Source organism: Aegilops tauschii, chromosome 6 (genome assembly GCF_002575655.3).
Source record: "Aegilops tauschii subsp. strangulata cultivar AL8/78 chromosome 6, Aet v6.0, whole genome shotgun sequence".
NCBI classification, from domain to species: domain Eukaryota; kingdom Viridiplantae; phylum Streptophyta; class Magnoliopsida; order Poales; family Poaceae; genus Aegilops; species Aegilops tauschii.
In genome coordinates, this window is record NC_053040.3 from 252987704 (window position 1) to 253059792 (window position 72089).

The following is a 72089-nucleotide window of genomic DNA, read 5'->3' on the forward strand; positions in this document are numbered from 1 at the left end:
GAATTCAGGCAGCAGCTTGCGCTTTGGATAGCTCTTTGTGTGGCGACTGCCACCGTACTTTTCTTCAGTGTCGAGCACTTTGTTCCATCTGCTGTTGAGTGTATTTTGCGCGGCCTTAAGCCTTTGCTTCTGCTTCTTTAGACTCCTCGCGGTGGCAATAAGCCTTCTATGGAGGTTCTCTTGCTCCAAGTGCCTTTCCGGGATGATGTGTGCATCGTCGTACGGACTGTTCTCCTCTCTGGAGACAGGTTGATTAGCTTTACCCTCGGCGTCGTCGTGATCGGACAGCGGCTCCGTACTATGTTCGCCGTCCGCTGGTCCATCTTGCTCTGTCGCTGGGTCCATGTGGTCGTCTTTTCCTTTGGAGTCGACCAGGGTATTATTCTTTCTTGCGTTGTTATCGTTGTTTTTGCTGAGGCGGGGTTTGGAGCGGCGCCTACGCCATCGCTTTGGTTGCTTCTCGAGGGAACTATCCTTCGCTGCATCCTTCTGTTCCTCGTCATTATTTTCTTTGGGTGTATCCACCATATATATATCGTGTGATGAAGTGGCTGTCCAGCGCCCTGTGGGCGGTGGTTCCTGTTCCTCTCCTGCATCGTCGTCCATACCGTCGATGTCTTCAGAGTCGAAATCAAGCATGTCGGTTAAATCGTTGACAGTGGCTATTAAGTGGGTGCTGGGTGGGGAACGAATTTCTTCGTCGTCCGCTTCCCACTCGAGCCGGACATAGTTCGGTCGAGGGTCTCCTGACAAGGAGAGAGACTTTAAAGAATCTAGCATATCGCCCAAGGGCGAGTGCTGGAAAATATCTGCGGAGGTAAACTCCATGATTGGTGCCCAATCAGATTCGATAGGCACGGACGCAGGTGGTTTGGAGCCCGTGGCCGGGGACGAATCCAAGGGTCCGGCAACACAGGTCTCGTAAGAGGTGAAGTCAGTATTCGGCTCTATCGCCGCTGCGTGTGCGGCCTCCGTGGCGGGGTCCATCCACCCGTCCATGGACGGCGCAATCTGCTGCGGATTAAGGGCCGGAGTAACCACAGGTGTGATCTCTCGAACACCGTCCGACGGCAGAGCTAAGTCATACTCGTCATGACTGTGCGGCGCACCTGACATGGGCTCGAATCCGTCGAAGACCAAGTCTCCGCGGATGTCGGTGGTATAGTTTAAGTTTCCGAACCTAACCTGACGGCCAGGGGCGTAGCTCTCGATCTGCTCCAGATGGCCAAGCGAGTTGGCCCGCAGTGCGAAGCCGCCGAATACGAAGATCTGTCCGGGGAGAAAAACCTCACCCTGGATCGCATCATTGCCGATGATCGAAGGAGCCATCAAGCCTTATGGTGACGGCACAGTGCAACTCTCAATGAAAGCACCAATGTCGATGTCAAAACCGGCGGATCTCGGGTAGGGGGTCCCGAACTGTGCGTCTAAGGCGGATGGTAACAGGAGGCGGGGGACACAATGTTTACCCAGGTTCGGGCCCTCTCGATGGAGGTAATACCCTACTTCCTGCTTGATTGATCTTGATGATATGAATATTACAAGAGTTGATCTACCACGAGATCGTAGAGGCTAAACCCTAGAAGCTAGCCTATGATTATGATTGTTCTTGTCCTACGGACTAAACCCTCCGGTTTATATAGACACCGGAGGGGGCTAGGGTTACACAGAGTCGGTTACAACGGAGGAGATCTACATATCCGAATTGCCAAGCTTGCCTTCCACGCAAAGGAGAGTCCCACCCGGACACGGGACGAAGTCTTCAATCTTGTATCTTCATAGTCCAACAGTCCGGCCAAAGTATATAGTCCGGCTGTCCGAGGACCCCCTAATCCAGGACTCCCTCACCCTCTACCCAGATTGCCGGACCTTATATGACACCGGTCCATTATATTTTCGTTGGTCTAGCCTCTGGTCGGTGTTGTGGTCTATCCTATAATTGTCAAGGTTGTCCCTATGCACACCCAAACTCTTAAACTGCTGGGAGTACAGGTTTCCCTGAGTATGTCCACTAACTTCCTAATGCCATTTTGGTCCAATTGCTTGGTGGCAGCCTTGCGATCGGTAGATCAGGGTCGTCGTCGTGGAAGTACAACTGGAGATGCTCTGGACGGGAGCTTGGGCCGAAGGAATGAACGTTGTGGTAGATGGTGTCGTGCGACCGGAAAGTGTACACCCCTGATTTCATGTTTGTGTAGTTTTCATCAAGGCTGACTCCGAGGGTTGTGAAGGAGAAGTGGCCATTGAAGAACCGTATGTTTTCCCAAAAATGCCTAGAGTCTGCATCCGAGCTGGCCCAAAGCCTCATTAGCTCTGGGTTGGGCTCTAGTTCCTTCAGCTCGATCTTCCCATTGCGAGAGCAAAATCTAGGGGATTCAGACTCAAACTTCTTGGCCTTGCAGTGCTCGCAGTTCACGGCGTGCTTAAGGATGTGTGTGCTATCTGGGAGGTTCGAGTAGACATAGTCAAGAGGATCAATGTCCATAGAGGTATCTTGACTCAAGTCTCCTTCATCATGTTCTGCGTCATCAATGTCCGAGCCTATAGGCAATGTTTATAAATAGTGTGATACCTGCGATGTGCATATTAAAATAAATGGCAAGAGCGTGGATCTTGTGCCCGCGGGTGGACATACCTTCACCAGCAAATAGGTAATACTCATCGTCAAAGAGGTCTTCAGGGTTGGCATTATCATCCATGAGACGACTAAGGTACGCGTCCATGTCGTCTGCCCGTGTGCCAAACCAATAAATAAGGGTTCGGTTTTAAGGGACACAAAGAGAGTAAAGTTGGGAGTGTTACCTTCTGTTTTGATTGCGAAGTCTGGCGTGCTAGTTGAGGTTGATGCACCGTGACCATCAAATCCGCTAGGTTGTCCCATTGAGCTCGTTCCTGGCATAGCGAAGGACCTTACAAGTGGAGTCTTCACCCTAGCTGCAAAGCTAGCATTACGACGATCTATCAGTGTCTGCCTTTCACCATGTGGTATGCTTTGCGTACCTCCCTTTTTCTTGTTGGTTTTATCTTGACGCATCTTCGCGCCCATACTTTCCTTGCTCGCTCGTTCTCGACTCCTACGTTGAGATCTGGACTCATGCCTCAACTACATTTCGTGCATTTGTTAGCGAATCACTATAATAATGGGTGACATTTATCCGGTCACCCTGTATGGCATTATCTCCCAAGGTCCTGCTTAGATAGGCACCTGTACCCATAATTATCACACATGGCACTGCTTAGTAAATAATTGTTCATTGCCTAAAGAAAGTCGGTGGAGTGAAGGTCAAAGCTTTACCATCCGTTTCAAAAGTGCTTGTGTCTGTGCGTGTACCCACTGCCATAGGATTGCCATGTATTTTTCGATCTATGTTCTGATCCACTGACTCCATGAGGATGGCATTATCGTCAATGACATTGCAACGGTAGGCGTCTGGAGCGATACAAAGGTAGTAAATATTTGTTCAATGCTAAAGAACATAGTAAGTGGGATAAATGCAAGAGAATACCGTCTGCTTTGAAGGTGTAGCCGCCCACGCTTGATGAAGCTGAGGTACTTAGTGTTGGAAATATGCCCTAGAGGCAATAATAAATGGTTATTATTATATTTCTTTGTTCATGGTAATTGTCTATTGTTCATGCTATAATTGTATTGTCCGGAAATCGTAATACATGTGTGAATACATAGACCACAACGTGTCCCTAGTAAGCCTCTAGTAGACTAGCTCGTTGATCAACAGATAGTCATGGTTTCCTGACTATGGACATTGGATGTCATTGATAACGGGATCACATCATTAGGAGAATGATGTGATGGACAAGACCCAATCCTAAGCATAGCATAAAAGATCGTGTAGTTTCGTTTGCTAGAGCTTTTCCAATGTCAAGTATCTTTTCCTTAGACCATGAGATCGTGCAACTCCCGGATACCGTAGGAGTGCTTTGGGTGTGCCAAACGTCACAACGTAACTGGGTGACTATAAAGGTGCACTACGGGTATCTCCGAAAGTGTCTGTTGGGTTGGCACGGATCGAGACTGGGATTTGTCACTCCGTATGACGGAGAGGTATCTCTAGGCCCACTCGGTAATGCATCATCATAATGAGCTCTATGTGACTAAGGCGTTAGTCACGGGATCATGCATTGCGGTACGAGTAAAGAGACTTGCCGGTAACGAGATTGAACAAGGTATTGGGATACCGACGATCGAATCTCGAGCAAGTAACATACCGATTGACAAAGGGAATTGCATACGGGATTGATTGAATCCTCGACACCGTGGTTCATCCGATGAGATCATCGTGGAACATGTGGGAGCCAACATGGGTATCCAGATCCCGCTGTTGGTTATTGACCGGAGAGGCGTCTCGGTCATGTCTGCATGTCTCCCGAACCCGTAGGGTCTACACACTTAAGGTTCGGTGACGCTAGGGTTATAGAGATATGTGTATGCGGAAACCCGAAAGTTGTTCGGAGTCCCGGATGAGATCCCGGACGTCACGAGAGGTTCCGGAATGGTCCGGAGGTGAAGAATTATATATAGAAAGTCAAGTTTCGGCCACCGGGAAAGTTTTGGGGGTTACCGGTATTGTACCGGGACCACCGGAAGGGTCCCGGGGGTCCACCGGGTGGGGCCACCTATCCCGGAGGGCCCCATGGGCTGAAGTGGGAAGGGAACCAGCCCCTAGTGGGCTGGGCGCCCCCCCCCCATGGGCCTTTCCCCATGCGCCTAGGGTTGGGAACCCTACGGTGGGGGGCTTCCCACTTGCCTTGGGGGGCAAGGCACCCCCTTCCCCCCTTTGGCCGGCGCCCCCCCCCCCCCCTTGAGATCCCATCTCCAGGGCCGGCGCCCCCCCCCCCCCCAAGGGGGCCTATATATAGTGGGGGGAGGGAGGGCAGCAACCTACAGCCTTGGGCGCCTCCCTCTCCCCCTGCAACACCTCTCTCTCTCGTATATGCTCGGCGAAGCCCTGCCGGCATCCCGCTACATCCACCACCACGCCGTCGTGCTGCTGGATCTCCATCAACCTCTCCTTCCCCCTTGCTGGATCAAGAAGGAGGAGACGTCGCTGCACCGTACGTGTGTTGAACGCGGAGGTGTCGTCCGTTCGGCACTCGGTCATCGGTGATTTGAATCACGGCGAGTACGACTCCGTCATCCACGTTCATTGGAACGCTTCCGCTCGCGATCTACAAGGGTATGTAGATGCACTCCTTTCCCCTCGTTGCTAGTATACTCCATAGATGCATCTTGGTGAACGTAGGAAAATTTTAAAGTTATGCTACGATTCCCAACAGTGGCATCATGAGCCAGGCCTATGCGTAGTTACTATGCACGAGTAGAACACAAAGAAGTTGTGGGCGTTTATGTTGCCAATTCTTCTTGCCACTACTAGTCGTTTCTTGTTTCGGCGGCATTGTAGGATGAAGCGGCCCGGACCGACCTTACACGTACGCTTACGTGAGACAGGTTCCACCGACTGACATGCACTAGTTGCATAAGGTGGCTAGCGGGTGTCTGTCTCTCCTACTTTAGTCGGAACGGATTCGATGAAAAGGGTCCTTATGAAGGGTAAATAGAAATTGGCAAATCACGTTGTGGTCATACGTAGGTAAGAAACGTTCTTGCTAGAAACCTACAAACCACGTAAAAACTTGCAACAACAATTAGAGGACGTCTAACTTGTTTTTGCAGCATGTGTTATGTGATGTGATATGGCCAGAAGATGTGATGAATGATATGTGTGATGTATGAGATTGATCATATTCTTGTAATAGGAATCACGACTTGCATGTCGATGAGTATGACAACCGGCAGGAGCCATAGGAGTTGTCTTTATTATTTTGCATGACCTGCGTGTCATTGAATAACGCCATGTAAATTACTTTACTTTGTTGCTAAACGCGTTAGCAATAGAAGTAGAAGTAATCGTTGGCGTGACGACTTCATGAAGACACGATGATGGAGATCATGATGATGGAGATCATGGTGTCATGCCGGTGACGAAGATGATCATGGTGCCCCGAAGATGGAGATCAAAGGAGCATAATGATATTGGCCATATCATGTCACTATTTGATTGCATGTGATGTTTATCATGTTTTTGCATCTTATTTGCTTAGAACGATGGTAGTAAGTAAGATGATCCCTTATGATAATTTCAAGAAAGTGTTCACCCTAACAGTGCACCGTTGCGAAGGTTCGTTGTTTCGAAGCACCACGTGATGATCGGGTGTGATAGATTCTAACGTTCGCATACAACGGCTGTTGACGAGCCTAGCATGTACAGACATGGCCTCGGAACACACGCAATACACTTAGGTCTACTTGACGAGCCTAGCATGTACAGACATGGCCTCGGAACACGGAGGACCGAAAGGTCGAGCATGAGTCGTATAGAAGATACGATCAACATGGAGATGTTCACTGATCTTGACTAGTCCGTCTCACGTGATGATCGGACACGGCCTAGTTAACTCGGATCATGTTTCACTTAGATGACTAGAGGGATGTCTATCTGAGTGGGAGTTCATTGAGTAATTTGATTAGATAAACTTAATTATCATGAACTTAGTCTAAAATCTTTACACTATGTCTTGTAGATCAAATGGCCAACGTTGTCCTCAATTTCAACGCGTTCCTAGAGAAAACCAAGCTGAAAGATGATGGCAGCAACTATACGGACTGGGTCCGGAACCTGAGGATCATCCTCATAGTAGCCAAGAAAGATTATGTCTTAGAAGCACCGCTAGGTGAAGCACCAATCCCAGAGAACCAAGACGTTATGAACGCTTGGCAGCAGCGTGCTAATGATTACTCCCTCGTTCAGTGTGGCATGCTTTACAGCCTAGAACCGGGTCTCCAAAAGCGTTTTGAGAAACATGGAGCATATGAGATGTTCGAGGAGCTGAAACTGATTTTTCAAGCTCATGCCCGGGTCGAGAGATATGATGTCTCCGACAAGTTCTTCAGCTGTAAAATGGAGGAGAATAGTTCTGTTAGTGAGCACATACTCAGAATGTCTGGGTTGCACAACCGCTTGTCTCAGCTGGGAGTTAATCTCCCGGATGACGCGGTCATTGACAGAATCCTCCAGTCGCTTCCACCAAGCTACAAGAGCTTTGTGATGAACTTCAATATGCAGGGGATGGAAAAGACCATTCCTGAGGTATATTCAATGCTGAAATCAGCTGAGGTAGAGATCAGAAAAGAACATCAAGTGTTGATGGTGAATAAAACCACTAAGTTCAAGAAGGGCAAGGGTAAGAAGAACTTCAAGAAGGACGGCAAGGGAGTTGCCGCGCCCGGTAAGCCAGTTACTGGGAAGAATTCAAGGAATGGACCCAAGCCCGAGACTGAGTGCTTTTATTGCAAGGGAAGTGGTCACTGGAAGCGGAACTGCCCCAAATACTTAGCGGACAAGAAGAAGGCCGGCAACACCAAAGGTATATGTGATATACATGTAATTGATGTGTACCTTACCAGTACTCGTAGTAGCTCCTGGGTATTTGATACCGGTGCGGTTGCTTATATTTGTAACTCAAAACAGGAACTACGGAATAAACGGAGACTGGCGAAGGACGAGGTGACGATGCGCGTCGGGAATGGTTCCATGGTCGATGTGATCGCCGTCGACACGCTACCTCTGCATCTACCCACGGGATTAGTTTTAAACCTCAATAATTGTTATTTAGTGCCAGCTTTGAGCATGAACATTGTATCTGGATCTCGTTTAATTCGAGATGGCTACTCATTTAAATCCGAGAATAATGGTTGTTCTATTTATTTGAGAGATATGTTTTATGGTCATGCCCCGCTGGTCAATGGTTTATTTTTGATGAATCTCGAACGTGATGTTACACATATTCATAGTGTGAATTCCAAAAGATGTAAAGTTGATAACGATAGTCCCACATACTTGTGGCACTGCCGCCTTGGTCACATTGGTGTCAAGCGCATGAAGAAGCTCCATGCAGATGGACTTTTGGAGTCTCTTGATTACGAATCATTTGACACGTGCGAACCATGCCTCATGGGTAAGATGACCAAGACTCCGTTCTCCGGAACAATGGAGCGAGCAACCAACTTATTGGAAATCATACATACCGATGTGTGCGGTCCAATGAGTGTTGAGGCTCGCGGAGGACATCGTTATGTTCTCACTCTTACTGATGACTTAAGTAGATATGGGTATGTCTACCTATTGAAACACAAGTCTGAAACCTTTGAAAAATTCAAGGAATTTTAGAGTGAAGTTGAGAATCAACGTGACAGGAAAATAAAATTCTTACGATCAGATCGTGGTGGAGAATATTTAAGTCACGAATTTGGTACACACTTAAGGAAATGTGGAATAATTTCACAACTCACGCCGCCTGGAACACCTCAGAGAAATGGTGTGTCCGAACGTCGTAATCACACTCTATTGGATATGGTGCGATCTATGATGTCTCTTACCGATTTACCGCTCTCATTTTGGGGCTATGCTTTAGAGACTGCCACATTCACTTTAAATAGGGCTCCGTCGAAATCCGTTGAGACGACACCGTATGAATTATGGTTTGGGAAGAAACCTAAGCTGTCGTTTCTAAAAGTTTGGGGATGCGATGCTTATGTGAAGAAACTTCAACCTGAAAAGCTCGAACCCAAATCGGAAAAATGCGTCTTCATAGGATACCCTAAGGAAACTATTGGGTATACCTTCTATCCCAGATCCGAAGGCAAGATCTTTGTTGCCAAGAACGGGTCCTTTCTGGAGAAGGAGTTTCTCTCGAAAGAATTGAGTGGGAGGAAAGTGGAACTTGATGAGGTGATAGTCACCCCTTCCGAACCGGAAAGTAGCGCAGCGCGGGAAAATGTTCCTGTGGTGCCTACACCGACTGGGGAGGAAGTTAATGATGATGATCATGAAGCTTCAGATCAAGTTACTGAACTTCGTAGGTCCACAAGGACACGTTCCGCACCAGAGTGGTACGGCAACCCTGTCCTGGAAATCATGTTGTTAGACAACGGTGAACCTTCGAACTATGAAGAAGCGATGGCGGGCCCGGATTCCGACAAATGGCTAGAAGCCATGAAATCCGAGATAGAATCCATGTATGAAAACAAAGTATGGACTTTGACTGACTTGCCCGATGAGCGGCGAGCCATAGAAAACAAATGGATCTTTAAGAAGAAGACGGACGCAGATGGTAATGTGACCATCTACAAAGCTCGACTTGTCGCTAAGGGTTATCGACAAGTTCAAGGGGTTGACTACGATGAGACTTTCTCACCCGTAGCGAAGCTGAAGTCCGTCCGAATCATGTTAGCAATTGCCGCATACTATGATTATGAGATATGGCAGATGGACGTCAAAACGGCATTCCTTAATGGCTTCCTTAAGGAAGAGTTGTATATGATGCAGCCGGAAGGTTTTGTCGATCCTAAGAATGCTAACAAAGTATGCAAACTCCAGCGCTCAATCTATGGGCTGGTGCAAGCATCTCGGAGTTGGAACATTCGCTTTGATGAGATGATCAAAGCGTTTGGGTTTACACAGACTTATGGAGAAGCCTGTGTTTACAAGAAAGTGAGTGGGAGCTCTGTAGCATTTCTCATATTATATGTGGATGACATACTATTGATGAGAAATGATATAGAATTCTTGGAAAGTATAAAGGCCTATTTGAATAAGTGTTTTTCAATGAAGGACCTTGGAGAAGCTGCTTATATATTAGGCATCAAGATCTATAGAGATAGATCAAGACGCCTCATTGGTCTTTCACAAAGTACATACCTTGACAAGATATTGAAGAAGTTCAATATGGATCAGTCCAAGAAGGGGTTCTTGCCTGTATTGCAAGGTGTGCAATTGAGCACGGCTCAATGCCCGACCACGGCAGAAGATATAGAAAAGATGAGTGTCATCCCCTATGCCTCGGCCATAGGGTCTATTATGTATGCCATGCTGTGTACCAGACCTGATGTAAACCTTGCCGTAAGTTTGGTAGGAAGGTACCAAAGTAATCCCGGCATGGAACACTGGACAGCGGTCAAGAATATCCTGAAGTACCTGAAAAGGACTAAGGATATGTTTCTCGTTTATGGAGGTGACGAAGAGCTCGTCGTAATGGGTTACGTCGACGCTAGCTTCGACACAGATCTGGATGACTCAAAGTCACAGACCGGATACGTGTATATTTTGAATGGAGGAGCAGTAAGCTGGTGCAGTTGCAAGCAAAGCGTCGTGGCGGGATCTACATGTGAAGCGGAGTACATGGCAGCCTCGGAGGCAGCACAGGAAGCAGTCTGGATGAAGGAGTTCATTACCGACCTAGGGGTGATTCCCAATGCGTCGGGCCCGATGACTCTCTTCTGTGACAACACTGGAGCTATTGCCCTTGCGAAGGAGCCCAGGTTTCACAGGAAGACCAGGCATATCAAGTGTCGCTTCAACTCCATACGTGAAAGTGTTCAAAATGGAGACATAGATATTTGTAAAGTACATACGGACCTGAATGTAGCAGATCCGTTGACTAAACCTCTCCCTAGAGCAAAACATGATCAACACCAGGACGCAATGGGTGTTCGATTCATCATAATGTAACTAGATTATTAACTCTAGTGCAAGTGGGAGACTGTTGGAAATATGCCCTAGAGGCAATAATAAATGGTTATTATTATATTTCTTTGTTCATGGTAATTGTCTATTGTTCATGCTATAATTGTATTGTCCGGAAATCGTAATACATGTGTGAATACATAGACCACAACGTGTCCCTAGTAAGCCTCTAGTAGACTAGCTCGTTGATCAACAGATAGTCATGGTTTCCTGACTATGGACATTGGATGTCATTGATAACGGGATCACATCATTAGGAGAATGATGTGATGGACAAGACCCAATCCTAAGCATAGCATAAAAGATCGTGTAGTTTCGTTTGCTAGAGCTTTTCCAATGTCAAGTATCTTTTCCTTAGACCATGAGATCGTGCAACTCCCGGATACCGTAGGAGTGCTTTGGGTGTGCCAAACGTCACAACGTAACTGGGTGACTATAAAGGTGCACTACGGGTATCTCCGAAAGTGTCTGTTGGGTTGGCACGGATCGAGACTGGGATTTGTCACTCCGTATGACGGAGAGGTATCTCTGGGCCCACTCGGTAATGCATCATCATAATGAGCTCTATGTGACTAAGGCGTTAGTCACGGGATCATGCATTGCGGTACGAGTAAAGAGACTTGCCGGTAACGAGATTGAACAAGGTATTGGGATACCGACGATCGAATCTCGAGCAAGTAACATACCGATTGACAAAGGGAATTGCATACGGGATTGATTGAATCCTCGACACCGTGGTTCATCCGATGAGATCATCGTGGAACATGTGGGAGCCAACATGGGTATCCAGATCCCGCTGTTGGTTATTGACCGGAGAGGCGTCTCGGTCATGTCTGCATGTCTCCCGAACCCGTAGGGTCTACACACTTAAGGTTCGGTGACGCTAGGGTTATAGAGATATGTGTATGCGGAAACCCGAAAGTTGTTCGGAGTCCCGGATGAGATCCCGGACGTCACGAGAGGTTCCGGAATGGTCCGGAGGTGAAGAATTATATATAGGAAGTCAAGTTTCGGCCACGAGGAAAGTTTTGGGGGTTACCGGTATTGTACCGGGACCACCGGAAGGGTCCCGGGGGTCCACCGGGTGGGGCCACCTATCCCGGAGGGCCCCATGGGCTGAAGTGGGAAGGGAACCAGCCCCTAGTGGGCTGGGCGCCCCCCCCCCCATGGGCCTTTCCCCATGCGCCTAGGGTTGGGAACCCTAGGGTGGGGGGGCTTCCCACTTGCCTTGGGGGGCAAGGCACCCCCTTCCCCCCTTTGGCCGGCGCCCTCCCCCCCTTGAGATCCCATCTCCAGGGCCGGCGCCCCCCCCCCCCCAGGGGGCCTATATATAATGGGGGAGGGAGGGCAGCAACCTACAGCCTTGGGCGCCTCCCTCTCCCCCTGCAACACCTCTCTCTCTCGTATATGCTCGGCGAAGCCCTGCCGGCATCCCGCTACATCCACCACCACGCCGTCGTGCTGCTGGATCTCCATCAACCTCTCCTTCCCCCTTGCTGGATCAAGAAGGAGGAGACGTCGCTGCACCGTACGTGTGTTGAACGCGGAGGTGTCGTCCGTTCGGCACTCGGTCATCGGTGATTTGAATCACGGCGAGTACGACTCCGTCATCCACGTTCATTGGAACGCTTCCGCTCGCGATCTACAAGGGTATGTAGATGCACTCATTTCCCCTCGTTGCTAGTATATTCCATAGATGCATCTTGGTGAACGTAGGAAAATTTTAAAATTATGCTACGATTCCCAACACTTAGATCTAGACGAACCATTGCAATGGATTCAACGCATGGGGTGTTCCGCATAGCCTTCTCCCGCTGTCTGCGCTGAGCACTCCTCTCAGACTTTACCTTGGGTGTCAAGCTATCTCGGCGTTCTTTCCTATGCGCGCTTACGTGTTCCTTATTCAACCGGTAAGCGGATCATCTCTGTTTGTTAATAAGGTCCCTTTGTTCTTGGGACACAACATGAACGGGGCTTGTTTGACCTTCTTTTTTCTTCCGGTACGCTACCCGTCGTTTAGTGTTTATCTCATCCCTTTTATCTTGTGATGGCACATAACCGGAACATTTTTCCTTTTCTTTTTTCACCTTATAAGCCGCTCTTCTTCAGGCATTTAGAATATCCCTTTTTTCGTCTATTGAGGTCCTTTTATGTTCTCCATCATGATGAACCGTTTTAGCATTTGTTAGCGAAACATTAACACCCATGGTCCTGCTGAGGTAGGCACCTGCACCCATCGTTATCACCATGACACTGATTAGTAATTAAATGTTCATTGTATAAAGAAAGAAGGTGCAGCGAAGAGCAAAGATTTACCATCCGTTTCGAAGGTGCTTGTGTCCGTGCATGCGGACATAGTCGTGGGATTGCCATTCACCGAACCCATGAGGATGGAATTATCGTCCATGTAGGCGCCTGCAGCGATGCGGAGCTAGTAAATATTGGCTCAATGCTAAAGGACATAATAAGGGGAGTCCCTTTTTCGTCTGGTACGTTGCCCGTTGTTTAGGGTTTCTCTTGCCCCTCTGTGCTTGTGATGGTACATAAGCGACACAATTTTCCTTCTCTTGTTTCTCCTTACAAGCTGTCCTTCTCTGCGTGTATATGACGTCCCTTTTTTGTGCTTGTGAGGTCCTGTTATGTTCTCCATCATGATGAAACATCAGCAGTGCCTTGAACCGTACCCGAGAAGTCACGGCCATATATCGTGGCATGGGATGCTTCTTGTGTTCAATCTCTAATGATATGAGTAGCGAGGCAATTAAAACCAGTGGAGAGCACATCCAGACAATAGACATTAAGAATTACCCTTGAGGTTCAGCCATGCGATTATACCTGGATTCCAGTTGGAGAGTCGACCATTAGTGCAGATGCTGCTAAGAGAGCGTCGGCTGGCATTTATCGAATCGATCTTATCGTTTTCCTTTGTACGTCTGTGTTGCTTAGCAAGGTTTACCCTTTCCCAGCGAGATCCATACGGGGTAAGGTCGTGTGACGCTAGCAATGTTTCAACCAATTAATAATAGTAGAAAAATCTCACCAAATATGCATGCGATTATGATAAATAATAACAAATCATGCAGCCAAATACCTGGCATTGTCGTTGGAGTAATTCGGAAATGATGTTCAAGATATGTCACCAAGAGGGGCTCGGGCAGAAGCATCACCATCAGGGGGCCGTGGCATATTTGGTGCCTCCTTATCATCAAGAGGCATGTTCTGAAAAACACCACCGAAATGAAAGTAAACGAAACATTAGGTATTCTTGGAGTAGAGTGATAATTCTTGGGAGAAGAAATGCGCGCAACAAAATAAGAGTGTCTCTTGGCGTAGAGTGTAATGAAATTAAATCTACCTTTCCTCCAAACTCCTAAGCACATAAGGTTGTCAGTCTATCTGTCCAAGCTCCTAAGAAAATTAAGAGAAAAGTGCACACAAACAGCAGCAGGATTGCATGCATACCTCGAGCAGGTAGGTCACGGTCTTGATACCCTGGTGTGTATGGTCGGGAAACCCGGCCAGAGCAGAAATGTTAACTGCAGTATAAGGAAGGAAACTGATTATGTTTATCGCAAGAATTATATCTAATGCTTGTCTTGATTTCAAACATGGCTCGAACAGTCCTCTTAGATCATGAACAACACCTTCAGTTTCTATATGAGACGTGTACTGACCGCAGTCCATGTTTCTATATACGTGCAAGTATATTTCTTCTTTTGAGAAGGAAGTGCACACAATAATAACATGTGACTGTTTTTGTTTTTAGGTAGCTGACGGAGGCTCTGGACCAAACGAATTGGCAAGTGTTATGGTTCAGAAGTTTGGCATATGTGTGTTCCTTTTCTATTTGTATAGTGTCGAAAGAATCTCGGTAGCATCAGATAGTGTTAAAACAAAGCGATCATGGAATTAGAAGGTGAGCTAGAAAGCATCTTATATAAGGAAGGAAACTGATTATGTTTATCGCAAGAATTATATCTAATGCTTGTCTTGATTTCAAACATGGCTCCAACAGTCCTCTTAGATCATGAACAACACCTTCAGTTTCTATATGAGACGTGTATTGACCGTAGTCCATGTTTCTATATACGTTCAAGTATATTTCTTATTTTTCAGAAGGAAGTGCAAACAATAATAACATGTGGCTGTTTTTGTTTTTATGTAGCTGACGGAGTCTCTGGACCAAACGAATTGGCAAGTGGTATGGTTCAGAAGTTTAGCATATGTGTGTTCCTTTTTGATTTGTATGGTGTCGAAAGAATCTCAACAGCATCAGATAGTGTTAAAATCGGCGATCATGGAATTAGATGGTGAGCTAGAAAGCATCTTGCCATAAGGAAGGAAACTAATTATGTTTATCGCAAGAATTATATGTAATGCTTGTCTTGATTTCAAACATGGCTCCAACAGTCCTCTTAGATCATGAACAACACCTTCAGTTTCTATATGGCATTTGTCTAAATGAGATGTGTACTGACCACAGTCCTCGTTTCTATATACATTCAAGTATATTTCTTCAGTCGCATAAAAAAAAGTATATTTCTTCTTTTTCAGAAGGAAGTGCAAACAATAATAACATGTGGCTGCTTTTGTTTTTATGTAGGCGACGGAGCCTCTGGACCAAACGAATTGGCAAGTGTTATGGTTCAGAAGTTTGGCTAGAAAGCATCAGATAGTCTTCTATTGTATTTTTGTTAGAAGGTGAGCTAGAAAGCATCAGATAGTGTTAAAAGAAAGGTGAGCTAGAAAGCATCTGTAGCATATCTATAAGCAAGTATATATCATGAACAGGGCAATGATCAAGGCGGCTGACTTGTGCCTCCTTCTCTGGTGGAAAAGCGTTCGTGCCCCAGGGATCACCGGCGAGACTTGGAGTCGCGGAGAATCAGTGCTCGCAGCACCGCCCAGGAGAAAGATTGCTGGCCAGACTTGGAATCATGGAGAACCAGGGCTCGCCTCCCGGCTCAGGAGAAAGTTTTGAAAACCAGATGGTTGATGTTGTATATGGTAAGATTGAAAAAGAGGCGCCCAGAATAAAATTTCTGTTGATTGATCGCTGATTTCTGTTCAATCGCTGATCTATTTTGTATATGGAAAGATTAAAAAAAGAGAAGGAAAGTGTTGATGTTGTACTCACTCCGTTCCAAAATAGATGACCCAATTTTGTACTAACTTTGTACTAAAGTTTTTGAAGCATCAGTACAGACACAAGCGCTCATATACACGCGCATACACTCACCCCTATGAACGCACACACGCACACCCTACCTCTATGAGCACCTCCGAGAGACTGAGCCGGCATATCATCTTGAGATTTACGAAGTCACCGTAGGCGCCTCGTCGTCGACGGGAACGTCTCCTCCCACTGAAAGCGCATCGCCGGAAATTCTGAAATAAATTCAGGAATAATGCGAGCATCAGGATTTGAACCCTGGTGGGTTGGGGATACCACTGTCCACCTAACCATCTATTTTGAAACGGAGTGAGTATATGATAAAATGGGAGGTGGGCTGATAGCGCTCCAGATGACTGATGTTGTATATGGTAAGATAAGATTGAAAAAAGAGTCGCCCGGAATAAAATTTCCATCTTTGATCAATCGCTGTGGAAAGATTAAAAAAAGAGAAGGAAATTGCCAATTTGAGTATGGTTGGTTTTTAAAAACCAGACGGGAGGTGGGCTAGTAGCGCTCAAAAAAATCGGTGAAGCCTGGCGAGCAATAAAAATCCGTGGGGGACTTCCATCGATGAGGTGGGTGGTACGAGACGAAACGACAACGAAATCCTCCCCTAGGAGTAGAGATCTAATAGATAATTTTCTCTCAGACTAATCTAGACCGGCACTAGTATTAGATGAATGCAACCAAAAATTCAACACACAAATACTAGATGCAAAAATTGCTAAGGGCTAAAAAGGTAGGTGTGAAAGATGAACTAATCTAATTTTTTTGGCTTTTTTGTGGGTTGTAGGACCGAAAAACAATTTAACCTAATAAAATTGTAAATCTCTCACCAATGAACGTGAAAACTGATACACTTGATGTGAACTAGGGCCTGATCTTTCGACGAGAGAGAGATAACTATGATTTTTGGATGAGACTTGACCCGCATGATCCGGCTACCAACAACTGATATCCACGATAATCGCTGAACCAACTCCACGGTGTTATCGACCGACCCGCATGAAGGATTTTTCCTGCAAGCAAATTGAAGAACATGTAAGAAAATAATAGCCAAGCAATCTGAAATTGTGAATATGCTAGATGAAATAAATCTCACGAGACAAATATTTGGGGTTCCGATAGAATGTCTTAATGATCACACTAGCCGATAGACAAATCAAAGTAGCAATAGCTAAACTTCTCTCAACAAAACCTTGTCTAAATCCTACAAGATGTGTTGTCTTTATTATGGACGGCCGCCCGTCATAGCTGTTGGTTTCCATGTAGATTATGTCGTCCAGGGTTCGGCTGTAACTAGCGAACATGCATGGCCTGGCTACGAGTTCACGCTTCTTGTCTCTTGACGTGAAGAAGCACTTGGCGCAGCCCAAGTCCCATCACCCACGTGGCCCATCTTGGTCCATGGTGCAGGCCATATTCCTTGGCCCCTGTGTACATGACATGGTTCGATGAAACACATGCATGTCGATTGACCTTAAGGTAAAATAGTCTCCATCTTCAATCTCCATGCAACTCTCTCTGATTGATTGTCGATCATTTTATTCCTGGGACAAGTAGATTAAAATATGAGTGTAACATTATATTCTTGTCAGTTAGATCATGCGTACGAAGAAGCGATAGTACCTGGATATCTATTGTCGCACACACGCTTTAGTCATAGGTCCAAGTGTAGGAGTTGCATGTATAGCCACGTTACAGATATGCACATCACGTTGCCCTATCTACCCTGTAACCTGTCAGCATGCAGAAGCCAGACATTTGGCAGTTGATAGAGGCGGGGTGTCCCGATATTTCGATGAGATGATAACTATCGATTTGGTGGAGCCGACTTTGACGATCCGACTACAAACGTGCACGATGTTGCGCCTTAGCAATCGCTAAACCAATCTCTCGAGGTTACTGACGATGCTAGAAGCACAATCAGCCTGACCACGAAGGTCTATTCCTGCACGCAATCGAAGAACAAGCAAGAATATGATAATGCAATCTGAATATTGCGAATATAGATGAAGTATTGATAAAGGTGGGGATCCGAAAGCGGTCTTGGTCTGGTCGTTGGACACAAACGAAGTACACGAAGTTGCAATGGCTAACTTTTAACTAAACAAATCCCAAGCAAAAAACTACTAGATGGATCTACTTATATCTGAGCAAGGGGTGGCGGCCAAGGAGGAGGGATGACATCCCAAGGCAGCCTAAAACCAACCCTAGGTCGTACAAGGCTCATGGGCCCAAGTGGAGGTGATGCAACACCTTTGGACTTGTTGTTTGACTCGGATTCTGCTGCAGCGTCAGATTGTTTCGTCCATATCTCGACGCTCCGGACGAATTTAAAGGTGAATCCAATTGGGTTGGAAAGAGGACGAAATCTACTTTCCAACAAAAAAAGAATCACCCAATTCGGAGTTCGTATGAAAAAGTTGTTGGCGTTTTGAGTCAGGTATGTCTGTGCAGTCTGAATCTGAATCCAGAACGTGGGAGACTTGGACTCTATCTTCTCTTGGCCCAAAAGTGACGTGAGAGGACTTTTTGAACAGAACCTAAATTTTTCCTTTTGCCTTATCTTCATATGTGGATTGTACAAATGTCCCATACACCTGCAATTAGACGAAACACAAAAGTGTGTGAAGTATTTTTGTTCTGGATAACATAAATAGATTATTGAATAGTTTGCATTAGAGATCACCTGACAAATATGCATGTATGCAATATTTTTGGTCGTATCCAAGGTAGTCATGTCCTCATCAGCAGCGCTTGAGCAATGCCTCACCGCCTTGGGAGGATCGGCCTTGGTCGGATGATGGCATGACCTGCATCACCAGCCGCAAAAAGCTAAGTACATGCATCTCATACGTCGCGCCGCTGCCGGACGGGATCCCTTACCCTACGACCTTGCGGAGCACGTCGCCTCTTTTCCGCGAAAGCGCTCGCACGTTAAAAGGGGAGCTCTCGAGCATCGTGTCTCATGAGCTCTTACTGGATCTCGAGCCCTCACCCTCTAGCCTTGTCCCAGGCATCGCGACCTGACATACCAGCGGCGGCTAAACTTGAAGGAAATATGCCCTAGAGGCAATAATAAAGTATTATATATTTCCTTATATCATGATAAATGTTTATTATTAATGCTAGAATTGTATTAACCGGAAACATAATACATGTGTGAATACATAGACAAACAGAGTGTCACTAGTATGCCTCTACTTGACTAGCTCGTTAATCAAAGATGGTTATGTTTCCTAGCCATAGACATGAGTTGTCATTGATTAACGAGATCACCTCATTAGGAGAATGACGTGATTGACTTGACCCATTCCGTTAGCTTAGCACCCGATCGTTTAGTATGTTGCTATTGCTTTCTTCATGACTTATACATGTTCCTCTGACTATGAGATTATGCAACTCCCGTTTACCGGAGGAACACTTTGTGTGCTACCAAACGTCACAACGTAAATGGGTGATTATAAAGGTGCTCTACGGGTGTCTCCAAAGGTACTTGTTGGGTTGGCGTATTTCGAGATTAGGATTTGTCACTCCGATTGTCGGAGAGGTATATCTGGGCCCACTCGGTAATGCACATCACTATAAGCCTTGCAAGCATTGTGACTAATGAGTTAGTTGCGGGATGATGTATTACGGAACGAGTAAAGAGACTTGCCGGTAACGAGATTGAACTAGGTATCGAGATACCGACGATCGAATCTCGGGCAAGTAACATACCGATGACACAGGGAACAACGTATGTTGTTATGCGGTCTGACCGATAAAGATCTTCGTAGAATATGTGGGAGCCAATATGGGCATCCAGGTCCCGCTATTGGTTATTGACCGGAGAGGTATCTCGGTCATGTCTACATAGTTCTCGAACCCAAAGGGTCCGCACGCTTAAAGTTATGATGACAGTTATATTATGAGTTTATATGTTTTGATGTACCGAAGGTTGTTCGGAGTCACGGATGTGATCACGGACATGACGAGGAGTCTCGAAATGGTCGAGACATAAAGATTGATATATTGGACGACTATATTCGGACACCGAAAGTGTTCCGGAGAAGTTTCGGATTAAACCGGAGTGCCGGAGGGTTACCGGAACCCCCCGGGAAAGTATTGGGCCTTAGTGGGCCTTGAGGGGAGAGAGAGGGCAGCAGCCAGGAGGTGGCGCGCCCCCTCCCAGGAGGAGTCCTAGTTGGACTAGGAGAGGGGGCGCAGCCCCCTTTCCCTCTCCCTCTCCCTCTCTTTCCTTCCCCCCTTCTTTTCCTAGTAGGACTAGGAAAGGGGAGTCCTACTCCTACTAGGAGGAGGACTCCCCCCCTCTCCTTGGCGCGCCCATAGGCAGCCGGCCTCCCCCTTGCTCCTTTATATACGGGGGCAGGGGGCACCTCTCTACACACTTGATATACGATATTTTAGCCGTGTGCGGTGCCCCCCTCCACCATATTACACCTCGATAATACCGTTGCGGAGCTTAGGCGAAGCCCTGCGTCGGTGGAACATCATCATCGTCACCACGCCGTCGTGCTGACGAAACTCTCCTCAACACTCGGCTGGATCGGAGTTCGAGGGACGTCATCGAGCTGAACGTGTGTAGAACTTGGAGGTGCCGTACGTTCGGTACTTGATCGGTCGGATCGTGAAGACGTACGACTACATCAACCGCGTTGTGATAACGCTTCCGCTGTCGGTCTACGAGGGTACGTGGACAACACTCTCCCCTCTTGTTGCTATGCATCACCATGATCTTGCATGTGCGTAGAATTTTTTTTGAAATTACTACGTTCCCCAACAGTGGTATCAGAGCCTGGTTTTATGCGTTGATGCTATGCACGAGTAGAACACAAGTGAGTTGTGGGCGATATAAGTCAGACTGCTAACCAGCATGTCATACTTTGGTTCAGCGGTATTGTGAGATGAAGCGGCCCGGACCGACATTACGCGTACGCTTACGCGAGACTGGTTTCACCGTTGCGAGCACTCGTTGCTTAAAGGTGACTGGCGGGTGTCTGTCTCTCTCACTTTAGTTGAACCGAGTGTGGCTACGCCCGGTCCTTGCGAAGGTTAAAACAGCACCAACTTGACAAACTATCGTTGTGGTTTTGATGTGTAGGTAAGAACGGTTCTTGCTAAGCCCGTAGCAGCCACGTAAAACTTGCAACAACAAAGTAGAGGACGTCTAACTTGTTTTTGCAGGGCATGTTGTGATGTGATATGGTCAAGACATGATGTGATATAATTTGTTGTATGAGATGATCATGTTTTGTAACCGAGTTATCGGCAACTGGCAGGAGCCATATGGTTGTCGCTTTATTGTATGAGATGCAATCACCATGTAATAGTTTTACTTTATCACTAAGCGATAGCGATAGTCGTAAAAGCAATTAGTTGGCGAGACGACAACGATACTACGATGGAGATCAAGGTGTCCCGCCGGTAACGATGGTGATCATGACGGTGCTTCGGAGATGGAGATCACGAACACAATGCTTCGGAGATGGAGATCACGAACACGGTACTTCGGAGATGGAGATCACGAACACGGTGCTTCGGAGATGGAGATCACAAGCACAAGATGATGATGGCCATATCATATCACTTATATTGATTGCATGTGATGTTAATCCTTTATGCATTTTATCTTGCTTTGATTGACGGTAGCATTATAAGATGATCTCTCACTAAAATTCCAAGATAAAAGTGTTCTCCCTGAGTATGCACCGTTGCGAAAGTTCTTCATGCTGAGACACCACGTGTTGATCGGGTGTGATAGGCTCTACGTTCAAATACAACGGGTGCAAAACAGTTGCACACGCGGAATACTCAGGTTAAACTTGACGAGCCTAGCATATACAGATATGGCCTCGGAACATAGAGACCGAAAGGTCGAGCGTGAATCATATAGTAGATATGATCAACATAGTGATGTTCACCATTGAAACTACTCCATCTCACGTGATGATCGGACATGGTTTAGTTGATATGGATCACGTGATCACTTAGAGGATTAAAGGGATGTCTATCTAAGTGAGAGTTCTTAAGTAATATGATTAATTGAACTTAAATTTATGATGAACTTAGTCCTGATAGTATTTTGCAAATTATGTTATAGATCAATAGCTCGCGTTGTTGCTTCCCTGTGTTTATTTTTGATATGTTCCTAGAGAAAAATTATGTTGAAAGATGTTAGTAGCAAAGATGCGGATTGGATCCATGATCTGAGGATTATCCTCATTGCTGCACAGAAGAATTATGTTCTTGATGCACCGCTAGGTGACAGACCTATTGCAGGAGCAGATGCAGACGTTATGAACATTTGGCTAGCTCAATATGATGACTACTTGATAGTTTAGTGCACCATGCTTAACGGCTTAGAATCGGGACTTCAAAGACGTTTTGAACGTCATGGACCATATGAGATGTTCCAGGAGTTGAAGTTAATTTTTCAAGCAAATACCCGAGTTGAGAGATATGAAGTCTCCAACAAGTTCTATAGCTAAAAGATGGAGGAGAATCGCTCAACTAGTGAGCATGTGCTCAGATTGTCTGGGTACTACAATCGCTTGAATCAAGTGGGAGTTAATCTTCCAGATAAAATAGTGATTGACAAAATTCTCTAGTCACCATCACCAAGTTAGTAGAACTTCGTGATGAACTATAGTATGTAAGGGATAACGAAAGTAATTCCCGAGCTCTTCGCGATGCTGAAATCGACGAAGGTAGAAATCAAGAAAGAGCATCAAGTGTTGATGGTTAACAAGACCACTAGTTTCAAGAAAAGGGCAAAGGGATAGAAGGGGAACTTCAAGAAGAACGGCAAGCAAGTTGCTGCTCAAGTGAAGAAGCCTAAGTCTGGTCCTAAGCCTGAGACTAAGTGCTTCTACTGCAAAGGGACTGGTCACTGGAAGCGGAACTACCCCAACTATTTGGTGGATAAGAAGGATGGCAAAGTGAACAAAGGTATATTGGATATACATGTTATTGATGTGTACTTTACTAGTGTTTATAGCAACCCCTCGGTATTTGATACTGGTTCAGTTGCTAAGAGTAGTAACTCGAAACGGGAGTTGCAGAATAAACAGAGACTAGTAGAAGGAGAGGTGACGATGTGTGTTGGAAGTAGTTCCAAGATTGATATGATCATCATCGGACACTCCCTATACTTTCGGGATTAGTGATGAAACTAAATAAGTGTTATTTGGTGTTTGCGTTGAGCATGAATATGATTTGATCATGTTTATTGCAATACGGTTATTCATTTAAGTTAGAGAACAATTGTTGTTCTGTTTACATGAATAAAACCTTCTATGGTCATACACACCAACGAAAATGGTTTGTTGGATCTCGATTGTAGTGATACACATAATCATAATATTGAAGCCAAAAGATGCAAAGTTAATAATGATAGTGCAAATTATTTGTGGCACTGCCGTTTAGGTCATATTGGTGTAAAGCGCATGAAGAAACTCCATACTGATGGGATTTTTGGAATCACTTGATTATGAATCACTTGATACTTGCGAACCGTGCCTCATGGGCAAGATGACTAAAACGCCGTTCTCCGGAACTATGCAGAGAGCAACAGATTTGTTGGAAATCATACATACAGATGTATGTGGCCCGATGAATATTGAGGCTCGTAGCAGGTATCATTATTTTCTGACCTTCACAGATGATTTGAGAAGATATGGGTATATCTACTTGATGAAACACAAGTCTGAAACATTTGAAAAGTTCAAAGAATTTCAGAGTGAAGTGGAGAATCATCGTAACAAGAAAATAAAAGTTTCTACGATATGATCGCAGAGGTAAAATATTTGAGTTACGAGTTTGGCCTTCAGTTAAAACAAAGTGAAATAGTTTCACTACTCACGCCACCTGGAACACCACAGCATAATGGGTGTGTCCGAATGTCATAACCGTACTTTATTGGATATAGTGCAATCTATGATGTCTCTTACCAATTTACCACTATCGTTTTGGGGTTATGCATTAGAGACAGCTACATTCACGTTAAATAGGGCACCATCAAAATCCGTTGAGACGACGCCTTATGAACTGTGGTTTGGCAAGAAACCAAAGTTGTCGTTTCTTAAAGTTTGGAGTTGCGATGCTTATGTGAAAAAGTTTCATCCTGATAAGCTCAAACCCAAATCGGAGAAATGTGTCTTCATAGGATACCCAAAGGAGACAGTTGGGTACACCTTCTATCACAGATCCGAAGGCAAGACATTCATTGCTAAGAATGGATCCTTTCTAGAGAAGGAGTTTTCACTCAAAAGAAGTGAGTGGGAGGAAAGTAGAACTTGATGAGGTAACTGTACCTGCTCCCTTATTGGAAAGTAGTTCATCACAGAAATCTGTTCCTGTGACTCCTACACCAATTAGTGAGGAAGTTAATGATGATGATCATGTAAACTTCAGATCAAGTTACTACCAAACCTCGTAGGTAAACCAGAGTGAGATCCACACCAGAGTGGTATGGTAATCCTGTTCTGGAGGTCATGTTATTTGACCATGACGAACCTACGAACTATGAGGAAGCGATGATGAGCCCAGATTCTGCAAAATGGCTTGAGGCCATGAAATCTGAGATGAGATCCATATATGAGAACAAAGTATGGACTTTGATTGACTTGCCCAATGATCGGCGAGCCATTGAGATTAAATGGATCTTCAAGAGGAAGACGGACGCTGATAGTAGTGTCACTATCTATAAAGCTAGAATTGTCGCAAAAAGGTTTTCGACAAGTTCAAGATGTTGACTACGATGAGAGTTTCTCACTCGTATCTATGCTTAAGTCTGTCCGAATCATGTTAGCAATTGCCGCATTTTATGAAATCTGGCAAAGGGCTAAACAAAACTGCATTCCTTAATGGATTTATTAAAGAAGAGTTGTATATGATGCAACCAGAAGGTTTTGTCAATCCTAAAGGTGCTAACAAAATATGCAAGCTCCAGCGATCCATCAATGGACTGGTGCAAGCATCTCGGAGTTGGAATATACGCTTTGATAAGTTGATCAAAGCATATAGTTGTATACAGACTTGCGGTGAAGCCTGTATTTACAAGAAAGTGAGTGGGAGCACTACAGCATTTCTGATAAGTATATGTGAATGACATATTGTTAATCAGAAATAATGTAGAATTATTCTGCAAAGCATAAAGGAGTGTTTGAAAGGAGTTTTTCAAAGATAGACCTCGGTGAAGCTGCTTACATATTGAGCATCAAGATCTATAGAGATAGATGAAGACGCTTGATAAGTTTTTCAATGAGTAAATACCTTAACAAGATTTTGAAGTAGTTCAAAATAGAACAGTCAAAGAAAGAGTTCTTGCCTGTGTTACAAGGTGTGAAATTGAGTAAAGACTCAAAGCCCGACCACGGCAGAAAATAGAAAGAGAATGAAAGTCATTCCCTATGCCTTGGCCATAGGTTCTATAAAGTATGCCATGCTGTGTACCAGATCTATTGTATACCCTACACTGATTTTGGCAAGGGAGTACAATAGTGATCTAGGAGTAGATCACTGGACAGCGGTCAAAATTATCCTTAGTGGAATAAGGAAATGTTTCTCGATTATGGAAGTGACAAAAGGTTCGTCGTAAAGGGTTACGTCGATGCAAGTTTTGGCACTAAATCTAGATGACTCTAAGTCTCGGTCTAGATACATATTGAAAGTGGGAGCAATTAGCTAGAGTAGCTCCGTGCAGAGCATTGTAGACATAGAAATTTGCAAAATCCTTACGGATCTGAATGTGACAGACCCGTTGACTAAAATTATCTCACAATCAAAACATGATCACACCTTAGTACTCTTTGGGTGTTAATCACATAGCGATGTGAACTAGATTATTGACTCTAGTAAACCCTTTGAGTGTTGGTCACATAGAGATGTGAACTATGGGTGTTAATCACATGGTGATGTGAATTATTGATGTTAAATCACATGGCGATGTGAACTAGATTATTGACTCTAGTGCAAGTGGGAGACTGAAGGAAATATGCCCTAGAGGCAATCATAAAGTATTATATATTTCCTTATATCATGATAAATGTTTATTATTCATGCTAGAATTGTATTAACCGGAAACATAATACATGTGTGAATACATAGACAAACAGAGTGTCACTAGTATGCCTCTACTTGACTAGCTCGTTAATCAAAGATGGTTATGTTTCCTAGCCATAGACATGAGTTGTCATTTGATTAACGAGATCACCTCATTATGAGAATGACGTGATTGACTTGACCCATTCCGTTAGCTTAGCACCCGATCGTTTAGTATGTTGCTATTGCTTTCTTCATGACTTATACATGTTCCTCTGACTATGAGATTATGCAACTCCCGTTTACCGGAGGAACACTTTGTGTGCTACCAAACGTCACAACGTAAATGGGTGATTATAAAGGTGCTCTACAGGTGTCTCCAAAGGTACTTGTTGGGTTGGCGTATTTCGAGATTAGGATTTGTCACTCCGATTGTCGGAGAGGTATCTCTGGGCCCACTCGGTAATGCACATCACTATAAGCCTTGCAAGCATTGTGACTAATGAGTTAGTTGCGGGATGATGTATTACGGAACGAGTAAAGAGACTTGCCGGTAACGAGATTGAACTAGGTATCGAGATACCGACGATCGAATCTCGGGCAAGTAACATACCGATGACAAAGGGAACAACGTATGTTGTTATGCGGTCTGACCGATAAAGATCTTTGTAGAATATGTGGGAGCCAATATGGGCATCCAGGTCCCGCTATTGGTTATTAACCGGAGAGGTGTCTCGGTCATGTCTACATAGTTCTCGAACCCGAAGGGTCCGCACGCTTAAAGTTACGATGACAGTTATATTATGAGTTTATATGTTTTGATGTACCGAAGGTTGTTCGGAGTCCCGGATGTGATCACGGACATGACGAGGAGTCTCGAAATGGTCGAGACATAAAGATTGATATATTGGACGACTATATTCGGACACCGGAAGTGTTCCGGAGAAGTTTCGGATTAAACCGGAGTGCCGGAGGGTTACCGGAACCCCCCGGGGAAGTATTGGGCCTTAGTGGGCCTTGAGGGGAGAGAGAGGGCAGCAGCCAGGAGGTGGTGCGCCCCCTCCCAGGAGGAGTCCTAGTTGGACTAGGAGAGGGGGGCGCAGCCCCCTTTCCCTCTCCCTCTCCCTCTCTTTCCTTCCCCCCTTCTTTTCCTAGTAGGACTAGGAAAGGGGAGTCCTACTCCTACTAGGAGGAGGACTCCCCCCCTCTCCTTGGCGCGCCCATAGGCAGCCGGCCTCCCCCTTGCTCCTTTATATACGGGGGCAGGGGGGCACCTCTCTACACACTTGATATACGATATTTTAGCCGTGTGCGGTGCCCCCCTCCACCATATTACACCTCGATAATACCGTTGCGGAGCTTAGGCGAAGCCCTGCGTCGGTGGAACATCATCATCGTCACCACGCCGTCGTGCTGACGAAACTCTCCCTCAACACTCAGCTGGATCGGAGTTCGAGGGACGTCATCGAGCTGAACGTGTGTAGAACTTGGAGGTGCTGTACGTTCGGTACTTGATCGGTCGGATCGTGAAGACGTACGACTACATCAACCGCGTTGTGATAACGCTTCCACTGTCGGTCTACGAGGGTACGTGGACAACACTCTCCCCTCTCGTTGCTATGCATCACCATGATCTTGCGTGTGCGTAGGAATTTTTTTTAAATTACTACGTTCCCCAACAAAACTTCTCTCGAGGGTCGGGCCCCGAGGACGTAGAGCACTTTGAGGAGCAAGAAAAAGAGAGGCATGCCTCACGAGGAGGTTTGGGACGAATGGTTGCAGTTTAGTTGCGTTCATATTGATTAAGATGCAAAGGACGTCGATTTTTCACGCACTCCTCGCGGGACTTGTGTTAACTTGCCGCAGAACGGAAGGTGGACATGAAGCCAAGCTCTAAGGAAGCGCGCCCGCATGTCGTAAGGATTCCCAACGGGCCGCGGATTCCCCCACGCTGCACCCGAAGCTAAGTCGTCCTCTTCGCGCCATGCGCGAGTCTTACCAATAAATCTTCGCCTTTACCTTCGCAATCTCGCTGGGGCGGAAGCTCTTTCTCTCTCGTGAGTTGCTTGCGCGTCAAGGGGGACCTCTTGAGCATCGCGCCTCAGGAGCTCTTACCGGACCTCGAGCCCCTCACCTCCTGGCCTTGCCCAAAGCATTGCGATCTGACATACCAACGACGGCTGAGGCTTGCTTGGGGACTGGGTCCCGACGTTGCAGAGCACTAAGTGATCGTGAAGAAAAGGCTGAGCCCAAACGAGAAGTGCCACAATAACTTGAACACGAGCTAGAATCATTTAAACTAAAGGCGCGAGCAACAGAGTTCTTACACGCCCCCGTGGGGCCCACGACATTTTTGGTGCAGGAAATGAAAGAAAACAAAAGAAATCCCCTCAGGTGGCCGCCACTTCCGTGGCCTGGGCTCCAGCGTCGCCAGCGCCTAGTCGGAGTCCTCCTCCGTCTTGACGCGGTGGTGTGGGGGCTCGTCGGAGTTGTCATTGCCCCGCTTCCCCCGAAGGAGGCGCTGCCGCCATCGCTGATGTCGTAGCCGTAGGAGTGGCTCCTGATGCTACTGTCGCTCTCCATGCAACACTCCAGGCGATCGCCGGCCGCCCTAAAGATCTTCACGAAGAGCGTCGCGGCCCCATCGAACTTGAAGTGAAGGGTGTGTCCCTCCTTCACGCCGTAGGCGTGGGCGAACAACTTCCACCCCCGCGTCAAGCACATGTAGCCGGATGGAGTGAACTCCGCCGCCACCCAGGAGGACTCCTTGCAGCAGCTATCTAGCTGCAGCCACAGTCCTAACGGTGCGTCAGCCACCAGCTCCTCCGTGAAGGAGTCCGGGAGCTGGAGCAAGGTGCGGGGTGGGTTGTCCATCCACACGACGAAGTCGCGGGCTAAGTCGACGGAGTGAGTCCTCACGGTGCCCTGGTCGAACCTTGAGCCCTGGTCGAACCTTGAGCCCTCACAGTGCAGTTCATCCTTGTACTAGTTCATACTCATCCTCTCCACAAGGCAATCCACCACAAAGCAGGAGTAGGGTCTTACATCGTAAGGTGGCCCGAATGATGTAGGGTGGAACCCTAAGGGGAGATCTTTCACGATCCGTGAAGAACACGAAGAACACGAGGGGGAAACACAAGAGAATCACTCATACCAACAAGATTCGATTACACATGCGCTAGATCCTCGAAACACAAAGAGATATGCGATCCAAATCCAACAAAGGACGATACATAGGGTAACCGGTTCTTCTCCGTGAGGAGGTCTTGAGGTCTTCTCCGTGAGGAGGTCTTGAATCCGCTTGGGGGATTTTCTCCGAAGAGGTCGTGAACTCCGAGGAGAAGGTACCCAAGTGGATGAGCAAAGCTCTACCTCTCAAATGAGCTAATCCTTTGCTAATCCTAGAAAAGCGAAGGAGGAGTCGTTTATATACGCAAAGGGGGCGAAGGGGTACATGGGCTTCGGCCCGACACGCACACGCAGGTGGTGGTCTGGATGATCCGGAAGGGCAGCCGGATGATCCGGGCTTCAGGGACCCGGATGGTCCGGGAGGTGGTCCGGACGAGGCGAGGAGGCAGGCGGCGGCGCCGGCGGACCGGATGTCCGGAGGGGGGTCCAGACGTCCGGCTGGGGTCCGGATGATTCGGGACATGTCCGGATGGTCCGGCTTCGGGGTACAGCTTCGGGTGCTCTTGGGTCGCCACTTATCCGGATCGTCCGGCCAGCCTGGGACTTGGCTGAATTCTTCTCCATCTTCACGCATGTCTTCCTTCTTCGATTCTCCTTGCTCCTTAGCTTCTTCATGGCTAACTCCTTGGTACCTGAGTATGCATAATGTCTCCGTTTGAGACAGTAGCCATGTCTCACGTGCATCGAAGTGGAATTGTGAGATGAGAGATGAAACCTCGGTTTCGAGAACTCTTGCACGTGCTCGTGTCATGGGTCCACTAGGCACTTGGTGAGGCGATGATAGGTCCATGGGGATGGCCTTGGGATGCTCCGCATCACCGAACCTAGGTAAATCATCGTGTTCCTTCCTCCTTCCCTCTTCCTCGAGCACGTCGGAGCAAGGCCGTGAGGCAGCGAGCACTGCGTTGTAGCCTAGCAAAGTTCTCTGCGCACACCCAGAGTTTGAACCTTTCCTTGGGTCCCCGGAGCCCCGATTCCGACATTCATCCATTCGTCCTACGAGACCTCAACCAAGTGGAGGTCTAATGATTGGCACATTCAGACCATGGGCACATTCTGATGCGCACTCCATGGCATCCACTCGGATAGAGCTTATCCACTCGGATGTCTTCCCACCACTCGACCTCACCAATACCACTCGGGGCGACATAGAAGCTGCAACGGTCGAAAACGTTGGGCTTCAAGTGTAGTTATAGCGGTAGTTTCCAGTAACGCCTATAGTTACTGCCCCTCTTATAAGGCTAGTCATAGTGGAGAGTAACTTAGACTAGTAACATACATATATTACTAGTGCATGTTACTACCTTCATAGTGAGTAGTGTCATAGGTGTGGTAACATAGATGCCTTCATTTATTACTTTGTAGACTCATTATGCATTGGGAAGCGCTATGTGATGGTAACATATTATGTTACTCTATTTGCCTCTCTCCTCATTAACTATTTGCCACATCATCATTTTTGCTTATGTGGCATCTATGTTACTACCTATGTTACTCCCACTATGACCAGCCTAAGAGCATCTCCAGCCGAGCCCCCAACACGCCCTCCCCAGGCGATTTTTTCGCGCCGGCGCACAAAAATCGGCCCAGCCGCGCCCCCAGAAGCCCATTTTCGCCGCCTCGGCCCGAATTCGGCGCCGGCGGACCCAGGCCGAACCCGGCGCGCTGGGGGGCACCGGGCGAAATGGTTTGGCGCGAAAGAGTCGTGGGCCCGCCGAGTCAGCGACACTCGCCTCGTCGTCCTGCGAACGCCTCGGTTTCCCATGGGGAATCAATGCCAAGGCTGCCGCCGGTCAGCCTTCCATTGATTCCTCACGGGGCGGCTCTTCACGGGCGGCGCGGTGCCGCCTGACTCCCCGCCCCGCGTACACACGCCTCCCCAGCGGCTATAAAAAGCGCCCCCCCCGTCGTTGGCCACAAACGCCGTGCTCTCTGTCTCTCTCTCCGCCGTCGACGAACCTCTCTGTCTCTCTCTCTCCGCCGCCGACGAACTTCTCCTCTCTCCCAGCCCCATCCACGACAATGTGCGAGCGGTTCCCCGGCGACGGCCGCCGCTCGCTGCAAACGTGGGAGGCGCACCTGCTTTTCGAGGCGAACATTCCGGCGCCTCCAGACATGTGCGCTGGGCCGACAGGATGGAGGCTCAGCGCCGGAGGCGTCCCCATCCCCCCTGCCGGACGTCGTCGCACGCCCCGATTACTTCGCCGGCGAGGTCGACCGCGTTCGGTCGTCGCTGACCGAGGAGCAGCGCGCCTCCCCGCAGTACGCCGCCGACAACCATGAGGCGTGGGCGGCGTACTTCCAGCGCCGTCAGGAGCAACGCCTCGCCTCCACCAACGGGGCACTGGTGGTGGCGGGTGGCCGGTGGAACAGCGAAGGGCGACGCCTGTGGTGGTCGTCCCCGGCCGGACGCTCCGCGAGGTTCTCGTGCACCTCGAGGGCGGCAACAACCCGCCGCTCACATACCCTCGAGGACCGGTCGTCGCTCTGGTGCCCCGCGGCGGCGCCAGGCAATGGATGCCAAGGAGGTTTGTCTCCGGCTCGTCGTCCTCGTCCCGTTCCTCCTCCCACTCCTCTTCCCACTCCTCCGGCTCTTCGGCGGTGTTCAGCATCAAGGCCGAGCCCGCAGCGGAGACCCCGCTCGGCCGACATCGTCATCAACGAAGGCGGCGGCCGCGCCTCGTCCTCGGCTCGTCCCCGACTCGTCAAGCCGAAGACGGAGCCAGGGCTCCCCGTCGTGAAGACGGAACCAGGGCTCCCGTCGTGAAGATGGAGCCCGGGCTCGCCAGCGGCGTCAATGAGGAGGCGCTCGACGACGAAGCGGCCCTCAAATGGGCGCGTGACGACTGGCTGCAGACGGAGAGGGAGCGCTAGTGTGCCGCCCTCGCGCGGTTCGAAACTCGTCGTCGTGGCCGGGACGAGGGAGGCATTGTCGTCCTCAACGACAGCGACGACGACGACACGCCGCCACCGCCTATCCGCCATGGAGTCGCCGGGCAGGGGTCCAGCAGTGGCGGCCGTACCGTCAAGAAGGAGAAGGCTGCCGCCGACGACAAGGACGGCGGCGACATCGGCGACTTCGCCCCTTAGATTTTTTTTAATAATTTATGTAAAACGCCGAACATGTTTAATATGAATATCAAGTTTGCCGAATTTTAGCCGAACTTTGCCGAATTCTATTTTTTTAAAATAAAAAAACGCGTCTGGGGGCGACCCTGGGGCGAGCGGCTGGGAACCCGCTCGCCCCCGCGCCGATTTTAGCGTCGGCTGGCCCCAGGGGGCGTAAAATCGCCGCCTGGGGGCCAACGGCTGGAGATGCTCTAACGTAGCAGTAATGAGGGCGGGCCATGACAAGGGTTCACAACCTATTGTAATCAGATGCCCTAAAGAAAACAAAACTTTGAAGCTCAATAGGTAGGGTTGTTATCTCTTCGAAAGAGGTCTGAACTTGTAAATCCAAGTGTCCATCTGTATAGCAGGTTCCGCCCCCTGTTTGTACCCTGCTATCACGGTCAGATTCGTTACCTCGACGGGTAATCGGATACTCGCCACGACTGCCCCCGGAGCAAGGCTGAGAGCAGCCCAAGCCTCGTCCGCCCAGCCCCGCCCGCGCTTCCGGAAATCGGCAGGCAGACGATCTCCGGTCGGCCACCACGATGCTCACCTTTCCTTGGGCACCCAACAACCGCCCCCAGCACTCAACCGGGGTCGCCGTTCCACGTCAGCGCCTCGTCCTCATCTCATCTCAATTCCCAACCACACCAACCCCCACGTGCTGCTGCTGCACACCGGCCGCACCCGGTAACCCAAAACCACCTCTCACATCACCCACCCACCCACCATCACGCACCGCGGGTCCCTCGGGCGAGATGGTCCCACTCGACATGGACAAAAGGTCACGGGTTTATCGCGCGCGCCCCCGTCGGCGCCCAGGCTCCGCTTCGCTATAAGTACGCGCCCCTCCCGCTACTGCTCTTTTTTTCCCCATTTAACTCCGCGGAACCCCCCTCGCCTCGAGATTCGCGCGGCCGTGTCTGCCTCTGGGTCCGCGCTTCCGTTGTCTAGCGTCCTGAGCTAGATCTCTCAGCTCGCTCTTCGCCGGCGCTTTGGGCTTAGATCTGGCTGGGGCGAGTAAGTGGAGGCCGGCCGCGGATTCGTGACGAGGGAGGGGAGCCATGGAGCTGGGGGCGGCCGGGATGCGGCGGTCGGCGTCGCACAACTCGCTGTCCGGGTCCGATGACTTCGACCTCACACACCTGCTCAACAAGCCGCGGATCAACGTCGAGCGCCAGCGCTCCTTCGATGACCGTTCGCTCAGCGACGTCTCCTACTCCGGTGGCCACGCCAGAGGAGGCGGAGGCTTCGACGGCATGTACTCCCCGGGCGGCGGTCTACGCTCTCTGGTCGGCACGCCGGCCTCCTCGGCGCTCCACTCTTTCGAGCCCCACCCCATAGTGGGCGACGCCTGGGAGGCCCTCCGCCGCTCCCTCGTCTTTTTCCGCGGCCAGCCGCTTGGTACCATCGCCGCTTTCGACCATGCATCCGAGGAAGTCCTAAACTATGATCAGGTAGTACAAGCAATGTATTTTTTTTTCTTTCTCAATGTTATAATGAATCAAAATTTCAAATCAGAATTAAATTTATGAAAGAGTAGCATGTTATCGACATATGCTTATCTGACTTATGGGTGGTTTCGCTGCAGGTGTTTGTGAGAGATTTCGTGCCCAGCGCCATGGCGTTTCTGATGAATGGCGAGCCGGAGATTGTCAAGAACTTCCTGCTCAAGACCGTGTTGCTGCAGGGTTGGGAGAAGAAGGTTGATCGGTTTAAGCTTGGCGAGGGGGCCATGCCTGCAAGCTTTAAAGTGCTTCATGACGATAAGAAGGGTGTTGATACCCTGCACGCGGATTTTGGTGAGAGCGCAATTGGGCGGGTTGCACCAGTGGATTCGGGCTTCTGGTGGATCATACTATTGCGGGCCTACACAAAGTCCACCGGGGATTTGACTCTGGCAGAGAGGCCGGAATGCCAGAAGGCGATGAGGCTCATTCTGAGCTTGTGCTTGTCTGAGGGATTTGATACCTTCCCGACATTGTTATGTGCTGATGGTTGCTGCATGATAGATCGTAGGATGGTAAGTTATGGACTGGCACTTCCAATATGTTCAAGTCTAATAAGAGTACATTTCACAGGACTGCAAATTTCCTATTCTATTAATCAATGAATTACCACATCTGTGACTACTGACATACATACCATTCTTTTTGGGCTAACATTTCATAGAATTACCGATGTGTGGATATTTCTTTAAACTTTCAAAATTAGGAAACAATTGATTGTACTTTGCTGAAACAAGGGTGATCAGAGTTCTATCAAATTTACGCAATCATTTAACAACTGAATATGAGATAGGAATTCAACAAGTTTCTTGTCATATAGACAAATACATGTCTTTTCATCAAGTCCCAGAGAAGCTCAAACAAGTCTCATGTCTGTTTCAGCAAATGTCAGTACTTCCATAATTTTTTATATAATTGAAGATCTATCAAACAAATTGTAGCACTGTGGTATCTTAGCCCAAGGTAATGGTAGGTCGGTATAATTGTCGAATTGGCCATAGAAGTCTTATAAGTAAGAAAAAAATAGTGCTAGTTCTGTAAAATTTATTCATATAAATTTATACACCTAATATTATGGAACGGAGGGAGTATTATCCTAATTAAAGATCAAATATCTTGGTCGAAGTCATCTAGGCCTGAAACGAACGCTAAATCTTTTCGAGATATATCTCCAAAACAATATATTTCAGTTTGACATTTACTGCTGTAACGTTGTCATCTTTAGTTTGTGAGGTTTTAATGGTTTGTTTGCTTTTGTTGTTCTCTGTTCAAGTACATAATATATGACGAACAATGTGCTCATAGCTTTGTTGCGGTTTCACTTATTGTGTATCTTCATATAAATAAATGCGGTGCCCCCTTTTCATACTTATTGGACTTGCAAATTTCATTTCCTTTTGTTCTGGTGAGTTCACGGCGATTTGGACTTGTATGCCTTTGGTCATTTTTCTCCATCAAATATCTAATTGTTTTAGTTTGACGATGTGCTGATTTTCATACCACGACGGTGCTTCCAAATTTTCATGTCTGATATACTAGAGTGCAATATCCTTGGCCCAAAAGCAATCCGAATGCCCGTGTTTTGTTTGACGAGGTCCAGTTAGATACACAAATCATACTATATCCACGACGCTGCAACGCTCGATATGCCCCCATCGATACGGGCTTCCCAAGTCCACTGCCTCCTTCAATTGGTCCACCTGAATCTGTTGTTACATCTGCATGTGAGCAACCTTGCACTATCATTGAATTCGGCAACATTTCCCCTTCTGTGATATGTTTTTCTGAAGGAGGATATCCCCCAACCTCTGCATCATGTTGTGCACACAGCTACCCTTCTGTGATGTGTAAATTCACAAGTATTCCTTTCATTCTGTAGAACTGCAGATTAGGAATATGACTAATATTAAAACATCCATTTATTTGTTAGCAATAACCATTTCTTGGATGATGCATGTTGCTCGTTTTTGCGTATGCATGTGCCCTATATGAGCTATGAATTCTCTTTAATTAAGTGAAATGCCCTCTATGAGCTATGAATTCTCTTTAATTAATGGAAATGCTATCATGGTCTCTATTTTTGCTTCTTTTCCCCATTCTCACTCCAATCTTTTTTTTTTGTAGGGTGTGTATGGCTACCCCATTGAAATTCAATCCCTTTTCTTCATGGCACTAAGGTGTGCTCTTCTAATGCTTAAACATGACGCTGAAGGGAAAGATTTTGTGGAGCGGATTGCAACTCGTCTTCATGCTTTAAGTTATCACATGCGGAGTTATTTTTGGCTAGATTTCCAGCAGCTAAATGATATTTATCGTTACAAGACGGAAGAATATTCTCATACAGCTGTCAACAAATTTAATGTTATTCCAGATTCTATTCCGGACTGGCTATTTGATTTCATGCCTTGCGAGGGTGGTTTTTTTGTTGGTAATGTCAGTCCTGCAAGGATGGACTTCCGTTGGTTTGCACTTGGAAACATGATTGCCATAGTATCATCTCTTGCTACACCTGAGCAATCCATGGCCATAATGGATCTCATTGAGGAGCGCTGGGAAGAGTTAATTGGTGAGATGCCTCTGAAGATATGCTATCCTGCTATTGAGAACCATGAATGGCGTATCGTGACGGGATGTGATCCAAAAAATACGAGATGGAGTTACCACAATGGAGGATCTTGGCCAGGTTATTGCACTTTGTGTTACTTGGATCTCTTTATGTAATATATGTGAAAATTATCGTGCTTTTGTTAAGTTCGTGTATGAATTAGGCTTAGTTTGTGGTTGCTGAATCATGTTGTGTTCTTAATTTTTAATCCATTGTAGGAAATTAGCCACTAAAATAAGCAAAAAAGACCAAACAAACACTAAAATAGGGAAAAGTGGATTGATCAAACGAGATTACCATAATCCACCATAATGCCTAGCACTGCCTTAGATTTTAAATTAAATTCAATGATAACCATCATAACTTTATTTTTTAGCACGTAGAGGAAGGTAAACTTATGCTAAGCATGTCAACAAGATGAACTGTGATTTACACCTTCCATATGTTTTTTAATGAGCCGCTTTTTCTGTTGATAAGAGAAAGATCTGCATGATCTCTCCTTTTGTGCTCCATTTTTTTGGTTTGTTTTAGTTTTCTCATATTTCTAGTAGAAATCTGAAACATGACATTGAGTTAACCTGCAACAACCATTGCATACGACTTCTTTTTTCATGCATCAAACATTCTTCCTGCAGTACTTCTCTGGCTGCTCACAGCAGCAAGCATCAAAACTGGACGGCCGCAAATTGCAAGAAGAGCAATTGACCTAGCTGAGAGGAGGCTGTTGAAGGATGGCTGGCCTGAGTATTACGATGGTAAGCTTGGAAAATATGTTGGCAAGCAGGCAAGGAAATTTCAGACTTGGTCCATTGCCGGGTATTTGGTCGCCAAGATGCTGCTGGAGGATCCTTCGCATCTTGGTATGATAGCCTTGGAAGAGGACAAGGCAATGAAGCCAGTTTTGAGAAGGTCCGCCTCATGGACAAACTGATATATCGACAAGAGCTTTAGGGGAGCAACGTCTGGATTGAAAACACGAATTATTCGGGTAGCATTTCTCTGCTCATCCCTTGTTTTGACTTTCCCAACGGAAAGTTTTATTTTCTTCTGGATTCCTCGGCTGTACAATATCTCAGCTCATTTATTGAGTTGGAAAAGAAGCAATTGTGGAAATGAGTATTCTCTTTTCTTTTCTTTTCAGTCCATCGTTGTAAGAAGATACTATTGATTCTTGCTTGGTCATTCCGTAGTAACGGGATCCTTGACTCAAAACTTTGTTGTTTGGGTTGAGTATATAGACGAGTCTGCTGATCCAGCTTCCTATGATGAACATAAGTTTTTATCTAACGAATAAAGATTGCTCCATTCTGCTAGTGCATATCAGTTCCGTTCTTCCTATGACTTCTCAAAGCGAGGCATAAATAGTGTGGGTGGTGTGTTACTTTCTACGTAGTAAATTTTTAGAGTAAAATGCATCATAAGTCCTACAACTATGCGATGTCTGTCAATCTAGTCCTAAAACTTCAAAAGTGCAGATTTGGGTCCCAAATGTTTTGAAGGCGTACAACCCTGGTCCCAAATTCACTGCGGCTGTGTTGATTGGTAGACGTGGTTGTTAGAAGGGAGAGAGGGATTTGGTGCAGAATATGATGGGTGTATTATTGAGCCTTACAACCCTGGTCCCAAATTCACTGCGGCTGTGTTGATTGGTAGACGTGGTTGTTAGAAGGGAGAGAGGGATTTGGTGCAGAATATGATGGGCGTATTATTGAGCCTCGAGGGCGAGACGTGGTTGTTAGAAGGGAGAGAGGGATTTGGTGCAGAATATGATGGGTGTATTATTGAGCCTCGAGGGCGAGTATATATTAAGTATAAGGCTTGAAGGGCAAGACGTCTCTTCTAGAGATAAGGTAGGAGACGGATTACAAATCCTAGACTACCAAATATATCTCTAACACCCCTGCAGTCGTAGCGGTAGCGTTGTGAACAACAGGAGCGACGCAGACGGTCAGACTGGAGAGAATAGCAGCTGACGGAATGACATCCCCCGAGTCCTAGCGGGAGCGTCGTGGACGGTGTCGCCTCGCGGACGCGCTGACTGTAGAGGGAGTCGACGAGTTGCTCAAGCCGATGATAACCCTTTGTGCCGATGTCGATGTAGACGAGAGCGTAGGGTGGTGTAGCCGTACTCGAGGTAGCCGTGCAAAGAACGTCATGGTCGATGTCGAGTCGGGGTAGCCGGTGTAGAGGGAGTCGCCGTGGAGCCACGGGCGCAAGGAGGCGCCGAGTTAGTCATGGGCGCAGTGGTGTCGAAGAAGTGGTGCGCCAGGAAGGATAATGGTGTTGACGACGCGTCGCGTCGGGTTTGCCAAGCCCGGGAACACATAGTGGACGAAGGCACGCATCGGTGTTGCCAGCATCGGGCATGCGTAGACGGGCGAAGTCGAAGTTGACGAAGCCCCGCACCAGGCTTGCCAGGCCCGGGGACACATCGTGGACGAAGGCACGTATCAGTGTTGCCAGCACCGGACATGCGTAGATGAGGGACCTGCACGAGTTGTACGCCATGTCGGAGAAGTCAGAGGGGCCAGCAAAGAAGGACTCGACGACAGTTGCGGCGCCAATCGACGCGGTGCCGATGTCGCCTGCAGTTGTCGGAGTAGACGAAATGAAAGTGCGTTATATCGACTAGACGGGGGGTGAATAGGCGATTTTTATAAATTCTTCACTGAGGAATTTGTGGGTGAGGAAATTCTTTAGCGAAGAACTACTTGCAGCGGAATAAGTACTCACAAGTATGCATAGCAGAGCACAAGCATAGTCATCATGATGAAATGAAAACAAGCACAGAGTACAGAAAGCGTAAACACAGGATAACACAGGATGAAGACAGACAGACTGAGGAAATTGAGAAAGTCTTCAGTCAAAGTCTTCAAACACAGATATGAACAATTTGCACAACACAGGAATGAGGAAATGAAAGAGTTGAGAAAATAGAACCAGTTGGGTTGGTGAAAACAATGATTTGGTAACCAGTTCCAACTGCTGTCTCAGTTGTACGTCTGGTTGGAGCGGCTAGGTATTTAAACCTGAGGACACCCAGTCCCGGACAGACAGTCCTCACCGTATTCTCCTTGAACTAAGGTCACACATACCTCGTCCAATCACTCGTGGTAAGTCTTCAGGTGACTTCCAAACCTTCACAAACTCGGTCACTCGGCGATCCATAATTTCCTCTTGGATGCTCTAGACCATGACGCCTAACCGTCTGGAAGAAGCACAATCTTCAAAGGTAACAAGCGTCGGATCCACGCAGGATCAATCTCTTCAGTGATGCTCAATCGTTTGGGTTTGTAGGTGTTTGGGTTTGGGGTTTTTCCTCACTTGATGATTTTCGCTCAAAGTCCTCGGAGGATGGGACGCTCTCAAATGACAAGTGTCAGTTTCTCTCGGAGCAGCCAACCAGCTAGTGGTTGTAGGGGGCGGCTATTTATAGCCTAGGGAGCAGCCCGCATGATAAGACATAAATGCCCTTCAATGATATGACCGTTAGGTGGGTAGATATTTTGGGACAGCTGGCGCATAGCACAACAACGGTCGGAAATTTGAGGTTCAAATTCCTCAGGGCTATCATGTTCCTCACTATGTAGGCAATCCGCACTGGCGAATTCCTAACTCCTCAGTCAGAACAAATTCCTCACAGACCAGAAGAACTTCGTCTCTGTCACTGAAGAATATGACTGAGCTGTATGAGATTTCCAATGGCTTCACTCGAAGGGATTGGTAGGTGTAGGATTTTGAGTTGAGCATCACATGGAATTTTTTCCTTAGTATTTCCTCGACCCCCTTTAACAGTACGGTGTTTCCTATGACTCAAGAAAGAGAAAATGAAACTACGAAAACAAAAGTCTTCACGCTTCATATTCCTCAAATGAATACCAAGTCTTCAAGGTCACACCAATTTCTTCACTTTCAAAATCTTCAGAAAGTCTTCAGAAATCCAAAGTCTTCAGTCGAAGAACTTCATTTTTAGGGGTCGACTTTCTCTGTAATTATCAAACTCCTCATAGACTTATAGATCTGTGTACACTCACAAACGCATTAATCCTTTAACCTATAAGTCTTCAATACACCAAAATCACTAAGGGGCACTAGATGCACTTACAATCTCCCCCTTTTTGGTGATTGATGACAATATAGGTTAAGTTTTCAACGGGGATAAACATATGAAGTGTAAATACTGATATTGAGGAATTTGATTGCAAGATATAGAGGAACTCCCCCTGAAGATGTGCATAGTGAGGAATTTGCTTTTGAAGCAATGCACACTTGAAGAGTTGAATCATGGAGGTCTCCCCCTATATCTTGTAATCCATACACGCATTTGACATAATATATGAAGAATTTGAAATGCATGATGAAATGGTGACTGATGTAATTCAGCATGCGTGCAATAACATTAATGAGGAATAAGCATGCAGAAGAAACAACAAAAGTATCAGGTCACCATAGAGTTTAAGTTTACAACTCGATCCAGCAAAGTCTTCAAAAGAACGAGAGTTGCAACTTAGAAAAAAACGCCCATATAATGGACCCGCTTGAAGACTAACTCAAATTTCTCCCCCTTTGTCATCAAATGACCAAAAGGGCCGAAACTGAGGACTAACGCCCCTGAAGAATATCAAGGTGATGAAGGAGCGTCAGCGTTGTTGGGGTCGGTTGTTGGAGTAGGGCCTGCCGCAGTGTCGTCCAAATCTTCATTTTCATCAGTGTCACGTGATGAAGAATAGGAGCTGGCCACCAAGGTAGGAACCTTGACCTTCTTGTACTTCTTCGGAGGAGGTGCAGCCCAGTCAAGATCGTCCTTGAGACCCATTGTCTTCAGATCTTCTTCACTATAGACTTGAGACAGAACAGCCCAGGTGCGGTTGAGGATTTCATGAAGGTAGTAGTGGTTTTTCTTCACTGCATTGTGGGTAGCAGTCATGTTGTGAAGAATTGAACCAAACTGACGCTTGACCCATTTATGATTGCGATCAACCTTCTGGTGAAGACTGAGGAGAAGCTCACGGTCAGTCATCACCCTGGGTGCTGTGCCTTGAGGATTTTGCTTGGGTGCGTTGGCGGCAGAGTCATCATTGGTGGAGTAGGATGCAGCCTTGCGAAATTGTCCATCCAATGGACGACTGCCTTCATCAATTACAGCAGTAGCCTTGCCCTTTTCATCAGCTGAGGAAAATGTCCGTTTGAGGACTTCAATTGGGGGCAAGTAGCTGCAATGGTTCAGTGTATCAGCTTTATAGTTGAGTGAAGACCTTGTCATGATGAATCTCATAATCCAAGGTGCATAAGGCTTCAACTCAAATGGTGACATGACGACATTAGCCAGAGTCCTCATGAAGAAATCATGGAAGTTGATGGAAATGCCATGAATGATATTGAAAAGCAGATTCTTCATGATGCCAACGACTTCTTCTTCATTTGAGTCGTGGCCCTTGATTGGACTCAATGTCTTCGTCAGAATGCGATAGACAGTCCGAGGCACATACGGCAATTCCTTCACAAGGAATTTTGTTCTTGAGGTCTGACCTGGCTTCAAAGGCTCCATCAGCACTTGCATGTAGTGATCGGTTAGCTCAGGTTCATTGTAGACGCAACAAGCACCTTTAAGGGGCGGACTGAGTGGTAAGGCACGAAGCAATTCAGAAGCTGCTGCCTTGTCGTGAGTGTTTTCAGACATCCAGTCCAGCACCCATGAATTCACATCTTCAGAATTTCCGGTGATGTGCAGCGTTGCATAGCATTGAAGAATAAGTTCTTCATTCCAATCACAGATGTCAGTGCAGAAATTTAACAGTCCAGCGTCGTGAAGAACACTGAGGACTAGCATGAAGCACGACAGAGATTCCATATCCACGTGAGGAATGTGCTCATGATCGAAGACTTTGTCTTTGTTGAACAACACTGAGGAATAGAAATTTGTCTGGCTGGCAGTCCAGAAACGCCTCTTCCTTATGCGAGCAGAATCATAGGGGTTGTAATTAGTGAAGAATCCATGCTCGCCAAAGAAGGCATCAGTCTTGAATTTTTGCTTTTTGGAGAAAGGATCCTTTGGTTTGGGCAGAGGAGTGTCACTGAGTTGCATCACAACCTCAGGAATCACAATCTCAGGTTCTCCAGGCTGAGGAATGTCTTCATGAGCTTCATCAGATCCCATTTGAACTGTAGTGACTGGGGACCGAGGAATTTGCTGCAGTGGAGTGAAGAGTGGAGAATTGGGGTGCTGACTTTCCCAAAAGTCATCATTCATCAAAGGGGTGGTACAGCCAATGTCCACATCTTCATTTTCAATTTCTTCAACGCCGGCCTCTTCAGCAGTAAACTGAGGCACAGGCGAGGAAACCACCGGGGTTGAAGGGATTTCATCCACTTCAATTTCTTCATCCATCTGCTCCGACGTAGCAGCAGAAGGAGTTTCTTCATCAGATCCGCTAGGGATCACATATTCTTCACCAAAAGGAACAAGGTCCTTTGATGGCATGGTTGAGATTGGAACAATATCAATCGGGTTTTCAAAAGAGCTGGTCATAGGCTTCATTTTCTTCGAAGCAGAAGAATCTGAAGAAGCTGATGCTTTCCTTTTCTTCACAGCTGCACGCTCTGCAGCCTTGGTCTTCTTCACATCAGATGCAGATGGAAGGATTGGAGTTGGAGTAGGCGCAGGAGGAGCAGAGGAATTTGGTTCATTTTCTTCAGGCACAACTGATGCAGTTGCCCTGACCTCTTCATTTTCTTCAGGCGCACCGCTAGTGGTGCCCTGGAACTCACATTATCTTCAGCAGCCTGATTGTCATCAGCGGTGCTGGCATGTTCTTCAGTTTGCTGAGCAGATGCTTCAGCCTGAGTGACTTCAATATGCACAGGGGGAGCGGCACTTGAAGTGAATGTCTTCGTCAGATTGACGAACCTGACCTTGGTTCCTTTCCAATCAGCATAGTAAGCGTTGAAATCATCGCTGAGGACTTTGATTTCAGACTGGAGCTTTACAAGTTCATCAATTGTCATAGAGACAACGTTGTTCTTCAGGAACTTCTCCTTCCTGTACTGTGCTTTCTTGAGTTGCATGGTCTTCTCATATTTCCATTTTTCTTCGCTGATGAAATGGGTCAGCATGTGACTTTGGCCAGGTGTCAACTTGAAATCAGGCATAGGAGTGTTTGGGTCCTTGTGCCGGAGATCAATATAGTCGAGGATTAGCTTTGGATCCAAAAGCAGTGGCACTTCTGTGCCCTTGGCTCTAGCGGCCCTGACTTACCTGTCTCTGATGATTTCAGCAGGTTCTTCATCATCAGCTTCATCTTCATCAGACGGTACTTGGAAGGCGACTTGCTTCTTCTGAGGACTTGGGCGAGAGCCTCGTCCAGCAGTTGTCTTTGTCTTCAACAGAGAGGGGCCTGTTGAAGACTTTGGTGCAGCTGAGGAACTAGCTGAAGCTCCTGAGGCAATAGAGATGCCTGTAGTCCTTTGGCACATGGCAAGATGCACAGGTGCTGAGGATTTTGTCGGAGCAGCTGAGGACTTTGGAGGAGCAGGAGCGGCTTGAGGAATTGGCCGTGAGGGCTGAGCTGAGGAAATTGGCCGTGAGGGCATTGAAGAAGAGGCACTTGGTTTGTGCGCAGGCTTCTTTGCCATGGATTTCTTCGGCCGTACAGAGGCCTCAGCAGAAGCAGCAGTGGAATCTTCGTTGAATTTCTTCACTGCATCTTTTGCCTGTTTGGCCAACTTGGCTTGGCGCTTGGCCCATTCTTCAGGAAAATCCTCACCGCGCTTGATGCTAGTGGGATCTGCCTCTTGGCCAGGTGCCAATGGAGGTCTTGAGCATGGAGGAGTAACAGCGAATTTCTTCATGTGCTTTGGAGTCACAGACCTGTACTCCCTCCATTCTTTTGCCCATCTCCTTTCTATCCTCTGAATGCGCACCTTGCGCTGATTTTTATCTTCCTCAGGGGGTGTGCAGTACCCCGCATAAATGTCCTAAGGGATTTCAAAGGCAGTATTGACCTCAGGCTTCTTTCCTCCTTTCTGTGGCCTCTTTGCATTAGCCATTTTCTTCAGTTGAGGAATTTGAAAAATTGAACTCTCTGAAGAAGTATGCAACTTTTCTTCAAGGAACGCTGCAAATGAGTTAAGTTGATGAGAACCTAGTGATTCAGCAGTGGACATGAGTACCTGTGAACAGAGTATAGTTGCGAGGAATTTGGAGAGGTCATATGCGTTCTCAGAAGGTTTTTCAATAAGAACAAGTTTGAGGAATTTGACCAGATGAGTCTTGAAGAATTTCACTAAGCGTTCTTTGTCTTAGGTTCCAGAGTTGTGTAGATCGAAGATCCACACGATTGAGGAATCTTGAAGAAAAGTGATGCTTAGAGAAACGAATCAAGAGCAGATGACATGTGAGGTGTTTAGTGTGTGAGGATTTGAAGAAAAACACCTTTGAAGATTTTGTAGTAAACATTTGAATCAAAGTGGGAAGTAAAAGTAATTTTTAATTACCCTGAACGAAGAACACGACGAACTGGGATGTGGAGAAGTGAAGCTCGTCTGTGCAGATCTTCCACGCCCTAACTTGGCGGAGGAAGACGACTACGGTGGCGGCGGAGTGAAGATTTCCGCGGCCGGCGTGAGTACGACGGCGACAAGGTCGAGGCAGTGAAGCTCTTCCTCACCGACGATGATGATGTAGCGGCGGTGCTAGGGTTTGAGAAGCTCGAGCTGGAGAGAGGTCGAGCGGAGTAAAAGAAGTGAGGAAGGGGAGAGGGGGTATTTATAGCCACGGTGAAAAACGGTTCGCCCGAAGAAATTTGACGAACGTGCCCCTGACCCTTCTCATTCGCACGACATGTGTCACCCACATATTGAGAGGTGGAGATCGTGTTAGATCGTGGGTGAATAGATAAGTATATCGTGGGAAGCGGAACGGTTTGAGCGGCAAAGCCGAAAATTTGGATAGGATAAGTTAAAAGTTCCGTTCGCAAATTCTTCAGCTGACAAGGACACAGTGAAGATTTTGAACGAGTTTCAAATAGAACGCACATGAAGAATTTGTGAATAGATTGGGTTGAGTATAGCATAGAGGGGGAAGGGTCCGTTCACATTCACTTAGCAGAAATAGCAACTTGAAGAATTAGCCATAAGTGCTGTAGAGGACATAAACTCATATATATATATATATATATATATATATATATATATATATATATATATAGCCAATGAAGAGAAACGACGGAAACAGTGAAGATTTTGCAAAGTGGAAGAATATGAACAACTGAGGAATTTCAAAACTGAGGAAAAACTCAAATTGAAGATTTTCAACTTTTGTGGTGGCGTGACCCACCGTATAAGAATGATGATTTCAGACACCGCGTACAGTTGTCGTAGGGTTCTAAAATCAAATTCTTCATTAATTTCTTCACACTTAGAGTGTTATTCTTCATTGATTGAAGAAAAATGTTTCTTCGTGTGTTGCACATCTAAGTCATCAATTTTGCATAAGTGTTAGGATGAGTGTCCTTTTCAAAGAACATTCGAAGATTCTAGGATATTTAGCTCACACCGCAACTTGCTAAATCTCTTCTCATCCAAGGGCTTTGTGAAGATATCGGCTAGCTGTTCTTCAGTCTTCACATGCTCAATAGAAATGTCGCCCTTCAACACATGATCGCGAAGAAAATGATGACGGATTTGAACGTGCTTTGTCTTCGAGTGCTGAACTGGGTTGTGAGCAATCTTGATGGCACTCTCATTGTCACAGAAGAGAGGCACATTCTTCACGTTGACGCCGTAGTCCTTGAGGGTTTGCTTCATCCACAACAATTGAGCACAACAAGAACCAGCAGCAATGTATTCAGCTTCAGCAGTAGACAGTGATACGCAGTTCTGTTTCTTCGAGGACCAACAGACCAAAGATCGTCCGAGGAAATGACATGTACCAGATGTTGACTTGCGATCCACTCGATCACCAGCATAGTCAGAGTCAGAATATCCAACGAGATCAAAAGCCGAGCCCTTGGGGTACCATATTCCTAGTGTTGGTGTGTGAGCTAGATATCGAAGAATATGCTTCACAACCTTATGGTGTGATTCCTTCGGTGTAGCTTGAAATCGGGCACACATGCAAACACTAAGCATAATATCTGGCCTAGATGCACATAAGTACAATAAAGAACCAATCATGGAGCGGTATACCTTTTGATCGAAGTTAATACCATTTTCATCAGTGCACAGATGGCCATTTGTGGGCATAGGAATTTTGACGCTTTTGCAATCTTGCATGCCAAATATCCTCAGTACATCCTTGAGGTATTTCTCTTGAGATATGAATATGCCATTGTGCTGTTGATGAATTTGAAGACCTAAGAAGAATTTCAACTCTCCCATCATAGACATTTGATATTCTTCACTCATCATATAGGCAAATTCATCACTATAACGTTGGTCAGTACAGCCAAAAATGATGTCATCAACATAAATTTGGCATACAAACAATTCATCATCATATGATTTAGTGAAAAGAGTAGGGTCGAGTGAACCGGGTTTGAAGCCTTTCTTCATGAGGAATTCCTTCAAAGTATCATACCACGCCCAAGGGGCCTGCTTGAGGCCATAGAGGGCCTTATTTAGTCTGAAGACTTTGTCAGGATGCTTAGGATCTTCAAAACCTGGGGGTTGAGCAACATATACTTCTTCCTCAAGCTTACCATTGAGGAATGCACTTTTCACATCCATTTTATATAAGGTGATATCATGATGGTTAGCATAAGCAAGTAATATGCGAATAGCTTCAAGTCTAGCAACAGGTGCAAAAGTTTCATCGAAATCAATTCCTTCAACCTGTGTGTAGCCTTGAGCTACTAGCCGTGCCTTATTCCTCACCAGAAGGCCATTTTCATCTTGCTTGTTGCGGTAGATCCACTTTGTGCCAATGATATTGTGTTTGCGAGGATCTGGACGATTGACCAGTTCCCAAACGTTGTTGAGCTTGAACTGATGTAATTCTTCTTGCATGGCCTGAATCCACTCAGGCTCCAGAAATGCTTCATCTACCTTAGTGGGCTCTGAGATAGAGACAAAAGCATAGTGCGCACAAAAGTTAGATAAATGTGAAGCTTTTGAGCGTGTGAGAGGACCTGGTGCTTCAATGTCATCGATGATCTTCTGAACTTGCACTTCTTTTGCAACGCGAGGATGAGTAGGTTGCCGTCGAGGAATTTGATCAGCATTTTCTTCAGCACCATTTTCTTCAGCAATTTCTTCAGGTGCATTAGCTCGACGTTCTTCACGTTCTGGAATGAATTCTTCAGCAGATTCTTCGGTAGGAATGACATCCTCAGTAGCCTTGAACTTGATAGTTTCCTCAGGTGTTGGTTCATCTATCACAGAGGGTAGGTGCTCTCTTTGCGAGCCATTAGTTTCATCGAACCGCACATCTACAGTTTCAACAACCTTGTGAAGTACGGTGTTGAAGACTCTGTAGGTGTGCGAGTCCTTTCCATAACCAAGCATGAAACCTTCATGTGCTTTCGGTGCAAATTTAGCATTGTGATGAGGATCTCTAATCCAACATTTAGCACCGAAGACTTTGAAATAACTCACATTGGGTTTCTTGTCAGTGAGGAGTTCATAGGCAGTCTTCTTGAAGAATTTGTGAAGATATACCCTGTTGATGATGTGGCACGCAGTATAAATTGCCTCAATCCAAAAGTGACGAGGCGTCTTGTACTCATCAAGCATAGTGCGAGCCATCTCAACAAGAGTTCTGTTCTTGCGCTCCACGACGCCATTCTGCTGAGGAGTATAAGGAGCAGATAACTCATGAGTAATACCAAGTTCATCAAGATAGTCATCAAGACCAGAATTCTTGAACTCAGTTCCATTGTCACTTCTGATGTGCTTGATCTTCACACCAAAGTTGGTTGAATCCCTCGAGGAAAATCGTTTGAAGACTCCCTGCACTTCATGTGTGTAAGTAACAATGTGTACCCATGTGTAACGAGAGTAATCATCAACAATAACAAGCCCATAGAGAGATGCGTCATTTGTGACAGCTGAGTAATGGTTAGGACCAAAGAGGTCCATGTGAAGCAATTCGAATGGTCGAGTAGTGGTCATGATAGTCTTCGCTGGATGCTTAGCCTTGGTCATCTTTCCAGCTTCACAAGCTCCACACAAGTGATCCTTGAGGAATTTGACATTCTCAATGCCAATGACATGCTTATTCTTCGCAAGCGTGTGCAAATTCCTCATGCCTGCATGACCAAGTCATCGATGCCATAGCCATCCTTCTGAAGCTTTTGCAAGTAGGCACACGGCTGGTTGCAGGTCCTGTAGAGAAATCAACAATATACAAGTCTCCTCTCCTAAAGCCTTCGAAGACTTTGGAGTTGTCAGCTTCCATAACTACAACACAACGATACTTGCCAAAGACAACTACCATATCAAGATCACAAAGCATTGAGACAGACATGAGGTTGTATCCTAAGGACTCGACAAGCATGACTTTGTCCATGTGTCGATCCTTTGTGATAGCAACCTTACCTAGACCCAATACCTGACTTTTGCCTTTGTCAGCGAAGATGATATGCTTCAGATGCGATGGTGATAAGGGAGCATCAATCAATAGATTCTTGTCACCAGTCATGTGATTTGTACATCCACTATCGAGGACCCACTCAGTGGCTTTGGGTTGATCATCCTGCAGATGAATTAGTGCAGCTTACGAACTTCATATACTTCATCAGTGAAGAATATGACATCAATTCATCAGATCAATTTCATCAAGCAATAGAATAGATAAAGCAGTATTGAGGACGTGAGAAATGAAAGTTCATTTCTTCATGATTAGCCTGCGTCCTTTCAGGCATTTTGTCAGGTCCCCAGCAAATTCTTCAGACGTTAAAGTACGTCTGGAGACCTGACCCTGCATAAGAGATTAGTTCTTTTTCTTCACCACCCACATCTGAAGGGGTGGTAAAGAGTTCATCACTCTGCGAGCTCCATATGAGAAAGGTGGCATAGAAGCCAATCCATTTCGTTTCACATAAGAGGAGTTAGGGTAAGCATATGAATAAGCAGAGAAATTCTTCGAGGACTTATGAACATAATGATTAGAAGAATAATGATCATATTCATAGCCCTTGGCTCGTCCCTACGAAACAGAGTTGTTAGCACGATGATGTTCATATGAGGACTTTGATCCTTTTGAGGAATTTGATCCATGTGAGGAATTTGGTCCGTATGAGGACTTGGATCCATATGAAGAATTTGATCTGGGGTTCCTATTCCTCACAGGTGGTGTCATGAGGACATTCACCTGAAGACTTTCAAGGCACCTTTTAGGAACCCAGATTTTCTTCATAGGGGAACCGTTCCTGCAGTTAGTGCCAACATATCTGTCAAATACTTCACCATTCTGATTTTTGAACAGTTTATAGTTGGAGTCAAATGACTCATCAGAAGAATGAGAAGATTCACATGTAAAGCCAGATAAATTAGATGGATCAACTGGAGGTCCCTTTGCAGCAACCCATGAGGTTTTGGGGTACTGCTCAGGCTTCCAATATGTACCATCAGCATTGAGTTTCCTCTCAAAGGCAACCCTCTTTCCTAGGGTTCCTGTTGAGGATCTGCTTTTTAAGCACATCACAAAGAGTCTGATGCCCTTTGAGGCTTTTGTACATGCCTGTCATGTACAATTCCTTCAGCCCTGCATTGTCAGTGATACTAGCAATGTCCTCAGATGAGGAATTAGTGATAGCAGAGACAGTTGAAGAATTTGTAGCATTAGAAGCATTTGAACATTCAGGTGAAGAATTAGCAGATTCACGTTCAATGCATTTCAAACATGGAGGAACAAATTCTTCCTGAGCAGCGCTGATTTGTTGAGCAAGTAATGAATCACGCTCCTTCTGAAGATCTTCATAACTCACTCTTAGCTTCTCAAGATCTTGCTTTCTTTGAAGAAATTCATAAGAAGCTTCTCATGATCAGATAAGAGAGTGTTATGTTGATCTTGAAGGGTGTCATACTTAGTATGAAGTCTCTGAAGACTTTCAGCCAAAGCTTTTGACTGATTCATTTCTTCACCCAACATATCATCGCTCTTACTAAGCATGTTTTGAACCTTTTCCAAAGCTCTTTGTTGTTTAGCAGCAAGGGAAACAAGCTTGACATAACTGGGTCCTAATTCATCATCAGATTTATCATCACTAGATTCAGACAGATAGCATTCAGTTACCTTTTCACCATCTGCCATAAGACATGGTGAGGAGGATGATGATTCTGGTTCGAATGTCATTGATTTGAGAGATTCCTTGAAGTCCTCAAACCAAGGATCCTGACGGGTTCGATGACCTTCATAGACATCAGAGAGACGATCCCAGATAAGCTTCGCCTGATCGAGATGCATAACGTTCCTGAACTGATTTTGAGACAGACAGGAGCAGATGACGCCCTTCGCCGTGAGGTTGAGAAGAGTGTACTTGCGAATGTCATCAGCTTCCACCGTCTTGCACAGATCGGTAAGACCAATCTCAGTGACGGTCCACAGCTCGCTGTTCATCGCCATGAGGCGCTTCTTCATCATGGCCTTCCACTTGGGATAATCATGACCGTCAAAGATGGGACATGTCACTTTCTTCATATCTGCGGTCGACATAACTAAAACTCCAGGTGGTTAAACCAAAATCACACAGAACAAGGGAGTACCTTGCTCTGATACCAATTGAAAGTGCGTTATATCGACTAGAGGGGGGGTGAATAGGCGATTTTTATAAATTCTTCACTGAGGAATTTGTGGGTGAGGAAATTCCTTAGCGAAGAACTACTTGCAGCGGAATAAGTACTCACAAGTATGCATAGCAGAGCACAAGCATAGTCATCATGATGAAATGAAAACAAGCACAGAGTACAGAAAGCGTAAACACATGATAACACAGGATGAAGACAGACAGACTGAGGAAATTGAACTGAGGAAATTGAGAAAGTCTTCAGTCAAAGTCTTCAAACACAGATATGAACAATTTGCACAACACAGGAATGAGGAAATGAAAGAGTTGAGGAAATAGAACCAGTTGGGTTGGTGAAGACAATGATTTGGTAGACCAGTTCCAACTGCTGTCTCAGTTGTACGTCTGGTTGGAGCGGCTAGGTATTTAAACCTGAGGACACCCAGTCCCGGACACACAGTCCTCACCGTATTCTCCTTGAACTAAGGTCACACAGACCTCGTCCAATCACTCGTGGTAAGTCTTCAGGTGACTTCCAAACCTTCACAAACTCGGTCACTTAGCGATCCACAATTTCCTCTTGGATGCTCTAGACCTTGACGCCTAACCGTGTGGAAGAAGCACAGTCTTCAAAGGTAACAAGCCTCGGATCCACGTAGGATCAATCTCTTCAGTGATGCTCAATCACTTTGGGTTTGTAGGTGTTTGGGTTTGGGGTTTTTCCTCACTTGATGATTTTCGCTCAAAGTCCTCGGAGGATGGGACGCTCTCAAATGACAAGTGTCAGTTTCTCTTGGAGCAGCCAACCAGCTAGTGGTTGTAGGGGGCGGCTATTTATAGCCTAGGGAGCAGCCTGCATGATAAGACATAAATGCCCTTCAATGATATGACCGTTAGGTGGGTAGATATTTTGGGATAGCTGGCGCATAGCACAGCAACGGTCGGAAATTTGAGGTTCAAATTCCTCAGGGCTATCATGTTCCTCACTGTGTAGGCAATCCGCACTGGCGAATTCCTAACTCCTCAGTCAGAACAAATTCCTCACAGACCAGAAGAACTTCGTCTCTTTCACTGAAGAATATGACTGAGCTGTATGCGATTTCCAATGGCTTCACTCGAAGGGATTGGTAGGTGTAGGATTTTGAGTTGAGCATCACATGGAAATTTTTTCCTTAGTATTTCCTCGACCCCCTTTAACAGTACGGTGTTTCCTATGACTCAAGAAAGAGAAAATGAAACTACGAAAACAAAAGTCTTCATGCTTCATATTCCTCAAATGAATACCAAGTCTTCAAGGTCACACCAATTTCTTCACTTTCAAAATCTTCAGAAAGTCTTCAGAAATCCAAAGTCTTCAGTCGAAGAACTTCATTTTTAGGGGTCGACTTTATCTGTAATTATCAAACTCCTCATAAACTTATAGATCTGTGTACACTCACAAACGCATTAGTCCCTTAACCTATAAGTCTTCAATACACCAAAATCACTAAGGGGCACTAGATGCACTTACACGAAGTGGTCGGGGTAGATTACAGCGACGCTGGTGACAGGCTGGTGCTTGGACGAAGACGAGGGGGGTGGATGGGCGGCGGCGGCTGCAGGGGTAGCAGCGGCGGCAACCAATGAAGAGCGGCAGCGGCGGCCTGACGTCGGCGGCGGCGGCTAGGTTAGGAGTGCGGCGGCGGTGCTCAAAGTAGGCGAGGAACTCGACAGCGTGACAAAAACCGGCGCAGATGGTGGTGCTTCCCGCGCCAAGGGAGGCAACACGGCGCATACCATGGGAAGTCGACGCGCGCGGACGATGGAGTGGACCGCGGGCCGCGACGCTACGGCCCGAAGGGGCTACGCAACGGCGGCTGGCAGGTCGGGGCGACGGCGGGGACCGCGTTCCGCAGCGCTACAGCCCGAAGAGGTGGTGTAGCGGTGGCTCGCATGTCAGTGCAACCGCGGGGACGGCCTCGGGCGGTGGCGGTGACCGCATGCCGCAGCGCTACAGCCCGAAGAGGCGGTGTAGCGGCGGCTCGCAAGTCGGGGCAGAGAACCACTAGCCAGGGGTGATGGCCCGACGAGAGGCGGCGTGGACCGCGTGCCGCGACGCGATAGCCCTATGGGGCGACGCAGAGGCGGCAGCGGGCAACAGGGGTAGTCGGCGGGAGGATCTCGGGGCGACGGCGTGGACCGCGGGCCGCGACACGACGGCCCGAAGGGGCGTCGGCGGGAGCGGCGCGCGGGTCGGGGTAGCCGACGGGAAGACCTCGGGCGGCGACATAGCGGTTCGAAGGGACGACGTGATGGCAATCTGTGGCTCGATTGGCAGTAGGCACGTGCTCGGGGACGGGCTTGGTGAAGACAGGCGCGTGATCTGTTGCTTAGACCGATGGTGATGCTGTACGCGCCATGGCGGGGACGACGCGCAGATTGGAGTCGATGGCGACGTTGTCGGTGATGTCCCGGGTGATGACGACGAAGATGGACCGACGATGGAGACCGCGCGGGCGAGCGGCAGGCAGCGATGCACGAAGGCGTCCCTTGGGCGGCACATCCTGCCTTGCCGCACGGTTGATGATGAAGCGGCCGGTGTAGTCAACGCCGATGTCGGAGTAGAAGCGCGGGGGTCGACGGCGGCGGTGGGCGACGCAAACCGATCAAGCATAGATGAGAAAACCAAAAAGAAAATGCCAATCAAAACAACCGGTGAGAGAGCGAAAAAACCCGGAGCAAGAGCTCGGGAAAAGACTCTCTAGGGTAGCCGGTCAACATGATCGGTGGACGAACCCTAGGTACGGGCGGCACCAACCCCGTTGGCGGTCATGGAGGCCGACCGCCCCGGGGGCGGCGCGCGGGTGCGGAAGCGGCGACGGCTAGGGTTTATGATCGATTAGGCTGATACCATGTTAGAAGGGAGAGAGGTATTTGGTGCAGAATATGATGGATGTATTATTGAGCCTCGAGGGCGAGTATATATTGAGTACAAGGCTTGGAGGGCAAGACACCTCTTCTAGAGATAAGGTAGGAGACGGATTACAAATCCTAGACTACCAAACATATGTAACCCAAATATATCTCTAACAGTGGCGCTTGGACTGTTGCCACCTGGACCCGATGGACCCACCCAGTAACCGGCAAAACATACATTTGCAGCAAAGCCCTTGGGAACACGTTTCATCTCATTCTCACACTCCGGCTCTCTTCCACGCACAAAGCTTTGGGGAGGAAGCGACATGGAGGCGACCGACGACGTGTGTGCTTGATGCCCGGCGATGAGAGGTGTAGTACTTGATCTGGTGCGTGCTCATACGATGGCTCTGGTCCGATGGCGCCATCGCGGCGGCTGCCCAATGACCCTCCTCCTGAGTACGGTAAGAATCCTAACCCTAATCCCTCCTACCCCAACTTTGGCTTAGAAATTTCAATCGAATAGTGCGATTTGGGGATTAAGGCATTCATATTGCGCGGTTCAGTCCAAATTTGTTTATTAATTTGGTGATTGAGATATATCCCCATGTCCAAATCTATATGTGTTATATATTGTGCCGATTCAGCCGTAATGTGTGGATTAATTTGGTGATTGCACAGTTTAGTGATCAAGATGCTATGTTTTCCCTTAATAGGACCCGATTGACCATGGGGGTTTCTTCCCCGGCTTTGGAGAAATCAAGAAATACATGGATTGCAAGACAAATTATTTTGATCATTGCAAGGTTGAAAGTTGGTCGCCACGTTGGATTACAGATTTTGTGCAGCAACTTGGTTATGATCCAATTAAAGTGCAGTGTTTCTGGTTACTTCCTGGCATGAATTTGGATAATGGACTGAGAATTATTGATAAAGATACAGACTGCCTTGACTGCTGTTGTGCCAAAGTTTAAACATTTCGAGCTGTACATGGATCATCGTGACATTTACAATGAGATTGCTTTGGATGACATATGCATAGTTGGATCACCTCCAATGCTTGCTATCATGAGTCCTGGGAAGCCACAAGACAGAGGTGCACAGAGCTATGTTAGATGAGTCCTAGGATGAAGAGCAAGACACAGAAAAGGAAACTGAATATGTTAGCTGGTGAAGTGAACATCAGAGAGACGGTAAAAGGGAGAAATAAGGAACAAGTGGAGGAAAACAATGACAGTGGTAGTCATAGTGATTGTACTTATGCAGATTGTGCTGACTCAGACAACGACTTTGATAATGATGATGATAATCTATTTGACGAGTGGGTGGATGACTTCAGTAAGGATGTTAGAGCCAAGAAGAAAGCAACTCAATATGAAAGGGATAGTGACTATGACACTGACGAGCTAGAGCTACCAGCTTCAGAGAATGAGGGAAATGAATCAGAACATGAAATTGTTATAGAGTAAGGGAAGAAAAAGCAAAAGAAGAAAGTGAAGCTCAGGTCCTTCAAGCCAGAGGAACTGAAAGCTCTAGCTTTCAAATTGGGTATGAAATTCCCCACGGGAGCTGATCTTAGAAGGGCAATTCAAGAGTACATTGTGCAAAACAGGGTACAAATTAAATATGCAAAGAATGATAGACAAAGAATTAGGGCACACTGCTCTGATGACTATCCATGGTATCTATTTGCAGCACCTGACAGTAGAACCACAAGTTTTGTGGTGAAAACCTATGTGGGAGATCACACCTACAGTGAAGAGTGGGAGGTTAATGCATTCACATCAAGATACTTAGCAGAGAAGTATTTGGAGAACTTTAGGGCAGATGAAAAGATGACATTGATGAATTTTGCAAGGTTGGTGCAAAAGGACTACAACATGGAATCTTCAAGGAGCAACCGAGCAAGAGCTAGAAGAATAGCAATAAAGCAAATTCATGGAGATGAGGTGAAACAATACTAACTTATGTGGGACTTCGCATAAGAGATGAGAAGCTCCAACCATGGCAGCAGCATGTTTATGAAACTCAAAGAGGACAAATTCTACCAGTGTTACTTGTCATTAGATGCTTGTAAAAGAGGCTTTTTAGCTGGATGTAGACCTGTCATCTGTGTTGATGGTTGCCATCTGAAAACAAAATTTGGTGGACAATTGTTGACTGCTGTAGGTATTGATGCAAACAACTGTATTTTCCCTATTGCTATGGCTGTAGTTGAAGTCGAGGGCACACCAACATGGAAGTGGTTTCTACAGACTTTAAAATAAGATATCCACATAGTGAACACATCACCTTGGACAATGATGAGTGATAGACATAAAGGAATAATTAATGTTGTAACTGCTCTATTCCCTGAAGCACAACACATGTTTTGTGTGAGGCACCTATATCAAAATTTTGCAAAGAAGTGGAATGGTGAGAACCTAAAGAACAAGCTATGGGCAATTGCGAGGTCCTACAATGAAATTGATTGGAGGAAAAATATGGAGGAGACGAAGGACTTAAATCTGGAAGCTTATGAGTACCTAGAAGGAATTGAATCAAGTTCATGGTGCAGGGCATTTTTCCAAGAATTACCAAAGTGTGACCTGCTACTAAACAATAATTATGAGGTCTTTAATAAGTAAGTTTCCAATTTCTTTTCCATTGAGATATCTTTTGAATAATTTTTTCACTTTACTTTTAGATTTAGGTGGTTTGAATTTATATTGTTAACTGAAATTGTTTTGTATCAATGAGGGTGGATACTTGATGCTAGGGAGCTTCCTGTCATGAGCATGTTAAAAAAAAAATCAAAAATCAATTGTCGACAAGGTTTTATAGGAAGAACAAGAAAAGTGAAGAGTGGTGTGGAACTATATGTCCTAAGATCAGAAAGATACTTGATAAGAATGCAGAGATGGCTAATAATTGTCAGGCATTGCCTACTAGGAAAGGCGTCTTTACTGTGTTGGGACTGATTGGCGAGTACAAGGTCGACATAAAAAATTAAACATGTGCATGCAAAGCTTGGCAGTTAACAGGCATACCATGTAGACATGCCATACCTTGTCTTAGAGGTGAAAGAATCAAACCTGAGAGTGTTGTCTCACCATGCTATAGTATTGCAACTTTCAAGCAAGTATATGGTGAAATTATTATGCCTCGCAGAGACCCAAGAGAGTGGGAAAAGATGAATGCTACTCCTATTTTGCCACCACTATATGAAAAACAGGGAGGCCTAGAAAAAAAAGAAAGAAGAATCCTGTAGAGACTGATGAAGGCACGTTGAAAAGGCATGGTGCAATTTCTCATTGCAGTATTTGTAGGCCAGTTGATCATAATAAAAGAACTTGCCCTAAGAAAGGAGTACAAGGACAACAGGCTGAGGCAGGGCAAGGTCATCAAGATGAGGGAGGGCAAGGGGAGCAACCTGAGGTAGGGCAAGGTCATCAAGATGAGGTAGGGCAAAGGGATCAAAGGCAACAAGCCGAGGCAGTACAGGGGCAAACCTCAATTCCTAGTCATATTGCAAAAAAGACCAAATTACCAGTGAAAGAAAGATTATTTCAACTGCTAAGGTAACAACTACTCCCTCCGTCCGGACTTAATTGTTGCTTTATTACTTGTAGTGTGTAAGTTGCTAGCTCACTCTCCAGAACTGATGTTATTGCTCTTGAATTGTAGACCACATCTTCTGCAAGTGCTAGTGGATCTGGTGTGACACAAGTCTATGAGTAGAACATGTGTGTACTAGACATACTAATGCAATCTGTAAGTACTTTTGAACTTTCGAACAACTCATGCGAACTCATTCCAAAACTCATCTACTATATGTTTGCACATTCAGTCACAACCAACCCAAACTTCCCAAGCACCAAGACCTCTTCCTGAAAATCATTTTGTTGCGAGCCAAAGAGATGATCTGCCAGTGACAAAACAAACCACAAAAATAGTCCATGTAGCACCAAAGAAGAAGAAACAGAAGGAGACGATCAAGGAGAAGGAGAATCTTCTTCCTAGGAAAAAGAAGTAGAAGTTCAAGTGAACATGCTGGACATAACTTGGTTTCATTTTGGATATAAATTGGTTTCATTTTGGACAGAGTTAGTTAGGGCCTTCTGAAAGTGGAGGCTTTATTTTGGCCTTATGTAATATGGTACTGCATCATGTATAGTGCAACCCAGTACCACATTACATAGTTGCATCATGTTATGTTCCTATAGGAGTAACACACACACACACACACACACACACACACACACACACACACACACATGTATGTCTTTGTTAAGTTGCAACATCATTTCTCTATTTTGTCATTTGTCCAGTGTGTTAGATCATTGCCTAGTAACTGAATTGAAATTGAAATACAAACATGACAATGTGCCACACCATCTTTGCTACATCATTTCATTACATACTTGACAGTGAAGCACTACTGACCAAGTGTGCAATATCATTTCATTGCACATACAACCATCACTACAAACATCAACACTAACACAAACACTATGATTTTACACAACAACAAATCATCCACCTTTTCACATATTTAGTGCAACCATTGACTTCCTGCCGTTACTGCATCTGTAGTGACTCTACAGGTTGCACCTCCCCTGCTTGTACTCCTCCTATGACTGCACCTAAAGCATCAACAAAATTCCAATAGATGCCAAATACTCAACGTAATTATCTAGACCATCCTACCAGTGGTAAAACTCGCATCCCTGAGGCCCTTTCTGCTCACGGAAGAAATTTTTTTAGGAATAAAGACGGAAACCAAATTAGATACGACAAGTGAGAGATTTTCTTACCCGATGATTTGGACACTTGTAGAAAATTCGACCTCGGTTCGTGATGTAGGGTGGAACCCTAGGGGCCGATCTTTCACGATTTGGAGGGGAATTCCCGAAGAGCACGAAGAACATAGAAGAACAAACAAGAGGAAAACACACAAATCAACTAGATTCGATCACACATGTGCTAGATTCACATACACAAAGAGAGATACAAAGGTCCAAATCCAACAAAATAAGGATACACGGTAGCTAGTTCGTCTCGATTTGTGCGGAAAGAGGTCTTTAATCCACTAGGGGATCTTCTCCGAGAGGAGGTCTTGAATCCACTTGGGGGATCTTCTCCTTGAGGAGGCCTTGGTCTCCTAAGGAGTAGGGGTACAAGTGGATGAGCAAAGCTCTATCTCTCAAAATGAGCAATCACAATGCTAACCCTAAAATGTAGGTAGAGGAGGTGTATATATAGTCTAGGGGACGAAGGGGGTACATGGGCCTCGACCCGTTGCTGTGCGCAGACAGAGGGGGCTGGATGTCCCGACGCCGGGCGGGATTTTCGGGCCTTCCCGTCGGCCCAGTGTCCAGGCTAGGGGGTCGGATGTCCGGGCTGGCCTCAACCAGTTTTTGTAGCGTTCTGCAAGGAGGGGCCGGATTTCCGGGCTGGCGCCGGATGTCGGGGGCAGTTGGGCCGGATGTCCGGGCCCTATAGCTTTGGCTGCTGGGTGGCTGTTGCTGTTGTAGTTCCCCGGGGTCGGATGTCCGAGTCTTGGGGCCGGATGTTCCGGGTCCTGGGGACTTCTCCGGTTCGTCAATCCTCTTCTTCCATGCACTTGGGGACTTTTCCATCATCACGAGCATCTCCACGAGGGTGTTCTTCATACCTAATCACACATAGCATTCCGGCTTTAGGTAGTAGCCATGTCTCAAGTGGATCATACAGGATATCACTAAGGAGAGATGTCACCTCGGTTTGGAGAGCTCTAGCACGTGCTCATGTCGTCGGTCCACTTGGCACTTGAGGAGACACAGGTAGTTCCATGGGGATGACCATAGGATGCTCCGCATGATCTCCCCCCTTGGGAAAGATCCGACCTCGGATCGAAAACCTCATCACCATGGTAGGGAGAGAGATCCTTGACGTTGAAGATATCACTCACATTTTACTGGTCGCGCGGTATGTCGATCTTGTAGGCATTGTCGTTGTCGCGTGCAATCACCTTGAAGGGGCCGTCGGCTCGAGGTAGTAGTTTGGACTTCCGTTCATTGGAGAAGTGGTCCTTGCGAAGGTGTAGCCACACAAGATCTCCAATGTTGAATATCATGGGGTGCCTGTTGATGTTGCACTACAAAAAAAAGACAGATCCGTGACATTTTGGGCCGAACGATTTTTTTCTGTCATGCTTATGACACTTCTATGACGATAATTGTGACGAAACCCGGTATCGTCATAGATGTGGTGGGCTCCTACTTCTATGACAAAAATCATGACAGAAAATGGGCTTTTCGTCCTGGGACGGCCGGAGATGCAGCTGCCTGACATTCTTTGGGCCGTCCATGACGGAAAAACCGTGGTAGAAGCGAGGGCGAGAAAATATCGGGGAGTTCCCGGTTACGGTGGGTGGTCAGGGGCCGAGCGATGGACGTTTCTCTTGTACATGTACGCGCGTGGGTGCGAGGCGTTGGGCTCTAACTGAACCCGAGCGAGGCGTTCGCCTACTGAACCCGAGCGGTTGCACTGCAGGCTACGCGTTACTAAACCCGAGCGATCGATCGATGGCTGTTAACTGAACCTGATCGAGCGATTCCTTCGCTACTGCTGCTAACTAAAGCCGACCGAACCTGTTGGCTCTAGATGAATAGTGAGCATTGTTTGGGGGGGGGGGGTTGGATGAACAGTTCCCGGTGGGGGGTGGATGAACAGGACCCCGTGGTAGTACAGGTTGTTGTCGCTGGATGAACAGTACCCTGATCGATCGAGCCGGTTGGGGGGTGGATGAACATGACCCCGTGGAGGGCTGGATGAACAGGACAACCCCGGGGAGGGCTGGTTGAACAGTAGCTGGTGGAGGGCTGGATGAACAGTAGCCCGTGGAGGGGTGGTTGAATAGGACCCTGTGGAGAGGGTTGGTTGAACAGTAGCAGGTGGAGAGCGCGTGGTGGAGGCCGGATGAACAGGAGCCCGTGGATGAACAGTCGCAGGTGGAGGCTGGAGGAGGTCGACGGTGGATGAACAGTAGCCCGTGGAGGCTGGAGGAGGTCGACGGTGGAGATGAACAATATCCCATGGAGTCTCGTTTTGCGGTCCGCCACACCCCTCCCGATGAACAGGACCCCCGTTTTGACCGTAGCGCTCCAACACAAGTCTGTTTCCTCCGTTTTGCGGTACGCCACACCCCTCCCGATCAACAGGACCCCGTTTCGACCAAGAGAAGTCCGTTTCCTCTATTTTGCGGTACGCCAGACCCCTCACGATGAACAGGATCCCGTTTCGACCGTGGCCGGTCGAACACAAGGCTGTTTCCTCCGTTCTGCGGTACGCCAGGCCTCGTTTCCATCGGCTGTTCCGTCCAAGCCGGTTGGCTCCCGATGAACATGACGACGCAGTTTCTCTGTTCCGACCTAGCCATGTACACGAGCCCTGGCCGTACGTATGCGCGAGTAGGCGTTCGAGACCCCGCCCGTATGTACGTACGTGGCCGTATTTACTTTCTTGCACCCTGGCCGCTATATGTACGTGTACATGCTACGTGCGCGCCTCTACTACGACACGTGCGTGCCTCTACATCGACCAGTATGTACGTACACGTTCACGACTAGAATGACAACGCTACGTACGCTTCGACCAGGTGGGTCCCGACTGTTAGGCACTTTCTTGTGTGCGAAGATGTAGCTGGTGGGTCCCAGCAGTCAGGGGGGAAACTTTTTTTACGCGAAATACGGTGGTCCATCCGGTGGGTCCCTGCTATCAGGTGGAGGAATCTTTATTTTCCGTGTAATAAGGAGGCACTTCCTTGCTGCGGCCGTGGACCCAGCTGTCAGCCTCTCCACGTACAGTACTCTTCCGATGGAAGTCGTTCGTTGACCACATTGACCACGCCGCACCAAGAGCACCAAGGCGGTGGACGACGGCGAGGCCTAGGAAGGGGACGACGCGGAGCCGGGGAAGACGTGGCAGTGGATGCCCACTCGGAGAGGAGTACGAGGGTTCACTGGTTCGGCTGCGGTGTGAGCCTGCCGTCGCCGCAGGGCCTGGCCAGCGGTGGGAGTAGTAGGGGGCGGTGAGGCCTCCGCGGCAGCATAGCCAGCCAGGGGAGGCAGGAGCATGCGGCAGGACCGGCGCTGCTTTGGGCGGCTGGAGCAAGAAGACCAGAGGTTGAAGAAGCACTACGGCCATTGGATGGACATCGTATGGTCACTGGAGCTAGAATCGTTCATATTGACTAAGTTGACAAAGCCCTCCGTCCGCGTCAACTTAGTAGGCCCACAAGTCAGCCTCCCATATGGTGGGTCCCAGCTAGCAGGGGGAGTATTCATTTTTTTGTGCGTAATAAGGAAGCACTTCCTTGCGTGCAAAGATATAGTTGGTGGGTCTGAGCTGTCAGCGGCGGGAACGGTTGAAGAAGCACTACGGCCGTTGGATGGACATCGTACGGTCACTGGAGCTAGAATCATTCATATTGACTAAGTTGACAAAGCCCTCCGTCCGCGTCAACTTAGTAGGCCCACATGTCAGCCTCCCATATGGTGGGTCCCAGCTAGCAAGGGGAGTATTCATTTTTTTGTGCGTAATAAGGAAGCACTTCCTTGCATGCGAAGATATAGTTGGTGGGTCTGAGCTGCCAGCGGCGGGAACATTTTTTTCGCGAAATACAGAGGCCCTTCCGGTGGGTCCCAGATGTCAAGTGGAGGAATCATTATTTTGCGCATAATAAGGAGGCATTTCCTTGTGTGCGGCTGTGGACCCAGCTGTCAGCCTCTCCATGTACAATCCACTTCTGATGGATGTCGTTCGTTGACCACGCCGCGCTGAGCGCATCCAAGGTGGTGGATGACGGCGAGGCCCCGGACATCAACGAGCCGGAGATGGGAAGACGCGGGAGTGGAGTCGCAGACGGAGAGGTGTACGAGGGTTAACTAGTTCTGGTGCGGTGTGGTTCGGCAGTCGGTGGAGAAGAATAGGAGGTGTGGAGGGGTGGAGGGATGGCCTGGCCGACAGTGGGGTAGCGCTCCACAGCGAAGCGTGCTAAGCAGAGCTGCTAGCAGCAGGAGGTGGGAGCAGGTGGTCCCGGCGACGCTGGAGGAAGAAGATGGATGCGGTCATTGGATGTAAATCCAACGGCTAACGATGTCAGAATCATTTGTTGACTAAGTTGACAATGACTTGCGTTGGCTTCGACGTATTGGCCCACATTCCAGCCTCCAAAAATGTGGCACGTATTCAACCCATTTTTTCAGAATTTACAGTCAATTTGATCTTTTTTTAGAATTACAGTCCATTTGCTGGGCTGGGTGAACAAATAATGTAGCATCCATGTGGCCCATTTATTTTTTTCTTAAAAAATTATAGGCCATTTGCACTTTCTCGAAATACACAATTTTGCTGGGCTGGTTCTAATTATAATGTTGGGTTGGGCGCATCAATGTTATCAAAAAATAAACAGGGGCTGAGCATTTTGTTATAAATATATTTAAATAATAAGTGATTTACTATTACATTGGTCCTTAAATCTTACCAAGCTTTTGTACAAATCACCAGGATTTTCGTTGCAAAAAAAAAAATCCAGGATTTATTGTTAAGAAATTATTTTTTAAGTTAATAAGATGTGGGATATTGTTTCTTACATATGTAAGTATCTGTTAAATATATGATGAGAATAACAATAATATATAATAACATATAAAATAATTTAAATATATATAATATAGTTAGAAGGGAAACATAAGTTGGACCAGGAGTTCCTATTCTTATATAGAAAAATAGAACAGACCTCTGCGTTTTCTTCAAAAAATACATAAATTGGGCTGCCGATGTTTCAGGAAAAATAAAACCTCGGATGGGAGGTCCATAGGCCGGTCAATACATGATGGCCCTCAAGAAAATACAAACCGGCATGTCGTGGGCTGCGCATGTGAAAAAAAAGCCTAGACGGGGCAGCCCACAACCCAACTGATACTTGCTGCCCTAGTGATAATAAATTATACTTGCCAGCTCCCCGGCTTCGTTGTGAATTTATCTCCTTTAGTAACTACGTTGAAGCACCTAATAAATGTAACTATGTTGACAAACCCATGGGGCCCAACGTCAGTATAGCATTAGGAGGAAGTATTTTTTCAATGCGGCACTTGCTTGCGTATGGCCATAGACCTGGTGGGTCCTGACTGTCCGCCTCTCCACGTACAGTCCTCTCCAGATTCCTCTCGTTTGTTCAGCATGTTCACAACGGCAGACAGCGGCGCCGTGACGAGCGCACAAAGGCGCAGGAGGAGATCGGACCACCTGAGGCAGTGCCTTATTTGTAATGAAAGTACTGAACTAGCCCAGTGGCCAAGTGACACTACCGACAGCTGTGCCGCCCAGGTTCGATTCCACCCGATACAGGGAAAATATCTCTAATTTTTTTGCCTCTGCCATTATTGACATGCGGGTCCTCATTGTCATCTACGCACAGCACACCCAACACTTACCAAACTTCGTTCCTTGTTTTGTCTGTTTTTCGCACACTCAACATTGTGTGGGCATTTTGAAAATAGCATATCTTTTTGACTGTGCATCATATGAAGATGTGCTATGCATGAACGTTGATCAACATGATGTTAACTGGCTGATAGTTCCATTTTCGACCATGAATAAAACTTCCAACATGATGTTATCCATGTTTGAAAAGGCCGTGTTAATATAAATGCTCCGCCTCTGAAAGTTGCAGTTTCTTATCTGAAACTGAATTGCAGTTTCTTATCTGAAACTGAACTTGCAGTTTCTTATCTGAAACTGAAACTTGCAGTTTCTTCTCTGAGAATCACATTGTCTGCACTTTTATACTCCTATGAAACTACATTTTTAAGTGCTAAAAATAGATCTCGAGAATTCATAAAATACTTCATATGCTCAATACTGCAAATCTGAAATTCAAAAGGCATTCATATATGAAAGTACTCTCAAAATACAACACAAAACAGAATTCACAACCTGCAAATACTGACAACCCTCCTGACAATTCACAACCTGCCCGAGGGCAGTCCCCTCCTATTCCTCGACGGCAGACAGCCGCCCCGTGAGACGATGTGAACGGTGAGGGAGAGGATAGCGGGGAAGCGTCGTCAGGCCAACTGCTTTTCTCTTGCAGTTGGGTTCGGTCGACGAAGACTCCACCGACTCGCTCTGGCATGACACCCTGTAGATACTCGATCCTTCAATCTCTGGTGGATGCTCCATCTGGGATCGATACTCCCACCACCGCTCCCTAATGATCAGATTCGGTGAATTTGTTTGCTCCATGGCCCAGAGGAGCAGCTCTATGTACTCCCGCGTGACTCCCTTCGGGAGTATCACCGCGTTTTTGCTCTGTTGCAGATATTTGGCCATGGATGTTGCCGTCGCCGCTAGTTGGTCCTTGTTGTCAAACCAAGACTGTATCTCCAACATCCTAGCTAGCTTCATAGGGTCGCTGTCTGCGATCCTCACGTATCAGTTAAACTCCTCCATCGATCTACTTCTCCACAGCACCTTCACTTGCCGGCGGTGGTTTTTGAATGGAAGAGGAGAGGAGCAGCGCTAGTTTTGGATTAGAATGGGAGAGGAGCGACGCTGGTTTTGGATTGGAACAGGAGAGGAGGGGCGGTGGTTTTGAAATGGAAGAGGAGAGGAGCGGCGCTGGATTTAGATTGGAACAGGAGAGGAGCGGCGGTGGTTTAACAAGAGATGAGCGGCGCTGGTCTTGGAAGTATTTTTTTGTTTTGCGTATTTTGGGTCAAAATTTGACCACGTACTGTATTTGACAAGCAAAATGTGAATGCTTGTCACCAAAAATTGTATCGTTTGGTTCGTATTTGAATGTACTTTCAAATTATATTTTTTTGCAACGTATAACATATATTTTATTTGTGAAAATCATGGTCAATTATGACCCAGAATAAAAGGGAGACTAGTTAGTGTGGGTCGCTTTCTTAATTGAAGGGTAAATTGATCTTGATTTTGATCCAGTCCGTCTTGTCCAATCCTAAATCGCTGCCGCACGTTCCTCTCCCTTTTCTCCATTGCAAAACCACCTCCTCTCCTCTCCATCATCTCCATTCCAAAACCACCGTCTCGCCTCTCCCTCTTCTCTATTGGAAAACCACCTCCTCTCCTCTCCATCATCTCCATTCCAAAACCACCGTCTCGCTTCTCCCTCTTCTCCATTGCAAAACCACCCCTCTCCTCTCCATCGTCTCCATTCCAAAACCACCGTCTCGCCTCTCCCTCTTCTCTATTGCAAGACCACCGTCTCTCCTCCCATCTTCCAAAGCTAGCACCGGACCACTCAGAAGGACATCTATGGAGAGGATGCAGCAGCGAATCAGGCAGATTGCTGGTGGCGACCAGGCAAAGTTAGCCAGGTTGAAGGAGATCCTTACTTGGTTTGACAATGAGTGGAAGATTTCGAGGACGGTGAGGGCCATGTGGCAATGTATGCGAAAGAGCGAGATGGCGGCGATGAGGGCGGCGATGTACTCCTCGGAGGCAGTCATGCCGCAGTCCTTTGAGTTCATCGAGTATCTCCTCTGGGCGATGGAGCAGACAGATTCGCCCAAGGCAAAAGTCAGGCGGAGGTGGTGGGCGTACATGTCGAAGGTCGAGCACCCAGAGGATAACAAATCGATCGAGTACGGTGTGCCGTTCGTGAGGGTGCAGAGCCAGCCGGAGCTACATGAGTATTCGTTCTCCCACTGCAAGAGGAGGTCGGATGGCAGGACGTCGCTTCCCCGCCGTTCTCCACGGTTCCCTCGACGCTCGCCTCGTTTCACTTGCGGCAGTAGGGTTTAAGGTAAGCTTCGCACTAACCTAATCTTCCATCTACTCATGCTTACAATTAGTGTGGCAGCTAATGGAAATCATGCTTAGAATCAGTCTCCGAGTACTATGCCAAGCACCCTAAAATAGCTCTGGACCTTTGGGTCAAAGTTGTGACACTGTGTGCAAATAAAGAAACATAAATTTGTGCTTCTTTCAGAAAAGAGTACTCCCTAGAAAACTGCCAATATAAGCTACTAGTATTTGGTTAAAGGATTTGCTGTCGAGAAAGATCCGTCCACAGAGAGCGCCACACATCCCACTGGTGGTGGTGGATGCCAATGCATGCATGGAGCATGGTTGGTGTCGGTAATTTTTACTTGGCACACCTTGCACTCTGCATATATGCCGGTTCCATCCGTACATTTGTGCAGTTCCACCAAAATGCAGCTGAATAACCCTGTTTGCACAGATAATGAAAAAGCGTGATTACATTATAGTGGCACTAGTTGATGAAACATACAGTAATAAATAGAAGAAAATATTGCAATAGTATCATAGTATGCCATGCTGCGAGGGTGAGATGGGCCCTGCGACGCCTCATACGGTACGCCCCATTCTGGAAATCGACCCAAGTCTCCCTGATACACCTTCTGCCAGTGATGAACATCAGTGTAGAATGGTAGTACAAGGAGGGGCCTTGTGACATTCCAATCTCTATTCTTGTGCAGTCAACTAAAATTAAGCACCCCACTTTGCAGAAACGCTTAAACATTAACAATGGGACTAGTTGATGAAATATATACTAACAAAGAGAAGCACATTCTTTATCTATATTGGAAATGAAATGATAGAGAGGACACTCACTCTATTTTAACTGTATTATTACTTCATTTTATCAGTGGCACTAGGGTCAAGCAGGTGGCAAACGAGTTGTACCGTGCGTCGCAAGGATGGAGGCCGGGGGTGCTTAGACTGGGATGCTAAAGCTGGCTCTATCTTCCCCGCTGATGTTTCTATGGTAGCATTTGGGTTGTAATCCAAACTTGGTCGAGCTGGTGCTGAAGGAAATATGCCCTAGAGGCAATAATAAAGTTGTTATTTGTATTTCCTTATATCATGATAAATGTTTATTATTCATGCTAGAATTGTATTAACAGGAAACATAGTACATGGTTGAATACATAGACAAAACAGAGTGTCCCTAGTATGCCTCTACTTGACTAGCTCGTTAATCAAAGATGGTTATGTTTCCTGACCATAGACATGTGTTGTCATTTGATGAACGGGATCACATCATTAGAGAATGATGTGATGGACAAGGCCCATCCGTTAGCTTAGCATAATGATCGTTTAGTTTTATTGCTATTGCTTTCATCATGACTTATACATGTTCCTTTGACTATGTGATTATGCAACTCTCGAATACCGGAGGAACACCTTGTGTGCTATCAAACGTCACAACGTAACTGGGTGATTATAAAGATGCTCTACAAATGTCTCCGAAGGTGTTTGTTGGGTTGGCATAGATTGAGATTAGATTTGTCACTCCGTGTATCGGAGAGGTATCTCTGGGCCCTCTCGGTAATGCACATCACTATAAGCCTTGCAAGCAATGTGACTAATGAGTTAGTCACGGGATGATGCATTACGGAATGAGTAAAGAGACTTGCCAGTAACAAGATTGAACTAGGTATGATGATACCGATGATCGAATCTCGGGCAAGTAACATACCGATGACAAAGGGAACAACGTATGTTGTTATGCGGTTTGACCGATATAGATCTTCATAGAATATGTAGGAGCCAATATGAGCATCCAGGTTCCGCTATTGGTTATTGACCGGAGATGTGTCTCGGTCATGTCTACATAGTTCTCGAACCCGTAGGGTCCGCACGCTTAATGTTCGATGACGATTTGTATTATGAGTTATGTGATTTGATGACCGAATTTTGTTCGGGGTCCCGGATGAGATCACGGACATGACAAGGAGTCTCGAAATGGTTGAGAGGTAAAGATTGATATATTGGTAGGTAGTATTCGGACACCGGAAGGGTTCTGGAGTACATCGGGTACATACCGGAGTACCGGAGGGGTTACCGGAACCCCCCGGGGAAAGATACGGGCCTTATGGGCCATATGAGGGAGGCTAACCCGCCCACAAGGGGCTAGTGCGCCCCCCACAAGGGAGGAGGCAGAATTGGACTTGGGAAGGGGTCGCCACCCCCCTTTCCTTCTCCTACTCCCTCTCCTTCCCCTTTTCCCCCTCCGGTAGAAGGAAAAAAGGGTGGGGCCGAATCCTACTAGGACTGGAGTCCTAGTAGGACTCCCCTCTCCCTGGCGCGCCCCTTGTTGGCCGGCCTCCTCCTCCCTCCCTTTATATACGGGAGCAAGGGGGCACCCAAAGGCACAACAGACAATCTCTTAGCCATGTGCGGTGCCCCCTCCACAGATACACATCTCGGTCATATCGTCGTAGTGCTTAGGCGAAGCCCTGCGCCGGTAACTTCATCATCACTGTCACCACGCCGTCATGCTGACGGAACTCTCCCTCGACCTCAAATGGATCAAGAGTTTGAGGGACGTCACCGAGCTTAACGTGTGCAGATCGCGGAGGTGCCGTACGTTTGGTACTTGGATCGGTTGGATCGCGAAGACGTTCGACTACATCAACCGCGTTACTAAACGCTTCCGCTTTCGGTCTATGAGGGTACATGGACGCACTCTCCCCGCTCGTTGCTATGCATCTCCTAGATAGATCTTGCGTGATCGTAGGATTTTTTTTGAAATACTACGTTCCCTAAGAGTGGCATCCGAGCCAGGTCTATGCGTAGATGTTATATGCACGAGTAGAACACAAAGAGTTGTGGGCGATAATAGTCATACTGCTTACTAGCAACGTCTTACTTTGATTCGGAGGTATTGTTGGATGAAGCAGCCCGGACCGACATTACATGACCACGTTCATGAGACTGGTTCTACCGACGTGCTTCGCACACAGGTGGCTAGCAGGTGTCTGTTTCTCTAGCTTTAGTTGAATCGAGTTTGACTACGCCCGGTCCATGTTGAAGGTTAAAACAACACACTTGACGAAAAATCATTGTGGTTTTGATACGTAGGTAAGAACGGTTCTTGCTAGAAGCCCGTAGCAGCCTCGTAAAACTTGCAACAAACTTGTTTTTGCAGGGCTTGCTGTGATGTGATATGGTCAAGACGTGATGATATATAAATTGTCGTATGAGATGATCATGTTTTGTAAAAGTTATCAGCAACTAGCAGGAGCCTTATGGTTGTCGCTTTATTGTATGAAATGCAATCGCCATGTAGTTGCTTTACCTTATCAGTAAGCGGTAGCGATAGTCGTAGAAGCAATAGCTGGCGAGACGACAACGATGCTACGATGGAGATCAGGGTGTCAAGCCGGTGACGATGGTGATCATGACGGTGCTTTGGAGATGGAGATCAAAGGCACAAGATGATGATGGCCATCTCATATCACTTATTTTGATTGCACGTGATGTTTATCTTTTATGCATCTTATTTTGCTTAGTACGGTGGTAGCATTATAATATGATCTCTCACTAAAATTTCAAGATATAAGTGTTCTCCCTGAGTATGCACCGTTGCGACAGTTCTTCGTGCTGAGACACCACGTGATGATCGGGTGTGATAAGCTCTACGTTCACATACAACGGGTGCAAGCCAGTTTTGCACATGCAGAATACTCGTGTTAAACTTGACGAGCCTAGCATATGCGGATATGGCCTTGGAACACTGAGACCGAAAGGTCGAGCGTGAATCATATAGTAGATATGATCAACATGGTGATGTTCACCATTGAAAACTTCTGCATCTCACGTGATGATCGGACATGGTTTAGTTGATATGGATCACGTGATCATTTAGATGACTAGAGGGATGTCTATCTAAGTGGGAGTTCTTAAGTAATATGATTAATTGAACTTTAATTTATCATGAACTTAGTCCTGATAGTATTTGCATATCTGTGTTGTAGGTCAATTGCTCGCGTATAGCTTCCCCATTTTATTTATGATATGTTCCTAGAGAAAACTAAGTTGAAAGTTGATAGTAGCAATGATGCGAACTAGGTCCGTGATCTGAGGATTATCCTCATTGCTGCACATAAGAATTATGTCCTTGATGCACTGCTAGGTGACAGAACTATCGCAGGAGCAAATGCAGACGTTATGAACATTTGACAAGTTCGATATGATGACTACTTGATAGTTTAGTGCACCATTCTTTACGGCTTAGAACCGGGACTTTAAAAATGTTTTCAAACGCCATGGAGCATATGAGATGTTCCAAGAGTTGAAATTGGTATTTCAGACTCATGCCCGAGTCGAGAGGTATGAGACCTCTGGCATGTATTTTTTGCCTACAAGATGGAGGAGAATAGCTCAGCCCGTGAGCATGTGCTCAGAATGTCTGAGTACTACAATCACTTGAATCAAGTGGGAGTTAATCTTCCAGATAAGATAGTGATTGGTAGAGTTGTCTAGTCACTATCACCAAGTTACTGGAACTTCGTGATGAACTATAATATGCAAGGGATGACGAAAACGATTCCCGAGCTCTTCGCGATGTTGAAATCGGCGAAGGTAGAAATCAAGAAAAGCATCAAGTGTTGATGGTTGACAAGACCACTAGTTTCAAGTAAAAGGGCAAGGGAAAGAAAGGGAACTTCAAGAAGAATGAGAAGCAGGTTGCCACTCCCATGAAGAAGCCCAAAGCTAGACCCAAGCCTGAAACTGAGTGCTTCTACTGCAATGGAAATGGTCAGTGGAAGCGGAACTGCCCCAAATACTTGGCGGATAAGAAGAATGGCAAAGTGAACAAAAGTATATATGATTTACATGTTATTGATGTGTACTTTACTAGTATTCATAGTAGCCCCTGGGTATTTGATACTGGTTCATTTGCTATGATTAGTAACTTGAAATAGGAGTTACAAAATGAATAGAGACTAGTTGAGGGCAAGGTGACGATGTGTGTTTGAAGTGATTCCAAGGTTGATAAGATCACCATCACACACTCCCTTTAACTTTGGGATCAGTGTTGAACCTAAAATAAATGTTATTTGGTGTTTTCCTTGAGCATAATATGATTGGATCATGTTTATTGCAATACGGTTATTCATTTAAGTCAAAGAATAATTGTTATTCTGTTTAGATGAATAAAACCTTCTGTTGTCATACACCCAAGGTGAATGGTTTATTGAATCTCGATTGTGGTGATACACATATTCATAATATTGAAGCCAAAAGATGCAAGGTTAATAATGATAGTGCAACTTATTTGTGGCACTGCCGTTGAGGTCATATTGGTGTAAAGCACATGAAGAAACTCCATGCTGGTGGGATTTTGGAATCACTTGATGCTTGCGAACCATGCCTCATGGGCAAGATGACTTAGACTCCGTTATCCAAAACAGTAGAGCGAGCCAC

The 72089-nt window shown here is 46.7% G+C and overlaps 2 protein-coding genes and 2 long non-coding RNA genes across 5 annotated transcripts; 2 read left to right on the forward strand and 2 right to left on the reverse strand.

Annotated features, from left to right (window-relative positions):
- Window positions 1–12355: 12355 nt before the first annotated feature.
- LOC123494263 (uncharacterized) lies at window positions 12356–14216 on the reverse strand. 2 transcript variants are annotated; one of them, XR_006664835.2, is made up of 5 exons: window positions 14064–14216; window positions 13693–13820; window positions 13437–13598; window positions 12918–13338; window positions 12356–12828 (listed from the first exon to the last, which is right to left on the reverse strand). It is a non-coding gene; the product is annotated as an uncharacterized lncRNA (long non-coding RNA). The 2 variants fall into 2 exon arrangements; XR_012186836.1 differs by having other exon boundaries at window positions 12918–13016; window positions 14064–14215.
- Window positions 14217–14374: 158 nt separating this feature from the next.
- On the forward strand, window positions 14375–15737 carry LOC123494264 (uncharacterized). The gene is made up of 2 exons (XR_012186837.1): window positions 14375–15302; window positions 15393–15737. It is a non-coding gene; the product is annotated as an uncharacterized lncRNA (long non-coding RNA).
- Window positions 15738–17504: 1767 nt separating this feature from the next.
- On the reverse strand, window positions 17505–28698 carry LOC141025999 (uncharacterized). The gene is made up of 2 exons (XM_073501940.1): window positions 28324–28698; window positions 17505–17516 (listed from the first exon to the last, which is right to left on the reverse strand). Exons 1-2 carry the CDS (start codon window positions 28696–28698, stop codon window positions 17505–17507), a joined length of 387 nt encoding a protein of 128 aa, XP_073358041.1.
- A 4263-nt stretch (window positions 28699–32961) lies between these two features.
- LOC109735913 (cytosolic invertase 1) lies at window positions 32962–37550 on the forward strand. Its single transcript, XM_020295112.4, has 4 exons — window positions 32962–33581; window positions 33716–34147; window positions 35757–36315; window positions 36873–37550. Exons 1-4 carry the CDS (start codon window positions 33189–33191, stop codon window positions 37166–37168), a joined length of 1680 nt encoding a protein of 559 aa, XP_020150701.1. The 5' UTR covers window positions 32962–33188; the 3' UTR covers window positions 37169–37550.
- The last annotated feature ends 34539 nt before the right edge of the window (window positions 37551–72089 follow it).

What these genes read in the sequence shown, in the direction of transcription:
- LOC109735913 (XM_020295112.4), top strand. Translation starts at nt 33,189, where the DNA reads ATGGAGCTGGGGGCGGCCGGGATGCGGCGGTCGGCGTCGCACAACTCG. An exon ending in GCATGATAGATCGTAGGATG is followed by an intron (nt 34,148 to 35,756) that starts GTAAGTTATGGA and finishes TTTTTTTTGTAG; the next exon opens with GGTGTGTATGGCTACCCCAT. An exon ending in CAATGGAGGATCTTGGCCAG is followed by an intron (nt 36,316 to 36,872) that starts GTTATTGCACTT and finishes TTCTTCCTGCAG; the next exon opens with TACTTCTCTGGCTGCTCACA.
- LOC141025999 (XM_073501940.1), bottom strand. Translation starts at nt 28,698, where the DNA reads ATGGACAACCCACCCCGCACCTTGCTCCAGCTCCCGGACTCCTTCACG.